The 66,012-nt window shown below is 35.1% G+C and overlaps 7 protein-coding genes across 9 annotated transcripts; 2 read left to right on the top strand and 5 right to left on the bottom strand.

The window, feature by feature from the left end:
• Nucleotides 1–12,069: 12,069 nt before the first annotated feature.
• Nucleotides 12,070–14,274, bottom strand: LOC142984113 (leukocyte surface antigen CD53-like). Its single transcript, XM_076131470.1, has one exon. The coding sequence runs from the start codon at nt 14,222–14,224 to the stop codon at nt 13,460–13,462; it is 765 nt and encodes a 254-aa protein (XP_075987585.1). The 5' UTR covers nt 14,225–14,274; the 3' UTR covers nt 12,070–13,459.
• Nucleotides 14,275–14,815: 541 nt separating this feature from the next.
• On the bottom strand, nt 14,816–17,281 carry LOC142984180 (23 kDa integral membrane protein-like). Its single transcript, XM_076131608.1, has one exon. The coding sequence runs from the start codon at nt 17,236–17,238 to the stop codon at nt 16,444–16,446; it is 795 nt and encodes a 264-aa protein (XP_075987723.1). The 5' UTR covers nt 17,239–17,281; the 3' UTR covers nt 14,816–16,443.
• Nucleotides 17,282–38,921: 21,640 nt separating this feature from the next.
• On the bottom strand, nt 38,922–45,023 carry LOC142984286 (uncharacterized). 3 transcript variants are annotated; one of them, XM_076131772.1, is made up of 2 exons: nt 44,940–45,017; nt 38,922–39,571 (listed from the first exon to the last, which is right to left on the bottom strand). In XM_076131772.1, the coding sequence occupies exons 1-2, from the start codon at nt 44,956–44,958 to the stop codon at nt 38,991–38,993; spliced, it is 600 nt and encodes a 199-aa protein (XP_075987887.1). In that variant the 5' UTR covers nt 44,959–45,017; the 3' UTR covers nt 38,922–38,990. The 3 variants fall into 3 exon arrangements, 2 of the variants coding, with proteins under 2 accessions (XP_075987887.1, XP_075987885.1); XM_076131770.1 differs by lacking the exon at nt 38,922–39,571 and adding an exon at nt 40,275–41,163 and having other exon boundaries at nt 44,940–45,021; XR_012960142.1 differs by lacking the exon at nt 38,922–39,571 and adding an exon at nt 42,769–43,707 and having other exon boundaries at nt 44,940–45,023.
• A 4,105-nt stretch (nt 45,024–49,128) lies between these two features.
• LOC142984301 (uncharacterized) lies at nt 49,129–52,854 on the top strand. The gene is made up of 2 exons (XM_076131796.1): nt 49,129–49,191; nt 49,640–52,854. The coding sequence occupies exons 1-2, from the start codon at nt 49,167–49,169 to the stop codon at nt 50,125–50,127; spliced, it is 513 nt and encodes a 170-aa protein (XP_075987911.1). The 5' UTR covers nt 49,129–49,166; the 3' UTR covers nt 50,128–52,854.
• Nucleotides 52,855–54,107: 1,253 nt separating this feature from the next.
• LOC142984220 (uncharacterized) lies at nt 54,108–55,772 on the bottom strand. The gene is made up of 2 exons (XM_076131668.1): nt 55,378–55,772; nt 54,108–55,001 (listed from the first exon to the last, which is right to left on the bottom strand). Exons 1-2 carry the CDS (start codon nt 55,397–55,399, stop codon nt 54,421–54,423), a joined length of 603 nt encoding a protein of 200 aa, XP_075987783.1. The 5' UTR covers nt 55,400–55,772; the 3' UTR covers nt 54,108–54,420.
• A 182-nt stretch (nt 55,773–55,954) lies between these two features.
• LOC142984221 (uncharacterized) lies at nt 55,955–57,241 on the top strand. Its single transcript, XM_076131670.1, has 2 exons — nt 55,955–56,089; nt 56,362–57,241. Exons 1-2 carry the CDS (start codon nt 56,068–56,070, stop codon nt 56,877–56,879), a joined length of 540 nt encoding a protein of 179 aa, XP_075987785.1. The 5' UTR covers nt 55,955–56,067; the 3' UTR covers nt 56,880–57,241.
• A 2,052-nt stretch (nt 57,242–59,293) lies between these two features.
• LOC142984205 (uncharacterized) lies at nt 59,294–60,535 on the bottom strand. The gene is made up of 2 exons (XM_076131642.1): nt 60,473–60,535; nt 59,294–60,024 (listed from the first exon to the last, which is right to left on the bottom strand). The coding sequence occupies exons 1-2, from the start codon at nt 60,495–60,497 to the stop codon at nt 59,546–59,548; spliced, it is 504 nt and encodes a 167-aa protein (XP_075987757.1). The 5' UTR covers nt 60,498–60,535; the 3' UTR covers nt 59,294–59,545.
• Between the last annotated feature and the right edge of the window lie 5,477 nt (nt 60,536–66,012).

Raw genomic sequence — 66,012 nt, forward strand, 5'->3', positions numbered from 1 at the left:
TAACAATATCCATTTCGAAAAGTAGACGTATTAAAACCTTTCTGCAACCGCTTCAGGGTATAACTAGTTTTATTCTATAAAAATGAATTACTTGGCTGACTAGGTAACTATGTGACCTTCGCAATATCTCGCCGCGTCTCTGAGTTACGAAGAGGCAATCACCATTAATCACTGTGTCAAGGGCTTACATCAAAATGCACTTGATTTGGACAATACGCATATTTGCATTTGTGTATTTTTCGTTTTAAAAGTCTGGTATTACAATACTGAAGTCCCGTAGGCACAATTAAAAATAATGTATCATGTATTTAGAACGAAAAAATTACACTAAAGTAATTTGGTAATTTACGTATAATGACTTAGTGTTAATCATCCTTAGAAAGTCTATAAAATATTTAGCTAAAATGATTATTACTCCATTTCATGGGCCGTACATGCGTCATGAAAAAATATCGTCACTGTTTTGATTTTCCTCAATAAAAGCCATATACCTATGCTTTTGGGGCGTTCATTATCGTTGCGCTCACCGGTCTGTATATGGTCAATGGGTTAAGCAACCCTTGGCGCGGTCATTCAAAAGATCGGTGACCGCTTCGTGGTATTTGAAATGACCGTCTACGTGCTTTGGAGGGCACGTAAAAAGTCGGTGCCAAAGCATGTGTGTTTAAATGACATAAAAAAATGATTATATACCTTGAAAATAACTACAAGATCTCCACATTTATACACAATAGATCAACGATTTACGTCAAATGACTCACGAAAATCTGTTCGAAAAGAACAATAAAATAACCTACAATTTATTAATACAGTTATCAAAACCACAGCAAAACTCCTTTGTCTGTACAATGAGTAATTTCGCATAATTTCACGTCATTCCGTATAATTTTACATAAGGCTTTATGTACAAATTAACCCTTCAAGAATTTTTAATACACCATAACGGTAAAAATCTATACTAATATTATAAAGCTGAAGACTTTGTTTGTTTGTTTGACCGCGCTAATCTCAGAAAGTACTGGTCCCATTTGAAAATTTCTTTCAGTGTTAGATAGACTATTTATCGAGGAAGGCTATAGGCTATATATCATCACGCTAAGACCAATTGGAGCAGAGTACCAGTAAAAAATGTTACACAAACGGGGAAAATTTAAACCCATTTGCTCTTTTGTGACGCAAGCCAGCCAGTAAAATATACTACTATTTTTTTACTACTTCTATAGTGATAATGTATGTGACATGTCAACTCAAGTTCGATCCCCGGGCAAGGTAAATTGCTGGTGATGTTTTTTTGTTGAAATATCTTCTAGAGTTGTCTATAGCTTGGTATTGTGTCCTGCGTATGTTACAATAGGTTTACCTCCTATTACATAGGACTAACATTGTATAGGAGAAAAAGTGGATGATTTTGCAAACATCTGGAACACCTACATCCTAAACTTCGGGCTTGATAGCGTGATCAGATAAAAAAATATTGAATTGATATTTTTTTTATGATGATTATTTTCCATTGCAAGCTGAGTTTCAGAAAAAAAACGTAGCCTGCGATTGATGTCGGGTTTTAAACGTTTTCCTTACTTATTTATCAAATACGGATTCACAGTTTGACGATGAAAAATAACAAACAATCAGAGAGATTATTAAATTCTACATAGTGTTTCTTATTTCTCATAACTTATAACAAAGTGGGTCATATCGTCCTTTACTTTTTGTCACAATTTTATCACAAAAGAAAAAAATGTTTGGTGTTTTTTACCCATAGTTCATGTAAAAAACTGTTCAAGTTCGAATAGATTGGTTTTAAAAGGGCATAAGTACATAAGTAGATCTCAATAAGTGTAAATCACTTTGATCTAGTTAAGCCTGTTGACCGGCTTGGCTTGAGCAATGGTTAGTGCAATCGGTATGCAGTTTAGTTCCCGGTTGTGATAAAAAGTTGTGGGCTAGTAAGACGTTTAGTTTCGTCGTTATGAACATACCCACACTAATCAAATTTCTTTGAATAAAACAAATGTTTAAGTACATAGTAAACAGTTATTAGTTAAGGTAATTATTCAATTTTATATTAGGCATATCACCAAACTTTCGCCCCGGTATCGAACCCGAGTCCTTACGTTCAGCAGTAGCACACACTACTGTTTTAGTTATAAAGGCAGTCTGACTTTTGAAGTGTATTTATGAATGAATCAATGTGTATACGAAAATAACATTATTTGCTTCAAATATAATTATAATGTAACGATTATTGCGTAGCCATTATCAATTTACAGTAACATTTAATTTTATCGCGATGTTCAAAATATGAGTTTAATAGTTTTAGTTTTTATGATTGCAGCATCCTATAGACATGGCAATATAAAGAAAACATTATTTACTCGTATTTATATGTTTTTTTGAGAATTTCTGGTTTGTATATAATGCTTATTGTAAATAGAAATCACATAAAAACCCTGAAGTTAGTTACAATGGAGGATAACAAAAAAAATTTTGCTTAACCTAGATCTGAAGTCACTGCAACTAAAACCATTAAATTTATGTATATACTGACTCCAACATCAAGAAAACTAAAGCTCACATGTAATCACGTGAAGTTACTAACATTTGTATGTTTGTTCATCACAATACACACCTCTACATACAAAACTGCTGAGCTCAGCTCAAGAGCAATACGTTTTGCTATGCGAATAACTTCTAATTACGTGACTTTTACAATAAAACTAACTCTACGTGTGAATATTTAAAATAAAGATAAATTATTATGTCTTTATTTAGTTAATGTTAGGTGTATTGATATATAACAAGTTGTGTTCAACGGTCTGTGAGGTTAAGTAACCTTTGGCGCTGACTGTATAAAGATGGGTGACCGACCAGGGGTAGGTTCTCTATAAACCTATTAAACGGTTATTGATCATGAGGCCTGGAGTTCGATTTTTGGGTCGAGCAAAGAATTATTGATGATTTTTATTTTTTTTACATTAGAATATTTGAATATAATATTTTCAGTATATCTGTAATGATAAAAGTATGTATGTTGAAAATAAATAAAATTTCTCAGTAGTGACCTTGACCAGGATTTTGTCACGTGGCCAGTATATGGCAATTGGCCCACCCGTATTACATGAAACTAACATTATTAAAGGCTTAAAGTGGGTCCATTTCTTAAATATCTACCTGCATCTCCACGTATAAAAGGCGTAATGTTACGTATATATTTATTTCTAAGAGGTCACGTGTAATTTTTATGAATGAACCAGCATTCAGCTCAATGAACGTATCAATCTTATTGCAAGTCCCATTAAGATATTGTTTTAATTGTTATAGCTGGGGTCAATTGACGCTATTTTTGGAAGGAAGTGACGTCATTTCCCGTCCACAATCGTCTTGAGGACGGACTTATAAAAGTATGAGGTGATACTATTATTAGAGTATCAAATATATCAATTAATCAACTCCTTCAGACAATTAATGATTTGCACAATTTGTTGATGCTCTTAATAATGTTTTTGATGATACCGCTTTGAAAATGTTCTGTTTTAGGGTTCTGTGTTCACAGGTTAAAAACGGGACCGTATTACTGAGACTTCGCTGCATTTCATGGTATCATTAAGGGGGTTATTATTGTTTTGCCGTGTTTATAATGATACGGAAACCTACGTTTCATTGGAAACTATGTACTATGAAATGTAACTATGTAGTTGTAAAGTACATTTTCTGACCTAAATTTTACTCATTATCTGGGGGCACGGAAGTGCCCCCGCAAGTCGAGCAAAAAAAAAGCGGCACGGCCGTAACATCCTTTTCTCGAAGCAATTCGGGCTATTTTTGACACCCCTATAATTTCGTTGTGGATAAAACAAGAAGCCTGGATTCAGCAACTTATCAGTCATTGTATAAACACGGTATATTTAAAATTTCAGTCAATTTGAACAAGTAGTTTAAGAATGACAACTTGTTAAAATTTTGAATTTTGTCACTCACTGATTCACTGACTCACTGACTCACTGACTCACCGATCATCAAAAGTCTAAGGTACTTCTAGCAGACTTAGAAGCTTCAAATTTAGAATACAAATAGGGTTTAGTGTTTTAATCATGGGAAAAATTAAATATTTTCTAATTTCGGTCCACTTTTCTAAATACACCAACTGCAACAATAACTTTGTAATCCCATATAAATGTATAAGATTACAAGGTTATATTTACAGTTAATGAATTATTATTACTGTAGAAAATAAAATAAATAGGTGTAAATAGGTACCTACTATATGAGGCATAACGGGAGGGGGTATAGGGTGGGTAAGGGTGTTTAACCCATGAAACTAAACAACATTCCCATAGGAAAATATGTTGTATGATGAAAAAAAACGTCTTTCCATACAAATTGGACTTATGTTCGCTCTACAAAAAGAAGTGAGATGCCATCAAAAACATTCTGTAAAAACCTCAAGTCTCGCCGTAAAAAGTTGTGAGATCTATATAATACCAAGTCGATTAATCTATTTAGTCTCTACTTAAAGGACCTTCTGTCTTAAGTTATTACGTATGTTATTATCTTGCCAATTTAAAAAAAAATACCTTTAAAACGAATAGATCGACTTGGTCATCGCAAGAAAACACAAATTCGCCATTAACATTTCAGGAGCATTAACTTCTCGTCGTGCTGTGTAGTGTGATACATACTAATAATCAAATCATGCGATGGCTAGGTCGATCTATTTGTTTTAAAGGTATTTTTTTTTAATTGGCAAGATAATAACATACGTAATAACTTAAGACAGAAGGTCCTTTAAGTAGAGACTAAATAGATTAATCGACTTGGTATTATATAGATCTCACAACTTTTTACGGCGAGACTTGAGGTTTTTACAGAATGTTTTTGATGGCATATCTTTAATAGAATTCATCACTGATTTGCCTGCGACCACAGCTAGCGTAACCTATGTCAAAACCTCAGGAATTTCAAGGTAAAATTCGTTAATTTCCAAGTTTTATATTCACCCAAAATCGGTTCAGCCATTCTCGCTTGAAAGATAGACATTAACCAAACAAATCTTTTTTTTCTAAAGACCAGTCCCGCTCTCAGAATTGCCCTTGTATCGCGAGGACGTTTACAAACATACAAACATCGGACACAAAATACAACCAGACCCGAAACGCCGTATTGCGGATCGAAAAAAAAATCCTTGTGAGAATCGAACGAGCGACCTATCAACGCAACTTTAGCGGCGTGGCGACCTTAACCACTGCGCCGAAAGCAGTCAACTATAAATATGGATCAACAGTGACTAGCAGTTTTGCATAACGCATACCATTCAATAATACCATTCTATACGCACCTAGGTAATACACGAACTAGTTCCACCAGTGTCAATGTCAGGTACAAAGTAGATTAGTTTTTTATCAGATCGGCCTACAATTCACACTCCACTGACGTTAGATGAATGACGCTAATATCTTACAGTACGTAGTAGTTTTTGCTTCATATTTTTTACAAATGCAACGGAATAATAGATGTTTTGTGAATCTAAACTACAGTAAACAGTGTATGTTTGAAGTTTTGTTCAATTTAAGGCGCCCATGGCTAATTGCTGTGACTGGTTGGTAGACGAGCAAGTGGGTTAAGCAACCTTGGTGTGGACATTCTGTAGATGGGTGGCCGCATGGATATAGATGAGATGAACGTTTTCGGGTGAACGTATTTCGGAGAGTATGTAATAAATCGGCCCTGGTTGTTGTCAATTAAGATAAGAGTCGTTTAGTCATGTCAAAGGCCTTTCGGGCGGCTTGAACAACATTGACACTAGGTTGACCATTAATCATACGATAGATAAATAGAGAGATAGAAGAAAACAGCCACAGGCTACGTCAAAGGCCTTTGGGTAGCTTAAATAGCTTTGGCAATCTTTGCCCTTCTGCGGTTAGCAAAATTTTTGAACGGTCCAGCGTACAGTTTTAACTTTAACAAACGAATTCCTAGACAAAGTTACAATCAGACTGAGACCGATAATTATAATATATAAGTACTATATAGCATTATCAAATATGATTCTTTTGACCACAAGGATATTTTACACGCGTACAAAATTGCAAGCAGAAACTAGAAGGCCGAAGTATAAACAATTGGTTTCCAGATGGTGACTTTCCCAACGGCCCACGTGCAGTGAATGTTATGTTCTAGTACCACGTGAAGGCACTCACGTGTGTCTGTATATATTCCTGTTTACTACATAATATGAGTTCACGCCTGAGAGAAGCAGGTGGCTAGGAAATGTTATGGAATTTTAAGTCAAGGTCTCGATAATGTGGGGGAGATTAGATCATAAGTTATAACTAAGTATGCATTTGGTTCCCACGGAAAAGTTTAAAAAGCCCTACTAAACTAAAACTCCACTTGACAGATGACTCTTCAAAGTTATGTGTATGGTAGAAAGAATTGTCACTAAAAGAACTATCAGATTTTATCACGATGTTAGACTGTACTTAAAAGTCAGTTTTTTAGTGGTGAACGAAATCTTGCTAGTCTAAGAGTTTTTGAAGGGTTTCAGTTTTCCGAACCCGGACCGTATAATATGATCCGGGTCTAACACTTTCTTCCCCTCAGAACATTCGACGCAATAGAGACAAAGTAATAGACTTTCTTCTTCAAATTTAAATGTGTCCCGATGCCGGAAAGATCTCCTGGAGTGAGGGTAGGTTCAAACCTTGAGCGCACCTCTACTTTAATGCACATTAGGGATAAAATAAACGTTAATGTATAATAGAATACGGGAATTAACGCGAACACGCATTTTACCTTAAAATGCCTAACGTTTCGTGGTCCCAGGCAGACTGCCTGGGACCACGGCGAGTGCAACCTGCGCCGAAACGTTAGGCATTTTAAGGTAAAATGCGTGTTCGCGTTAATTCCCGTATTCTACTATACATTAAACATGCAACGCGAGAGTTTAAAAGTTATGAAAATAAACGTTAGTTTCTTATTAAGTATTTGTGTTAGTTTTACACTACGAAGGTGCTAAAGGTCAACAAACAGATTAATATAATATAAATAAATTCAGCGCAATCCAACCTGTAGATTTTATTTGATACTGGGACGTACAGACGGACAGACAAACATTTTATAAATTGCAAATTTGATATCATCCGTTTCTTAACATCCCCCATTGGTTTTTTTTTAATATATTCAATGTACAGAATTGACCTCTCTACAGATGTTATTAGTATGAATAATAATTTTCGTAATACATATTATAGGTATTCCTTCGCAAAAATATACGATTGCAAAACTTCATTATATGCATCTGATAATACCAAAATTATACCATGGGAAAATATTTGTATGAAAAATTAATTTTACAAAGATTACCATCAGAAAACCGGTTCTAATACAATACTGAGTTTAATATAATATATTCTTATTACATTTAATTAGGTTTTATTACAAGGTAATGGAGGATTAAGGATAAAAGTTATTATTAAGAAAACAATGGAACAGACTTATTTTAGAATGATTCATGTACCTATTTGCTTTCGTGATTGTATGCACGTCCACATAATAATATGCCCCAAGTTATATGAAGAGAAGTGGATAGCCGAGTGGTTTAAGTTGGCACCTACCACGCAACTGGTTGCAGGTTCGAATCCGAGGCAACACACCAATGACTTTTCGAAGTTATGTGTGTATAAGAAATAATTATCAATTGCTCTAACGGTGAAGGAAAACATCGTAAGGAAACCTTGCATGCTTAATTTGTTTAATATATTTATTGAGGGTATGCAAAGTCCCCAACCTGCACTAGGCTAGCGTGGTGGACTCAAGGCCTAACCCCTCCCTCATTTCGGGAGGAGACCATTGCCCAGCAGAAGAACATTAATGGGTACCGTTTAAGTTATAAGGCTTTTTATTTATCTATCGTATACTTACTTCATAAAGGAGCTCATGGCATAGTAGCAACAACCGCGCAGAAAAATCTTTCAGGCTTTTAGCTACACTTATCGAGAGTGGTCTGTGGATGGGTGACCATATTATACGTACGAAGTTCCTTCGTGTTTCGGAAGGCACGTAAAATTAAACATCCCGGTTGTCATTTTAAAAGATCTTTGATAGTCGTTACTAGTAGTTAGTACTTTGAAAGTCTGACAACCAGAGTATTTTGTAACTCGGGTAACGGGGCTGTGGAGGTCAGGCAGTCGCTCCATGTAAAATACTGATATTCAGCTGCATTAGATGGGACCGTAAAAAATAATATAATACCCAAAATTGGATTCAAAACCACAACGATACGGTTATTCCACAGAGGTGCCCACGTAAACTACAGCACCAAACACGCAATAAATAAAGAAATATAAAGAAAACTTTAAACTAATGAATCTATTTCAAACGCCACACCACATTTGCCATATAAAGAGCGCGCAAGGGACTTCTAAAAACCAGTTTGTATGTTGTAATCGTAGAAAAATCCCACATCGACGAGTGATGTAATATCGTTAGCGAGTTTTCTCTACACATCGAGTCGCGTAGAAATCTGTTTACTTTTGCATGTAAAGGGCTATACATGTATAGCAATTGTGAATGAGACAGGTAAACATAAATATAATTCTGTAGTTATGTTCTAAAGGATGGATGAAAATAATGATATATGAACACATTACTTGGGAACAGTTACCTATTTGTGTGATCTACATATAGTTGTTTCGGCTCTGGTTATACTTTGTGTTCGTTGTTTGTATGTTTATAAAAGTCACAAGAGCACTTCTTAGTGAAGGTTGTCTTTAAATAATTATTATTAACATTTGACTGCATCTGAAGCGCGGTCTATAGAGTATGCGAAATCAAGAGAGTCAAAGTACTTTTGGTCTTTTCTACTTAATTAGAATGTTTCTCAAAAGTAGCCCGGAGTTTGGTAACGTGCCCGGTCTAAGCCAATAGTCTCGCCCCCTATTACACGGGACTAACATAGATAATCGCGAAACGTAGGTGTAATTCATACACCTCTGCCTACACTTTCGGGTAGAACCGGCGTGTATGTATGTATGTTATCAGGTGAAATGGACAATTGTATCATTCAAACATTTATTATCACTTTATCTATTGGTTAAGTTAACCAACACTTAGCCACCGACCTTTAAACTGGCCCAAATGTAAAGGCAAACTACTGATCTCTACAAAATAGGTATAATATTATTATGCTTAAATAATCTTAGTAATATTCCTTATAATAATAATATCTACTCAATCACTATGTGAATATTTTTTGTCTCTTTTGACGGTTATTCTACGGTTAGAAATGGCGCGAAACTAGTTTCTTTCTCAACTATTTCCATCTCTCTCTAACGCTACTAGTTAGAGAAGGACAGGTGATAGTTGCTGAATTAATTTACTCTTGTTTAATTAAGTTGTCGCGTCTGTGATTTGTATGTTTGTATAAATAAGTAAAGGAATAATTTCTTTATTGAATTAAACTAGTAACCAAAATTGAAACAAAAATTTGTTAAATTACAAGCGTGAAAGCTTATATTTATGTTTGTTTCTGATTGTGTCGCAAGAAAAATCTAGTTTTTTTTAAATTAAAACCTCTTTCTTTTCTTTAGAACCAAACGTCATCTTGGGTTGCTATTATGAATCTCAGTTAAAACTATTTTAAAGTCACTGCTGTACATTGTTTTCTCCCTTAGATTATAGTAATTAACACGTTACATCAAAGCAGCAATGTACTGAATAGTAACCATAAATTTGAGTCAACTGAGTAATGTGCTTAACCACTGCACCACAGTCATTCGAATAGTTACCTATTTCAAATCGTATTATAAAATGACTAATAAGTTCTATGTGTAATACTGCCATAAGGAAAGTGCTTAGGAATTTGAACAACAAATAGTTTCGCAACACGGCGGAGGTCCAAAAAGGGTTTCTATTGTTGCAATATGTGGGTCAACGGCCACCATTTTGTTTTGAACCTTAAGTTGGTTTTATTTTGATGTTATTATGCTACTAGTAAGTCCCCACTTGGTTAGCGTGGTGGACTCAAGGCCTTGCCCCTCCATCATTCTAGGAGGAGACCCGTTCCCATGGACAGTAATGGGCTATTTATCTATCTAATGGTAACTTTTAAACTTTCGTGTTGCATGTTTATTATAATATTAGTATCGCGATTCCCTACAGTCAGTACTGTTGTGTATCGAAAGTTTGACATTTAAAATGTACTGCCAAAATAATTCTTACTAGGCCCGGTAAGAGCGCTAATCAGATTTTCATACAAAATTTCTCGATAGCTAGCCGGTGGTTGATAGTCGATAGTGGTAGAGAATCGAGCTACTGGATACGGGAATTAACGCGAACACGCCGAAACGTCAGGTATTCTAAGACGTGTTTGTATTATTTATTTTAGTTTATCACATTACTGTCCCACTGCTGGGCAAAGATCTTTTCCCGAAATTAGAGAATGCCTAATGCTGGAGTCAAAATATTGTACTTCTTGTTATTTATAATGCTATAAAGACTAGAAAAAGAAAATATTTCTTAGCAGCACGTGTATCAATAAAAATAATAAAATAGCTAATCTAAAGTTCTTTGACCCCATTGCTTAGTTTAGAAACAGTCTACGAGCCACAGCATAAATTAGTAGACAGACGAAATATAAGAATCGAATTTGATATTTCGCTAAAGAGCAACTAAGTTTTAAGAAATAAAGCTCCAGTATTTATATTACACAGTAAATGACCTGCGGCCCTCAATTACTGTACAAATATTCACCCCCTATTTTACTCGCAAAAAGACAGATTTTTGCAAAATTAAGTAGCCTATATTTGACCTTAGTTTTAAACTATATCCATACTTAATTTCATGGAAATCAGTTAACGGGTTACGTCGTGAAAGCCAGGCCAGTCAATCCAGACAAAGACAAACAATCCAACTTTTACATTAAAAACTTTATTAAGGATTCTACACAATAACTGGTGAAATTAAGTTTATATAATTTCAAGACCAACATTTAATAAAAATATAATTTTATTCATATTAGGTCGGGGAAAAAGTCTTTTCGCATTATAGTATATATGAACTTGTAATAAAATCTCTTTGGCTTCAAGAATCACAAATGAGTACACGGTTCATTAGTTTCTTTCAGTGAGCTCGTGACGTAAGTACCTAAATATCGAACTTTTTTGTGTAGAGAAAAGATTTTATTACAAGTTCATACATGCTATAATGCGAAAATACTTTTTCCTCTACCTAATATAATTCGATCAAAATCATGCACAAGTGAGTGTATGATATTTGTTTAAATTTAGTGTGGGGTTCATAGCCAGTTGCACTCGCAGGTCACAAGATCACTGAGGTTAAGTACCACGAGCGAGCATAAATGAATGATTCATTTGGTATTTGAGTTCTTTCTAACAAAGACTTGTGTCACAATTTTGGCCTATATACTTTTAGCCCAGTTTCACAGGCTGATATAAGACGATAGTTTGTCTAAGTTTGTATCTCATGAGTGCAATGATTTATGCAAGCTTGATATGGCGATAATTAAACATTTCGGTCAACTTCTTAGCTAAAAATTCTTCTACTGTTAAATTATTTTATGCTTGGAGGTTATCAAGTATATTTGTTATATCAGTATCACTTTAAAAGTTTGGGTAATTAAAACTGAAAAAAGAAGCAATATATAGGCCACTTTTATAGGCCAAATAACTTATAAATATCATCATCATTGGCCTGTATTCATATTTTACAATTAAAACATAAGGAACAAAAACAACTACGCAAAAGTTAAGCTTAAGTAAAGAACATGATAACTTAATAAGCATTAAAAATTAACTTTAATTTAACTTCAAGTATGACGAATAATTCTTGTCTCACGAGAGTGTGTGGGTGTTAATTATTACATAATTTGTCTTTGTGTGAGTCAATGACTTTCTCAGCTCGACAAGACAAGGAAACACTAATTATGCAATAATTTGCAGGAAACATTTAATTCTCTCCACTTTAACCTCTTACAAAGGTCATTAACCTCTATAATTTCGCCAGAGAATAATTTCTCTAGAGAAACAAAATTAGTAAAAAAACTACAAAATGTTTTCAAATATACATATTTATTCATCTCTTAAAATGTTAATAGATACAGCTTTTAAAACAGATTGAATTCTTACGCAATTATTTTTATGTTATATAAATTATAATTTTATCAGAATGGGGTAACAAATTAAAAATACATTTTGTGAAATATTTCATACATTTTTATTACAAACGGAACGACTTAAGACTAGTTTCGACTTAATGACATTTAATTATTATATTTGTATAAAAATAACTTAAAATTAATAGCTATTTATTATTACGGTAATTATTGATTGCGGTTACTCACTTACTCTACAAAATGATAAATGTGTTTTTTGCATGCAAAAAAATATTTTTACTCTTTTTATTAAATTTTTATTTTGCGAAAGTTTTGTACCTATACTTTCTTTGGCAATTGGACACACACTGTAACAAACACACATTTATATTTATATATTATTATATTTTTAAATATGGCTTCTGTATAACTCACATAAAAGGACGGAAATTCGTTCCAAAATCTTATTATAATTACAATTAATTATTATAAATCAAAATTATACATTTGTCTATTGTGATACAATGGTAAGAACACCGATGGTTGGCACTTTATAATCTACTCTACGAACATTCAGTTGTGCAATCGAGATGATGTCGCAACAGCAGGCATAAGCTCCGCGCGCAGCATACTTTATTAACTCTCACAATACGTCTTGCGTAAAAATTAACATATTTCGATGGTCCGATCGAGTGGAACTGAACGGCGATCCGTGGAATACTCGCGCAGAGCTATTATGCCACACCTCGCACTGACGTTACACAACGCGACCTCAAATCGAAGCACAATGTGGCACAAGTATGTACTACGCTAACTCCTCGTCAAAACAAGCCCGCTGCCATTCTGAGGCCAACGTTTTTCTCATACGCGACCTTCTACCCACTTACAATCTCCAGTCGTCCATGGACGCTTATTAACGCGAAATATAACTTACGAAACTTACGTACCGAGCTATGTATAACTAACTAATGTTAATCGTGTGTGTCGTAGCGACACTTGGTGGGGGCGAGGCCGACAACATCCACGCTCTTAGGCACAATTGAGGTTCATTATGAATCACCAGGTACTCGTGAATCAGTTAACAGGGAAGAGGCTGATTAAGCCCACACGAGGCTCTAGCACTTGACCTAAGGCGCGACACTAACTACCAGATACAATACACAATTAAAACTACGGATGGAATGTTGAACAAAGATTTCGAGTTTTCCTTCACCAAGGAAATGAACTTTATTCTAAAAGAGAAAAGCCGTGAAAGAAAGGGAACTTAGAAAGGGAAAGTTATCTCAGGCAGTCGGCGTCGATATCGTAATCGTACCGGATCGGTGTCGGTCGATAATACTGCACTAGCACCTAACATTCAGTTTCACCTTCCTTCCGCTCCGTGATGTAATGTTCCACTTCTCTTAACGAGTGGAAGAGCTTCCACGCGAGCACTACACCGGTGATCTCCAACAAGGAGATGAGTAGCGACGCACCGGCGACCGACGAACTGATAATCTTGGTATAAACTGACGCCACTTTAGCACAACCGAGACGCTCGTTGGCTTCCTTGTCGGTGAACTCACAGGTCGCTCTGTAGTAACTGTCCAAGCAGCACGTGAGCGGCAGATCGTTCCTCCAACTCCTGTAGTCTCTCGCGTCGTTGGCGCCGCAGCACCTCAGCTTCCTCTCGATCCTTCCGAAGGCCTTGAACACGTCAGGGTTGGACTGCGAGTTGTAGTATCCATCGTAGACGGTATCCTTGATGAACTTGTCGGTGTCCTCTCCGTCGACGTACACGAAGATGAGAGTGGCCGCGATCACTTGTCCGAGCACGATGAGGATGAGGAACAGTCCGTAGATGCCGAGGAGTCCCCTGCTCTCTCCCTTAGCGCCGCACCAGCCGCAGAAAGCGACTAACATCACAAACAGTCCGAGTAGGATGAACAGCCATGGCGCGACTTGAGGCCAGTACACTCTATAGTCCAGTAAGTAGTGATTGGAGTTCCTCAACGCGACGAACTCAGTGAGTTGAACGAAGAACCAGATACCGGTGGCGGCTGTGACGAGGCCGAACACCGCGTAGATAATGTTCATAACATAGAGAACGTTTTTGATAAGTTCGTCTTTGCCCATTTTGAGGTGTGTGCGCGCGCGATACAGACAACGAAATGAGAGGCGTGCGGGTGATGCAACTACTTTTATAAACTGCGACCGCGCCTTGCGTACGCGCAGGTTAGGCAACTTGCACACTCTCAAGCACGTATCAAGTAAGACTGATCGTTAAGATTATTCATCGTTTAATGACCTATTTTGTGTGTGCAGTAATGAGTGTTAAATGGGGTAATTATCCTTATTGTGTCACAATGATGATTTAATTGTTATAGGGAAAATGTTCCGTTAATTAATGAGCTTGTCACTTTTGCTATTAGTGGCTTTTGTTATAAGACAAGTAGTATTTTGATAGGTGAGCACTTTGTGGTTATTTGATATGATTAATTTACTTCCTTCCTCATAAATATCTTTGACACCGACAGTGAACTTGTATAGGTCTATGATCTCAAATTGAATAGTGTCTGAGCTACTGCTTTAGTGATTTAAATTACAAATCATGAGTGTTTTATCTAATGTTTGATTTAGGATTTTTTGTCTGTTTCTAGCTTGTGGTTTTAGTTGTACTTCATGTATCTGTAGGTCTTATAAAACTTAAAATAAAAAAAGGTGAAATAAAAATAAAATCCATGTATTTATAAAACATCCAGTCTATTTCAAATGCAAATACATTAATAATATCTACTTAATATTAAATTAACAATACTTAAAACTATATTAAGATTACTGATTGAAGATCGATCAAACTTTATCGAGGTTTGACTGAGAGTGTGCGGCCGGCCTTATATTAATGCTAAACACTTCTACGACATACTTTTTTATAGTTTCTATAAATTCTATAACTCTTTGGGAATTATACATAATATTACGTAATATTTTGTATACAAATAACATCTTTAATTTGTTACATTTAAGAACCATTTTCGGTAAAAATATGATTTAAAATTCCCGCCATGTTTTGTTACTATAACGCAACATTCCATTTAATGGATAAGCAGACATTATAAACCCTATTTTCACAAAAAAAAATCACCAATTTTCAGTCTCGGACTATTTTTTCTTGACGAAAAATCTCTATTAAACTTTGCTTCACTCAGGCATCGAACCTGGGACACAACAAAGAGTCCATTACGAGACGTTACATCATTGGTATTTCTTTTGTTCAAATACATTGGAACTTACTTAACAAAGACAAAAGCGGAAAAATCACACATTGTTTTACAAGAGTCGAGGAAAACAATGATTTTCTCATTACAAAACTTATTTTAAGACTTGTACTAGAGTTATGTGTCATAATTACATTGAATTATTGATATCTAAGTCGAGTTTTTATATAAAACTAGTTTTGTGATAACGCGAATTTTGTTAGCAAAATTGCATACATTTTTGTATGGTTGCAAAATTACAAAAGTTTACATTCATTATTCATTTTCTTAAAGTTTCTTATAAAAACTAATAAAATATTAGCTTAATGATCAGTTAATAAGAAAAGCAATATTTTCTGTACTTTATAAATAGCTTAACTTAACTTAAATAGTACCGGCAAACAATTCCATAGTTGCCTATTTATACCCACATACACACACACATACACACACACAATTAAAATCCAAAACTATCATTAATATTGCCAGACAGAGACAGAAACAGCGAATTATGACGTCATCATACAAACACCTTGAGTTAGAAAAGGATAGCAATATTTAACATTAACTAATATCTCAATTTGGTTACTACTTATAACTTTAAAGACACACACACAAACATTTTGGTTTCAACAGGTACTGTACACATTCGGTCATTTAATTTCATTAAGAACAGACGCTTGGCCGAGAGCCGGTGATTATTTAATAAACGACTCGTTTGTTCTGTATTAATTACATTGACTCTACGACACCGAGCGACCATTCCGTCAATGTCACTGCACACGACATGAATCATGTAAAGACCTCTTAATCGCCGCTAAATTGCCCTTTAGTAACGATAATCGGTGGTTTAATACTAAAATTAAAGCTTTTAATCACTCGTGCGCAGCAACTAACTAACACACACGCTATTGAGAACATTCTCAATAACAACTTCGACTACTCGTATACAAACCAACATTCTAACAGAATAAATAAACTAAAATACTGTCACACTTTCCAATACATTACATAATTTCTTATGCAAGTATTATTCAACTCTATCGCGAAGCTCACACGACGGGGCCTACAACACACCCCTGGGGTACTCCAACATATTTACTTGATCAGTAAAGTGTTCTTGCTGTCAGATTCTACGTGCGTATTTCGGCCTTGGTTGTTTTTAAGGCTTTTGGACAAAGTACAAGCCACGATTAGACTCATAATACCGAGCAGAGCGGTGAAGGCCGCCGTCCCAGCCAGTACCATGATAGCAATCTTAGTGTAATTCGTCGCTACTTGTGTGCAGCCGTGCCTTTCATTCGCCAGCTTGTTTGTAATGTCGCACTCGATGTTATAAGAACCGATCCATCCGTGGTAATAAGTATCGCAACAGGACACAGGGAAGTCGTTTCTCCAGCTCTTGTAGTCACGGGGACCGCCAGCTCCACAGCACTGCAGTCTTCTCTCCATTGTACCAAAAGCCATTTCAACATCTTTGTTCGTCTTCGAGTTAATGTACACGTCCCAAATCGTATCGTCGATGAAATCTTGCGTCGTTTTAGCGTTTATAAACGTGAACGACACGATCGCGGCGGCGAGCAGACCGATAATTACCATCACTTCGAACGCGATATAAATCGTAACGAAACCACTGCTCTGTTTCTTAGCACTGACAAAGCCACAACACGATACACAGATGACGAAGATGCCGGTGAGGATGAACACCCAGGGTAGCGCCTGGGGCCAGTACACATTGTAGTCGAGGAGGTAATGATTCGAATTCCTTAAACTGGTTATCCCGTGGAGTTCGATGAAGAACCACAGTGCTCCACAAGTGATCCCGATCCCGAAGATCACGTGAAGAACGTTCAGGATCAGTAGAAGTGCGGACGATGGACCGTTGCTACCCATGATTGCGCGATACGTGTTGCTCGGTCGAACAGTCTCAATGAAATAGCGTGTGCCGCGGCCCAACTCGTTTTATACCGCGTCCTACCAAGGCTCGCGATGATTCACAACACATCGATGACGTCGTCTTTATGTGGTTTTTAAGATGGAAAAACAACATGTTTTCTATGTGTTTGGTCGTCATATATACGACAATATATTTAAGATAAGAAAATACAATTTCCTATACAATTAATTGCTGTATTGCGTATTAATTCGCGTCATTTGCTTGTTTTGAAGAGGCTAGAGTATTTTAAGCTCAATTTACCTACAATAGTACGAACAATTACACATCCTTTTTACGTTTAAATGCTTAAATAGTTAAGTTATTAATTGCTTAATCATTAGCTAATATTAGGTAACACTACTTAACCATTTTTCTCAGTATAGAAAGGGAAATGGTAAATTCTGATGTATGTGTTTTTTCCATAAGTGTATCTACCTAACTGGTTTCTTTATAGTGAGAAAAACGATGACAAATAAAGTACTTCCTATAGGAAGGATTGTCTGACTCATATATTAAAGATTTGGTCCATTCATACAATTTACTATCATAGGAAGTTGTAACCTTCGACTCTCGTATAATTCTTAGAATCGATGCGAATAAACTGATTTTGGTGACACAGGAATTGTCACCTAATTGACACCTAGATACTAGCATATACACGTGCCAGTTAGGTTAGAAGACGGTTCAGATATTCAAGCATGCTTAAATCTTTATTATTCTTATGTATTCATTAATTCATCAATGAGTGACTGATGGACAATGCACAGCCGAAACGACTCAACGTGTAAAGTTAAAATTTGGTATGAAGACTCCTTAGGAAGTGTTAAAAAGCACTAAGAGAGCATTTTGGAAATTCCACCCCGAAGTGAGTAAAATGCCATGCAGACAAAGGAGCCATGGGCGGAATTAAGAGCTAAGCTATTCGAATCTAAGTTGGTTTTTGCCTGAGATATCCTACGGGTAAAAACATTCTAATTAAATATCTAAGTAACACAGTATATGTGCCTGTATTTTTTTTCATAATATTACTTAGTAATTGCTAAGTTACTAGGAGTCTGGTAATTTACCCGGTATCCTAGTATGATATAATGTACTAAAAGTTTATTTTTACGCGTAATTTTAAAGTGTTGAACTAAGTGCAGTAGTACTAAAGAGGTAACCACAAATGCAATTGTTTGCACCGTTTGATACTTATTCATTCAGTGGTTTTGATTGATGAATCAAAATACAATTAACTCATTTTATATTAGGTATAGATATAACCTCCCACGCTGGTCGGTTGAAACCTTCAGTTGAAGTTTTCAGTTATTGTGTGTAGTATTTAAACGGTAAAACATCGTAATAAAATCTTACCTAAAAGTTTATTTACACAACTCTTGAAGGAATGCAAAGTCCACAACCTGCATTTTTTCAGTGTTCTGGTCGCAGACCTTACCTTTCTTTAGTTAGTAGCAGGATTGTTTGAGGGTTTAAACTATACATCCAATTTTAACCTCCATATTTTAGATATAATCAATGCGTGTTCGCGTTAATTCATTACATTACTTTTCGTACATTAAACATGCAACACGAGAGTTTAAAAGTTATGATAATTATAATTATATAGACTTTAATGTCACGTATTTTCAAAATTATTGCTAAGTATTACTCTTTCGGCTTTTTAAATAAATTTAAACATTGTTGTGATCAATCTGCATTCACGATCTGCTTGGATCTATTATACCTATAACTTTGCATGCCGTGGCAGCTTTTCAAAATCAAAATCAAATCATTTAAGTATTCATTTTTTCATTAATTGAGACAACACTAAGTTTAAGTTTTTCGTATGTATCCTATTATGTACTGATTCCTGTTGTATGCTTTGTTGATTATCCAAAATAAATAAAAAAATGATTATGTATTTGCCAACCCAGCAATCAAACCTGAGGTATCAGCAGCTGCAAGCATCACCTATTGACCACGGAAGTAGTGCAATTAACTATATCCGTATGAGTAAGAATCTTCTTCGAAAACAAGCTCCTGAATCAACTATTACAGATCATAACGACAATTAACTGATATAAACCATTTCAGCTCAATTGAACACTAACAATATTTTTAGACAATTTTTTTGGTCTTGCCGGTAGTTTACTCAGTTGACAACCATATAGTTCTGGGTTTGATTTCCGGGTTGGTTAAACCTTGTAGAGTTTTCTGTTTTCTATCAAAATATTTTTAACTGTTTACTACAGTTTGGTAATGCTAAACGGTTTACAATACACTAGTTTCGCCTCCTATTACATGATACTTACATTGTAAATGACAAAACGTGGTTGTATTTAATACACCTCACCTTACACCTTCCGGTATAATAGGCATGATGTTATAAATATAAATGAAAATACAATCTTTAGACAACTCATACACAGTCATTAAAAACTAGGTTAATATGTTCTGCTGGGCTTTGGCCGTAACTAGATCGCATGGACTATATTTTCATTAGGTACCGAAGTATAAATTTTTGTGGTGGCTACAACAATATCGAATTTCATCAAAATTCCTGCTGTAGTTTTGGCGTTATAGATTATGAAAGCTACAAACTTTCTTATCATTAATATTTTAATATGATTTTTCTTGATTAGTATATATTGTCATAAGGAAACCACCCGATTACATTGGCAACCAGGTACTGGAGCTGTCGGTCGCCGGAAAAAGACCAAGAGGGAGACCCAAGACCACGTGGACAGAAGTGTTGCGGCGAGACATAAAGGCATGTGAGGTTGAGAAAGACGACGTCAAGGACGGAAGTGGAGGGAGAGTGTAAGGAGGGCTGACCCCACTACCATATGCGAAGAATAGCCCGGAAGAGAGAGAGAGAGAGAGTATAGATTGTTCAAGCTTTGAATAAAGACTTTTTAAAACTTGCTTGATGTATAGGTCATTTCGAATGCCAACAGCTATCAAATCGCAGTGTGACCTTGAAATAAATGCATAAGACTGGTCTCTAGTAGGTATGTAACATATTTTGCATTAGACAAAGGTCTATGCGACTAATAGTCTAATAAAACCAAAATAGAAGATTGCACGTGTGGTGCATTTAGATAGACTAATTATTAGAATGGGCTATTGAAAATGAGATCATTTTATAATATAGAATATACTAGCTACTGCCCGCGAATTTGTACCCATGAAATGATTTTCCGTAGTAAAAACAATCCGTGTTAATCCAGGTTGTAAGCTATAAGTGTATAAAATTTCGTTAAAATCTGTTCTCTTTCTTTAATTAAAGAGTAACAATGTATCCATACTTACAAACTTTCGCATTTATAATATTGGTAGGACTTATGTAATCTGCGTGGCTTTAAGTGCGTTTTAAGTTTCAACAAGATGTAGATTTTATTATGATACGGTTTTCGTAGTTTAGTCGTAAAAGCGTGAAAAATTTTAGTTTATTGTAAAATAATTAGTATCTACCCGTAACTTCGTCCACACACAATAATTTCATTGGCATATCTAAAAGATTGAGAAATACGCCCACGTTTTCATTTTATAATGTTAGTCCTATTTCAAAGGGCGAGCCTATTGCCCTATAAAATGCGGGCTACTGTCGAGAAACATCCCAATATTACTTAGAAATCCGCACTTTGCCCGAAACCGGGAATTGAACCCGGAACCTCATGATCAGTAGTCGCACACTCCCCCCCAACGTGGACAACAGTTTTTTTTATAGTTATCTCAATTTTAACTCAACTGCGTAATCTACGAGTATACAACGGCTATCGACAGTATGTCATGTCAAGCCATAAATACGTGGGTACCATCCAACAATGGAGTCAACCTTGGCTTCTTTACAGTAGCCGCTAACTGCCACCGCTATTTATTTATTTTAAACTTTATATACAGAGCTGTATAAAGGCGGACTTAATGCCAGGAGCATTTTCTCCCAATCTACCTAATCTAGGGTGATGAGATCAGAGATTGTTGTGAAGGTGTTTAAGAGAGGAATGAGATTGAAATGAGACATTAGACAATATGAGTTTAAAAAATTATTATCTATACTTATATACTTATACTTATACTTATATATAATATTATAAAGCTGAAGAGTTTGTTTGTTTGTTTGTTTGTTTGAACGCGCTAATCTCAGGAACTACTGGTCCGATTTGAAAAATTCTTTCACTGTTAGATAGCCCATTTACCGAGGAAGGTTTTAGGCTATATAACATCACGATACGGCAATTAGGAGCGAAGTAGCGACGAAAAATGTTACGAAAACGGGGAAAATTATGACCCATTCTCTCTTATGTGACGCAACCGAAGTTGCGCGGGTCAGCTAGTATTAATATATACACATAAAAAATAATAAATATATGTACATACATATCAACTACAAAAACATAAATAACATAGAATAGGTAATAATAGGTAAATATGTGTATGTATATATAGACTAAGATAATTGTGACGATTCTGCAACTTTTTCAATAAAAGATCTACCGGGTAAACATCGCACGTGTCGCTAAATTGTTCAGTGCAGTTTTATTGGAGATAATTCGAAGCAGCTGGCTTCTTTCGTTATCGTTTCCGTTTTGTTGATGAATTTTTATGTTGTGAGTAATTGTGAAAATGCTATTGTTATTGTTTTAAGTGCATTCGTGTGAAATTGTAAGACGTATCTTTGGCACGGGATCTTCAAATGTCTTCATACTTTTCATACAATTGTGTTTATCAGTTATAAACTATGGATGTTCTATTTTATATATTTTATAAAATATATTTTATGAACTGGCAGCGAATGCCATAATGCATTATGTCTGACGATATACTCCTAATGTACATACATGAAGTTGATGTAAATAAATATATTTAGTCGTTTTCTATTTCATACAATTTCTGCGGCTTCCTGTGCAGATTCATTCGCTTTTGAAATAGTAGTAGCTAATGTTTTCGAACAATCTGAATGCAAAATTTCATCAATATTGGTTATTAGTTAAGCCATGAATTCGTGATCGACGGTTTTAAGCATTTATAATATTATTAGCATAGCCGATAGTTCGTCGTCGTAGCCTCTGTTTGTTCTTTAATTTTCAACTATCTCCATACAGAATTACATCAAAATTGGTTTAGCAATTTAGTCACTGAAGCGTGACACACCTCCATACTATATTTATTTATATATTAACTTAATATTAAAGATGTATAATATTCATAACTTCACCCATAGCGTGCCTCTTCACATCAAATTGTGGTTATAATACCTTTGTTTCCTTATAACTTGTAAGACAAACATAAATTAACTGCAAACGAGTGAATTCTCAAGAAATCCACGGAATCATCACAAGACAATGGACAATTAATATAAAGATTCATTCATTGTTATTGTAGAAAACTTCATTTTTAACAATATTTTTTCCTGATAAGATGCCCTTTGATCTCATTTTTATTTACATACATACATACATACACACAAATATATACACATACAGATGCATTCAAAAATGCTTTGATATATACATACATATTATATACACATACATACGTAATATCATGCCTTTTTCTCATAGAATTAGAGACCAAAAAGTCTACTACTACGATCCCTATAATATTTGCTTCATCCATACATATTGTATCACAGGACTTCCAGTTACGATTCTTACGCACATTTAGTCATGTATTTTATCATTATAATTATTTTTAGTTAGATAGTTCAAAATATGAAGTTACCCTTTGCACTCGCCCATAGCCAGTTGCGCTCACCAGTTGGTAAACGATCTGTGGGTTAAGCAACCCATGGCGCAGTCATTCCATAGATGGGTGACCGCATAGTAGTATTTGAGCTGGGCGTCTCCGTGCTTCGGAGAGCACGTAAAAAGTCGGTCCCGGCTGTTGTCTACTTAGATAACAGTCGTTAAGCCATGTCAAATTCCTAACGGGCGGCTTGAACAACTTTGACACTAGGTTGACCACTAAACTAACCATACGACAAACAAACAAAACTCTTTGCATTCGCAATTCGTTCAAATAATAACTTAGAACGCATGTCATTCAAGTGACCTTTCCGAAACTAACGTGTTTAGGTTCTTTGAACATGTTTTTGTTAGATGACATATAAGTAGGTACAATTTGTAAAGACTTTGTTTGATGTGTTAGTAATATTTGAACAAAATTTTAGCACTTTATATTGTGAAAAACATACTTAGATCTTGAGTCAAACTTATCTTAGTACTAGCTGACCCGTGCGACTTCGCTTGCGTCACATAAGAGAGAATGTCATATTTTCCCCCGTTTTTGTAACATTTTTTACTGGTGCTCTGCTCTTATAGGTTGTAGCGTGATGATATATAGCCTATAGCCTTCCTCTATAAATTGGCTATCTAACACTGAAATATTTTTTCAAATTGGACCTTAGTTAGGTTCCTGAGATAAGCGCGTTCAAACAAACAAACAAACTCTTCAGCTTTATAATATTAGTATAGATTTGTTATACTCGTATGAGTTGTACAATAGCTGGGAAAAAATTTGTACAAATCAGATGTTTACATAATACCAGGCATGTTATTCACGATGGTGTAGCTTGAAGAGTATCAATATTAGTCCCATGAAATAGGGGTGAACAAATTGGTACAGTGTTGAATGGCGACTTTATCAAATCTCAGGCTAACGAGATATATATTTCCAACTAGCTTCTGCCGCGACTTCGTCTGCGTGAAAAGGTTTTCCGTTGTAAAAAGTATCCTATTTGAAATCTAGGTTAGTTTTAGTTCAATCAATGGAGAATCTAGGAAGATTTATACAAACTTTCATTCCCTATTTTATCCCCTTGGGGTAGAATTTATCATAGTCCTTTCTTAGCGGATGTCTACGTCATAACATCTACCTGCATGCCAAATTTCAGCTCGATCTGTTCAGTGGTTTGGGCTGTGCGTTGATAGATCACGATCCCCCGGTTTCTGAGCTACATTTAGCGGTAGTTCAACTATTCAATAGCGTTTTTTTAAAATGAGTTATTAAATAGATAAACTACCACTAAATGTAGCTCCGAAACCGGGCATATGTCAGTCAGCCAGTCACCTCGAGTTACGTATAATTAGATTACACATTATATAAATTGTGCATACAAAGGCTGCAGTAAAGTATTGGACTATAGCACACCTAGGTTTATAGGAAAGAGACCTTGAAGCGATATAAATCTAAAAATACGTTATAGTCATAATGTTGTTCACACCTGTAGAGAGACAATCGGCATGTGCACGGACTAGCACCAGCGGTTAGCACGTGTCGTAAGTCGTGACTAGTGACCTATGTTCGTGGTAGGTCATTGTAGGTCATATACTAGTCGAGTAGTTGCATTCTGTTTAGGTGTAGCAGAGTGTAGGATCAAATAATTTACTGACTGCATGGTCAATACTGGTATTTAGTTGTATCCCGTTAGACTGGTAGTCGACTCCAATATAGTTGGAAGAAAGGCTAAGCTGGTGATTTATCTATATTATAATGCATAATTTTGTGTTGTTCTAAAATAAACTAGCTATACCTGACTGGCAACCGTCAGCTTCATCGCTAGTTTACATCCACTAGCCGCGAAACTAAGTTGTCAGGCTATATGTCATGTCCGCTTCTTCGTCCACGTAGACGTTAACTACAAGCTACTAAGTTTCATCAAAATCCGTTCAGTAGTTTTGTCGTTCGTATTTTTGCAGCACACAACATTTAATTAATTGAGGAGCTCGTGGCTTGGTTAACATCAGCCGCGCGGATCGATCTCTGAGGTTAAGCTATGCTTGCCGAGGTTGTTCTGTGGATGGGTGACCATCTTATATATATCGAGTTTCTCCGTGTTTCAGAAGGCACGTTAAATTGTGGGTCCCGGCTGTCATTTACGAAGATCTTTGACAGTCGTTAACAGTAGTTAGAAGCTTGAAAGTCTGACAACCAGTCTTACCGAAAGGGTATCGTGTTATAACCCAGGTATTGGGTTGTGGAGGTCAGATAGGCAGTCGCTCCATGTAAAACTATGGTATCCAGCTGCATCCGGTGAGACTGGAAGCCGACTCCAACATAGTTTGGAACAAATATATATGTATATATACAACATTTTATTAATTTTCTCTCATGTCAGAATTGTACCTCAGTCATCCACGCTAATTGACACTAACTACTAACCACTTTAACCACTAAGCTATAGACATCCTTGTCCTAAAGACCTTCACTGGGTTTTTCAAATCTCATCATTAATTACTAAACAATTTTCCTGAAAATATTACAATCAATAGTTTCACCACAGCTGACTGTGTAACTAACCCTTTACTTAGAAATTACTACGTTTTCAAATAAAATCGGGAATTACGTAGTTAATTATGGTGAGGAAACACTTTCTTCTGGGTTTGTCCATACGGTTTATGAATGAATGTATCATACTACTATTTTTTTATAGGAAAAGAGTGGGTAAAATCCTACCTTAATACATAATACGAAATTTTTCCTTTGTCTGTCTGTTTGACTGTTCTTTATAATTTATTTATTTATTGGTAAACCAACAGCAAACATATGCAAGATAACTAAATAACATGCAATAATATACAATTCTGATATGAATGTCCATTACAGGACACACAGCTTAAATAATGCGAAAGTTTGTGGGGGTGTGCATTCATCCTTATTATGTATTATAACACCTGTACCTATGCTCAGTCAATACAATAAAGATTTACTTTACTTTACTTTAAAAAAATCACTGAGTGGATTTCAATAAGATTTCTCACATTATAAAATAATGTGTTTTTGCTTTCTTGCTTATAATATATGTATTATAATGCGAGTTGTAAGGACACATTTTAACAGCTGATTCCTTGGGCCGATTTTCACGAAATTTGGTATGAAGACATCAGATAACTTGAAATAAAATATTTCGCTGAGAAAGTCTAGTCACTTTCAAACTCGATTCTTACATAATTAAGTATTCATTCGTTCATAGCGGTTAGTGGTCAACCTAGTATCGAAGTTGTTCAAACTGCCCATACTTTTGACATGGTTAACGACTGTTATCTTAATTTACAACAACTAAAACCGACTTTTGCAAAAGACAATCAGCTCAAATACCACTAAGTGGTCACCCATCTATAAAATGTCCTCGCTGAGGTAACTTAACCTACTGATCATTTAGCAACTATGATCGCCTTAGAACTGATTTCTCAGTACAAACACGTAGAGCCTTTTGTTACCTTATAACAAACCGGAAGACGGTACTGAACATTTGTGAACACCTGCAAATATTGCAGTCCATTGTTTTGTGGTACACTCATGACCAATATTATTGCAATGTTGTGATAAGAATGATGACAATTATTTTTAATTGTTTTATCATGTCTATAATACACATACGTGTAGGTAGAGGTGTATGCAATAAATCCGTATTTTAGCAGATGTCGAGGAGTTTCCCACGTAATATTGTGATATATTAGGTCGGGGAAGTCTTTTTGAATTATAGTATGTATGAACTTGTAATAAAATCTTTTCTCTACACAAAAAAGCTTGATATTTGGGTACTAATATATTGGTAAGTAATATATTGGCAATGAACCGTGTACTCATTTGTGATTCTTGAAGCCAAAGAGATTTTATTACAAGTTCATACATACTATAATGCGAAAAGTCTTTTTCCCCAATCAAATATTATATCAAGCATGATAACAAACTCCGCACTGGTATTAAAAAATACATATATAATATAAATGAGAAAAGACCAACAGGACTTTGCCGATCCGCGAATCGAACTCAAGACCTTTTGATCAGTAGTCATATATACAAAACCATATACACAAATCAATTAAAAAGAAAATATTAATTTATTATAAATCAAATAATTTATTTAATTTTTCCTCCATTTTACCGACATTTAACGCGAGCAGAATTACGCAGGCCAGCTCGAAACACAACAAAATTAAGTTAATATTATTTCATCTGAATCTTTAGCCTACGTACTATTTAATTATTTATTTATACAATAACGTCTCACATTGCTCAAAAACAATAAATATTACCTACACTATAACGTCATTGGGAACATGAGACATAGACAATTGCGTATGGGAAATAATACCATTGTTCAAACCATGAAATATATAACGTAAATAGGTAATAAGGTATAAGGATAAACTTAGTTTTAATAATATGCCTAAATGTCAACGTTAGGGAAACCACACTTATGTATATACAATAAGGCATACATACATACATAAAATAACGCCCTTTTCCTATATACATAAGAAGGTAGGGACTAAAGTAGGCTACTTGCTACGATCACTACAAACTTACATCTTGTCACACAGGACTATCGGTTACGAGTACTACGCACATGATTTTAAGTTTGCGGGATTAGGATAGGATAGGATGTAGTAGGAAATAATAGTCAAGTATCGCAAGATTTTTTTTTTTTTTTTAAAAGACAACTCCCGCACTAAGAATTGCTCTTGTGTCGCGGGGACTTTTACAAACATACAAACAACGGACACAAAGCACAACCAGACCCGAAACAATTATTTGTGGATCGCACAAATAATTGTCCCGTGTGGGAATCGAACCCACGACCTCCCGTTGCAGTGGTATCGGCGTGGCGACCTAAACCACTGCGCCACGGAGGCAGTCAAATTGAAAACTGCCCATTCCCATGGGCGCCATTTCGTTACTGCTTTGCTACCTTCCATCTTCACGTCTACTGGCGTATCGAGGGGGAGGCATATAGTGGTAGAAACGGTCTGAATAGATAAAAAGATTAAGTGCATCCGTGCAACTAACTTTGAGTGCGACTGTACGAACAACAGGCTGACACGACCGGTAATAAGGGCAAGACAGCTTTACATCCTTTCCGATGTACTCAGGTCTGTGACACCAACTTCCTTTCTCGGGCATTACATGAAAATTCATACTTACGTGAATAATATACTTTTTTTTAAAACTATACTATACTATCCTACTAATATTATAAATTCGTTCTTAAATTACGTTTATAAAGTTTTTACTTTTACACGCAATCTACTGTATGGACTTTGATGAAATTCGAAGAGGTTAAACAAAAAAATCGGCAATATGTTTTGATTTTATTCAAATCACACGCAAACACGGATCAGTTTGTTCAATTAATATACATATTTTTGATAAAGTCAAATTTCAGCGTTCTTCTCCAACTAGAAATAAAAAGTGTTATTTCAGGTCTGGTAACATTTTGTGAACATTGTATTTGTGCTTTAAAACTCTTCATTCAAGAGTATTTTTATAACTATTTGTTGTCCCTTCAGGAGTATGTTGGATGTTATAGAAGGCTTAGACCAGGATTGAACGCTACCTAATTTACTCTGATGGAATCGTGGATGGACGTTCGACATCGCACGTTGCGCAGGTGTGTCATTCCACTTAAAGTGGGAGTTGTCTTTACAAAAATAAGGATAACAAAAAAAACTGTATAAAGTCACGTAAACAAGCATTTTGTTCTAGTTTCAATAGGCAATGATTCAGTGGAAAATACTACGGGTATTTGTCTTTTGTAGTAAATAATTACTGAGGTTCATTCATAGATTTTTAATTGTTATTGTATGAGGAAGGGAAAAAAATGTATTTAAATGGCTGACTTGTGGCCACAGATTGTCAATTGTGCCTACCATAAGTATTGTTTTTATTTATTTGTTTGTTTTTCCCGGTATTCCGGATATCGAACTAGCGACGTCGTGATCAGTGCCTCGATTCTCTACTACTATCGACTACCGACAACCGAGCTGTCATCGAGAAATTTTGTATGAAAATCTGATCAGCGCCTCTGACGGGTGTCGTAGGAAACATTCTAAATGTCAAAATTTCGATAGCTAGCCGGTTGTCGGTAGTCGATAGTGGTAGAGAATCGGGGTACAGTAAACGTAAAATTAGACGGATTATTGTTTGTTATAGAATAAGGCAAGTTTTATTTATTTATTATTTAGTTGAGCAGTGATAGCCGAGTGGTCTAAGGATAACTAACTAAGCAAACATCGTGATGAAATCAATCATCGTGTTTGTTAAAACAGTTTGTTAAAATATATTATGCAAAGTCAACCCAAACCGCTCTTGGCCAGCTTCAGACTCAAGGCCTAAATTCTCTTTTTTTTTCTTACCTAAGAGTACTGTGTTATAACCTAAGTAACTGTAGGCATCCAGTCTCACCAGATGCAGCTGAATAAAAGCGTTTTACATAGAGTGACTGCCTATCTGACCTCCACAACCTAGTTACCCAGGTTAACACGATACCCCTCGGTAAGACTGGTTGTCAGACTTTCAAGCTTTGACTACTGTTAACGACCTTTACAAACTGGGTGAAAAAATGTCGTTGTCTTTTAGTAAAAACGATCTACTCAAAATTAAATTAATTAACTGAATGATATATGCTAGCTGCATATTAATTTATGGCATCTAGTTAATTAATGAGTGCACCATTGCCAGATGCGCTCACCGGTCGGTTAACGATCTGTGGGTTAAGCAACCCTTGGTTCGGTCATTCCATAGATGGGTGACCGCATAGTGGTATTTGAACCGGGCGTCTCCGTGCTTCGGAGGGCACGTAAAAAGTCGGTCCCGGTTGTTGTCAATTAAGATAACAGTTGTTAAGCCACGTCAAAGGCCTTCGGGCGGCTTGAACAACTAATTGACACTAGGTTGACCACTAACCATACGATAAGAAGAAGTTAATTAATTCATTAATTCATTATAGTCTGCACCTGGATTTGAAATAATGACTGCAGCGAAATAACGTGTTGAAACGTCGTCTACCGCCGATTTGTGTCACACAACTTATACCTTTCGTTGCACCTAAATAAATATCATCCAGTTGTGTTACTCAATTACTCAAGTACAATATTTTCCTTTAGGTCAATGACCAGTGATAACAAGACCTACTTTTCTTCTTATAATAGTGAACTAATTTGACCTACTTAAGTTCTATAATAACTGTGAAATATTATTAGAGATTTATTTATATTGCTTCTGTGGTTTACGACTGACTGGCGAGTCTTGGGTTGTGTTCCCGTGTTACCTAAGAGTTGCAAAGCCATGTTCTTAGACAACATATCTATATTAAAAGATTTTCTTTTTTTAAAAGATTTAAAATTATTGAAAAAATTGCTCTTGTGTTGCGGGGACTTTCACAAACATACAAACAACGGACACAAAACACAACCAGACCCGAAACAATTATTTGTGGATCGTACAAATAATTATACCGTGCGGGAATCGAACCCACGACCTCCCGACGCAATGGTACCGGCCGAGCAACCTGAATCACTGCGCCACGGAGGCAGTCAAATTTTCCGTATAGGTGTAGGCAGAAGGGTAACACTCACATTTTGCCGCTAATTTTCTCTTTTAATAGGGGGCAATTATATTTTACCATAATATACTGACCATAGAGAGATTTGACAAACATCTGAGCTTGAGATCAATATAATTAAAAAGGTAACACTAGTACCACGCCCGATAAGGGAATCAAACCCGAGACTATATGAGTAGCAATCGCACTAAGTCCCTATTAGCCATGAGTTTTGATGACTCATTGACCAAAATAAAATTATGCGTAAAAAAAAGTCGCAAATTATACCTCCTCTTTTGTCATCAATATTTATTTGAATAATTATCATCTTTCATCTTAACACAGCATCCGTTTAAAAAGTTCATTCACCTCTTAGTCACCTTACTGAATAATTTTACTACATACACTGATGTAGTGACTGAGAATCGAACCTGTGACCTTGAACGATGACTCACGTTACTTCCTTACTACGTATGTTATATTTACCATGGGTTGTTTACTATGAGTAATGTAATTAAAGTACTACACCTAATATATGTACTGCTCCAGTGGCGCAGTTGTTAGTGTCACCGATTGCTGAGCACAAAGTCTTCGGTTCGATTCCTGGATCGGGTAACGGAATTATGGTCATTTCTAAATTACATCATTTGTTTCTCGATAGTAGCCCGAAGTTTAGTAACGTACTCTGTACGTAGCAATAGAGAATCTACTAATACATAAGACCTTAGGCGAATCCCCACATTTGGCCAGCGTGGTGGACTGAATACATAACCTCTCCCTCATTCCGGGAGGAGACTCTGGCCCAGGACATTGACACTTCAGTATCGCTCTCTCTTTTATAAGTTTTAAACTTTGCGTTGTAGGATTAATGTTTAGTAGAATACGGGAATTAACACGAACACGCATTGTACTTTGAAATGCCTGACGTTTCAGAGCAGGTTGCACCCGCCGTGGTCGCAGGCTGACTAGACACTCTCTTTTTTTTAAACATACACAATATGGCGTCTGTTCTGCCAAAAGTGTAGGTAGGGATGTATGAAATACACCTACATTTCGCCGTTAACAGTGTAAGTTGCGTGTAATAAGGATCGATTCTATATATACATACTAAAACATATGTACTAACCGACTATTTGCAGTCCAAAACACGCTTCAAATAGTCGTAACTATCGACTAATGATAGCTAACAATCACACAATTGAGCGATACAGTATACACTAACTAAATGTAATTAATACAACCTTGTATTGTGATTACTTCCTAATATTTAACTGGTCACTGTTGTACTGTGGTTAAGATAGTCGCCATGCCTCTTCACCACTGCGTTAAGAAGACATGGGTTCGATTGCCATATTTATTTTAGCTGCATAAATATTTTTATCTGGTTGTACTTCGTGTACGTTATTTGTATGTTTGTATAAATCCCCCCAAAGCAACAGTTTTCTTTAGAGCGAGAGTTCTTTGGAGTAATCATGATTCGCCAAACGCCGTTTAGGTGGTGTCAATTTGAGGTCTTATGTTTGGTTCCTAGGTCGGGACTTTATAAATTCGATAGTAAACCAACAAACAAACAAAACAAAGTTAACCCATCAATGTCCCACTGGGTAAGGGTCTCCTCCCGTAATATGTATTATTAATAAAATAACTTTATGTGTATTTAATCACTATAACTTTTTGAACCACCGTGTAATGTCCTATTGATTCTTATCTAAAGAATTCGCAGCATCTTCTTATCTTATCACAAATATGATGTCACCTGTAATCTTGACATTCAGTTTAGGTCAGTGTTAATGAACTGATTATCATATTTGATTAAAAAGCGTGGCCAGGAGTTTCTTGCCAGCTCTTCTAGTTGGCCCCATTTCCCAAACGGGTGGTCATCGTCATCGTATTAGCAAAGCCTGATTTATTTATAAAACTATAAGGGGATTGGCTGTATTCTACTAAGTGTCAGTGCCTAAATTAATAAATGATTTGATTTCGATTTGTCATAGCGCGATTCTGTACAGTCGGTACTGTCGAGTATCGAAATTTTGACATTAAAAATGTACTGCCAAAATATTTCCTGCGACGCCCGTCTAAGGCGCTGATCAATTTTTATTACAAAATTTTTCGATGACAGGTCGGCTGTCGGTAGTCGATAGTAGTAGAGAATCGAGCTGCAGGTACCGTATATTATATGCTACGTCACATTTATGTAAGCATCGAGTTTGTATGAGTCACCTGTTATTTGTATGTTTGTAAAGTTCAATACGGTAACAGTTATTCATACTTTGGTATGTGCTTACTGCCTTTATAAGAGAGCTTGAATATTAACGAGACACAGTCACTATTGTCACCTTACTACTGTGGCAAAAGTAAAAGTGTCAGGTTCGTATCCTGGGGCAAAAAGTTTTTTTCTTTTGTTAAAAATGTATTAATATATTAGCCTCCGTGCTTCAGAAATCACGTAAATTTAATTGTTTTCCGTCTGACCTTTCACTTTTCCAGTCGGTTTCCTATCTCACCGGGTTATGAGTGTCATATATATTCGAGGAAAATGGCAGCCATTAAAATATATGCTAACAGAAAATCATTGCTAAAATACAAAAAAACCTGAAATTTCAAAAAGACTTTAAAGAAGTTTTTAAGGTAGCAAGGTCTGCAACCCGCACTTGACCAGCGAAGTAAACTCTATATTGGGAGTAGACCCATAGCCTCAGTTACATAGAGAGTGCTCATTACGGGAGGATAGCTTAGCCCTCATTAAGATAGGAATGGGTCAAATAAATGTTGTTTACGTGAACATGGTCGCTTCGACACGGGCCTCTCAGTTCAGCGAATCATACGCGTGTGATACGTGTGTTAATTGAGTGACGTCATCGTCTTGACCGATAACAAGGTCACACGAAACGTCTATAAGATCTCTGTCATTATTTAGTCGTAGTCTAGTAGTCTATTACTGTAGTAAAGATGAAGAATGAGTCATTTAGATGAAATTCATTCATTCTGCGATCTGTTGCTCATCTTATACTAGTTACCAGAGTCTACTCTCTAATTCACCTTTTATTTCTTTCTTGTATTTATTATTTGGAGTGCAGCTTAGTTAACTTATTTTTTATCCATATGTGTAGTAAATATTCTTATGTAAATAAGTAAATGCTATTTTTTTTTAAAACTAGTTTATTATGTAATAATAATTTGAGGCGTAAAGTAAGCGATAGCTTATAGCTTTCACCGATCGGTAAACGATAAGTGTGGTTAAGCAACCAAACGCGCACATTCTGTAGATGGATTGCCGCACAGAACACGGACGATTTGGTCATGTACAGTTAACTTTTGCAAAGAAATATATAAAGGTAAAGTTTTATATGACAGTATGTCTGTGTGTCAAAATGAATGAAATAAAAGCAGTTTGTACTTACCTTAGACTTGACATTCTTTAGCCTCTACCTACCTACATGGGAAAAATGCGTTATTTCACGTCAATATAAAGAAGAGGAATTAAAATGCGGAACAGAATCAGTTGGTTATAAAGATCTTTGTCATAAGAACCGGTCGTACATTCATTGATCGCGTGAGTCATATATAACTACCCAGTTCCGACGACTAAGGCGCCCGTTCGTAGAAGTACTATGATTCATACGGCACCTCGACCACATACTTGTAATATTTATGTAGTAGGTTTTACGCATGTTATGCCCCTAAAAAAGGCTTTGATAACATTATTTTAGCACATCTTATATGTAAAATTTCAATATCACAATGTTAGCTACCTTACTCCTCCGAAACGGCTTGACCGATTCTCATGAAATTTTGTGAGCATACTAAGTAGGTCTGGGAATCGGCCAACATCTATGTTCATAGTCCTTGGTGACACTATGTTTTTTTTTTATTTTTTATGACAAAACAACGTTTGCCGGGTCAACTAGTATTTGTATAACTTTAAGTTTTCCCAAAAGTGGGTTCTCAATTCGGTTGGTATGTTTCATTTATGTCTATACGCCGATTATTTTGGATCCATTTTATGTTTGATAGATAATCGTTGCCATATTTAAAAAAATACGTATGAAATATATTTTTGCAGTATCTTTTTGATTGACTATGTAGAATTTCAGTTTTGTTGACCAAGAAATATCCCTATTAACTCTTAAATCGAAGCGAAGAAAAAACCCAATGTCATTATGTCATATCAGGGTATTGACCCCAAGATCTTTCGATTGGCAGTCGCTTGATGATTGAATCACAGCAAGCGTTGTAGAAGCCAACGCGTAACAACGTAGCTTCCTCGCTCATCTCAGCTATAAGGTTAGCTAATGCCGTACGATTGCTTGCGTCGTGAAAATATATATGTGTATGTGTATATGACTGCCTCCGTGGCGCAGTGGTTTAGGTCGCCACGCCCCGATACCACTGCGTCGGGAGGTCGTGGGTTCGCTTTCCACACAGAGCAATAACTTTGTACTTTGTGTCCGTTGTTTGCATATTTCTAAAAGTCCCCGCGATACAGGGAAATTTTGAGTGCGGGAGTTGTCTTAAAAAAATGTTCTAATTTGAAACTAGAAAGTGTAGGGGAAATTTAGGCAGCGGTGGGGTGAAAGTCGACCGTCTGGATAGTAATTCGGTTCGCAAGAGACATGAAGCGATTTGTGGAACGACTAGCCACAAGGTCAAAATCGAACCCTGTAAACCCACTTTAAAATGGTGGATTAAGTGTGGGTTGGAGACTCTACATCCCTTCAAGAACGCCTTTAAACTGATAGAACTATTTTATTTTAAATATCCTTGAACAGAATATAAGCAAAGTAACTATATTAAGTAAAACAGGCTACAATTAATTAAAATAAATCTTATTATGTAATTTTCCTATTGTATTTACGTAATGGTTGTTTTAATTAAATAACATATCAATATGTGGTGAACATCTTTAATTGCTATTCCTAACATATAACTTTTTGTCCTGTTATTAAATAACATTGAAATAAATCAACTTTAGTATTAATTAATTTGCTCTACATAGGTAGGTCGATTTCCTTGTTAGAATGTTCTGTGGAGGAACGAGGTGATCGTGTTCCTCCAACACAAAGGGAGGATCCTCCGACCAGGCGAAGTGATCATGCCTGGTGGGCCTAGGCTGCCCGACTGTTGTAGTCGGGGACTTGTATATATAGTCAGTTGCAGTGCAAACTTCGATAGCGCGATCTAGGACTTGTGACGTCAGTCACACTGCGCGTGGTGGTTGGTTACGCGCTGGTCCCAGTAGATGTCGCTGTATGTAGCGAGCCGCTATAGTTCCTTTAAGGCCCTTAACTGCACGACCATGAGTGCAACCACGTGAGCTTGTAGTACATATTTTTTTAAATCATTTGATAGTCTAGGTCTTACTAGCGGACTCCGGCAGAATTTCTTCCCCCCACCTGATCCGCAATTCTTCTTCTCATTCAACTATTATCACCATAATTCTGTCAATTAAGACGAAACTTTAATAGATTATACGCTAAAAGTTTCCTAGTGAATTTCTCTGGCAACTGGTTAAAACTGTATCATAATCCGTATAGTATAGTGTTTGAGTTTAGTCAGTCAGTCGCATGCACTATATTAAATTATAATATTAAATGCAATATAAATTAATACTAATTGTTGTTAACATTGCCTTCAGCCACGAGGTTAACCGCATAAAAAGCAAAATAAAGGAAAAATATGTTTCCTTCACGTTTGTCCCCACGGGGTGAAGCCGTGGTCTCTGACATAAGACCTCGCCACTCGTCAACAAATGAATAACAATTAATTCTTAGTAACGCATTTGTTGGTTCATAATGACTCTGATTTTAGTATATTTGTGACTTCTTAGAAGATTTAGCTAAAATAAAAACAATTTGTGTTTATGAATGGGTCCTGAAACCACAGTGTTTATGACAATAATGGTTTCTAAAACGTAATAATTATAATTCTTATTGGTTTGTTAGTTCTAATTCACTGCGCTGTTATAAAATAAACTTTTTTGTCGCGGCTGTCTGTCTGCTTGCGATTATCACAAGTGATCATGTAGTTGTCAATAATAGATAGAACGATCAATGACGGAGGTATATAATACACTAGCTGACCCGCGCAACTTCGCTTGCGTCACATGGAATCGTTTTTGTAACACTTTTTGCTCATACTCTGCTCTTATTGGTTGTAGCGTGATGATATGTAGCCTATAGTCTTCCTCGATAATTGGACTATCTAACACTGAAAGATTTTTTCAAATCGGAATAGTAGTTCCTGAGATTAGCGCGTTCAAACAAACAAACAAACAAACTCTTCAGCTTTATAATATTAGTATAGATCACAAAATATTTAGTGATATATTTTTATTTTCAAGGTTGATAATAATTAAATTAAAATACTTATTTAAAGGGTTCCTATACTACAGACATGATTTTATGCCACTTTTATACTACCTTTACTTCATCTGAGTGAAAGGATGGTCCTGCAAGTAAATTCGGGTGATAAACTATCTGAGTATCGAATTTCCTTATAATCCGTCCAGTCCATTATCGTAAAACGGTAACAGATATACATACATAAGTACATACATATTCACAAACTTTCGCATTTATTAGTAGGATGGTACATAACCCTTTCAGGCTGTTTTTTTTTTATTTACATAACATACCTATCTACTTATTTATTATTAAGGTAGGCAAACAAAATTAGTCAACCCATTACGTCACATTGACAAATCGTCTAAACATTTAAAATAACTTCAAATTATTCTCATGAATGAACAGACAGTCATTGTTATAATCAATTGTGAGTATTGCTCTAACCACAAGATAAGTAACGCGTAAGTCACGGTTAGTCATTCATCTTAACCGTAGTTAACACGTGGACAAACTTTGTACTCATTTATTAGTCAGATTTAAACAGAATACCCTCAGCTCGCCTTTGTGCCGTCGGTACTGTCGAGTATCGAAAATTTGACATTTAGAATGTACTGCGAAAATATTTCCTTCGACGCCCGTTAGAGGCGCTAATCAGATTTTCATACAAAATTTCTCGACGACAAGCCGGTTGTCGGTAGTCGATACTAGTAGAGATTCGAGCTACCTGTCATTAGTATCAAATTGTTAATGGTCTATGGCTATCACGTAACTATCTCAGTTGACAACTATTTAAAAGTCACTATGCTGTACATTATGCTGTTTTCTCTCTTAGATTATAGTGATTACCACGTCACGTCAGCGCAGCAATGTACTGAATAGTGACCATCAATTTGACGTACACTAGTTGTTAACTGAGATGCGTATACCCCCGCTGGTCGGCTAACGATCAGTGGGTTAAGCAGCCTTAGCGCGTACATTTTTAAGATAGGTGTCCGCAGTGGTATGTAATATTTACAATAATTGTCCCGTGTAATATGGGGCAAGCCTATTGCCATTATAGTGGACACGGTACAAGACTCCCTAATACTATTGGGGAATATTTGAATATAAATTAGAATAGAAATTATATAAGAATATAAATTGCTCGAGGAATCGAACCTCGTTATCAGCAGTTGCATACTGCTAAGAGAATAAAGGCTTTGAACATCTATTTTATTTTCGTAATAAACTAAAGAGAAAATTTAACGAAGAAAACATCCACAATATTTCTTTACCTCTAATAATCCCGGCCTACTATATTCAAGTCACATCACTAATTACAACTCATAAACAAGAAACGTGTAAAGAAAATTCTAATTTACTCGTACAGTGTTGCGTGTGTGTAGCGGGAATAATCCCGGGATTGTGATAAACCCCGGAGTCCGGGAGACAATGCACTATTGTTTTAAAAACCTCGCTTTAGAAGAATAACGGCTGGAAGTGGCTTAAGGGTGGTTTAGGGTGAAAGTCCTTCATCGTTTCATATTAAAAAATAAAGTCATCTTTTGATGTCTGTTTTTCTGCAATAAACTCAAAATCTACTAAACGGATTATCATGCAGTTTTTATAATTAGAGAAAACGATTCCCAAAGAAGGTTTCTATAATTAGTTAAGGTTGTCCGCTAGTAAGACTTTCGAAATACAGAGAATTTTGACAAAACATCATATGGCATATACTATGCATATATACTAAGCATATATACACTAAGCACTCGCTTCTCACGCAAAAGGTCATGTTTTCGACACCTATTTACACACCAATAGTTGCAAACTATTCAACGCACTTCGATCTCCTGAATGAGGGAGGCCAAGTGTGGGTTGGGAACTTTGCATACCCTCAAGAAATGTATTAAACAAATTTTAGGCATGCAAGGTTTCATCACGATGTATCTCTTCACCAGTTAAAGCAAATGATAGTTAATATTATCTTTATTGAGTTATACACTCAAAAACAAGAGTGCAATAGAAATAAAACACATTATGATATTAAATGTTATTAGAAATCAAAATTCAATAACTATCCACAACCACCCCCACAGCCGCCCCCATTAAATATATTTACAAAGTTGCTTATAATCATTAAAATCTTCAACTTTTGTACAGACATCTTCTTGTACAACATATTTGCAGCTGAAACAAGGACTTTTGTGTTAGACCTATCAATTTTAGAAATTACTTTCTTAACAAGTTTCACTGCTTTTTTGTATTCCGGAGAATTCTTATCTTCTACTCCTTCATTATCAATAATACGGTTCATTAACCTCCCTATAGCTCCTGTCACAAAATATAAGGACCTCAATACAGGTACTGTTTCTTTCTTGGTCGCCTTCATCAATTTGGACATTAAAGTCTGTAGTTTTTTGTTAACTTTCGACGCCTTGGGCGGCTTAGACGGCTTAGACGGCTTCGACGGCTTTGACGGCTTAGACGGCTTTCTTGATTTCAAGTCCAGAAATAATGGTTGATTCAAATCTGTTTGTTTAAGATCGGGCTGGTTCTCAAATGCCGTTTGTTTGTAGCCGATGTCAGTCTCATGAGAGACATCTTCTTTGCTTGATGCGGAAGTGTATGTTGAACACAGCACGAAGTAGATGACAACTGAAACATTAATATTATTACCACTGTTTACCAACAGTCTGTATAACTGTAAAAACACGTAATGTGACGTGTATTGTTTGCCTCTACTCTTTTAAGTTTTCAATTGATGTATAAGGCATAAATATGATTTTATAAAGTTATACGCGTATTAGAAATAAATAAAATTGTGATAACGATACCTAGTAGCAGTACTAGTTTTAATGATTCTATGGTGAAAAACGTCGTCTCTGAATCTCGTATCTCAAAATCTATACTAATATTATAAAGCTGAAGAGTTTGTTTGTTTGTTTGTTTGTTTGTTTGTTTGAACGCGCTAATCTCAGGAACTACGGGTCCGACTTGAAAAAATCTTTCAGTGTTAGATAGCCCATTTATCGAGGAAGGTTATAGGCTATATATCATCACGCTACGACCAATAGGAGCAGAGTACCAGTAAAAAATGTTACAAAAACGGGGAAAAATTTTACCCATTCTCTCTTATGTGACGCAAGCGAAGTTGCGCGTGTCAGCTAGTGTTGTATAAATGATCTCAACTTAGCTTAGTGGAAGGCTTGTTTAAGGTTTTATTTTTCACTAATCTGGCTACTGCTAGATACATTTACTGTAATAGTTGCTTTTCCTCGTATGATTATCCTATATGACAAATATCTTAAAATTACACACCACTGGGACACAATACAATGCAGATAAAAATAAACCACAAGATTACATGGTACACACATATTTATTTTACAATAAAATGGCTTACAAGACAAGTAAAATTGAAATGAAATGATTAAATTTTTGATTATTTGAAAAGACTAATTCCACGACTAGTCTATTACGCATTTGGATACTATGACAAATCGATATTTTTATCTCGTTACAATAATTGAGAGCGGAGTGGCCACAATCGACGGGGGTGAACGCAACCAACTAATACGCAAAATGAATAAACATTAAAGAACTTCGTCGATAACAATATAAATGCAAATAAAAATCTTATCCACAACAAAAACCACAGCCACCCCCGCACCCTCCGTTAAATATATTAATACTATTATTAATAATCATGAAGATCTTCAACTTCTGTATGGACATCTTTTTGTACAGCATATTCGCGGCCGATACTAAAGTCTCCATATCTTTCGTATCAATGCCATCCACTGCGGTTTTCACAAGCGCTTCAGATTTCTTATAAGGCTCGGTAAGTTTATCATCTATACCGTCATTTTGAACAATACGTCTCATTAATTTTTCCACCAATTTCGATATAAATAACTGCCTTCTCAAAGTAGGAACAGTATCTTTATTTGATTTTCTCGCAAATTGTTTCAGTAGCGGCTCTAATCTCTTATTGATTTTTGACATACTTTTCAATTTGGACTTTTTAGATTTTTTCGACTTTTTCGGAGCTCTCATTGAAATACTGGGAATCTTTTTTGTTTCGGCAGTACTGTTGCCTACAGATCGGACTGCTCGCAAATTTGCTTGTTCTAGAACGTGTGGTTTGTGTTCTGATGTCAATCTTACATCGTTGATGTCAGTCTCATGAGAGACATCTTCATTTGATGCGCACGAGTATGTTGAACACAGCGCGAAGCAGATGATAACTGAAACATTAATATGATTACCGCTGTTTACAGATAACCCGAATATTTGAAATAAAAGCATTTTACACCATTACACCTTTCACCCTCTCTCTCTAACTTAAGTAAAGTACTACTAAATGACTTTTGGAAATGTTGTGTGTATTTAAAATGAATTATAATTTGATGTAACTGTAAAAAATGTGAGAAAATCTTAAATCTTTGGAGATTTTTATAAACTTTTTGAACATTAAAAAGTGTTATATAAGCCAAGTGTGCTTAGTACTTATGTAGTGATGAACGGAAGCCGTGATGATGATGATGATGACCATGGTCACAGTCAAATAAAATCACAAAATTTCATTGCATCATAATATATTTACTTATCTAACAATACAAGTACACAAGAACGTTTACATAAATAAAAAAAAGTTATAGATATAATTTCATTATATGAAATAATTACAAAAATAATAAACGCTTGCTAAAAATACGAATACAATAAAAACCTTGATCAATTTCCATAAATTCCTTAGTTCGAGTATCGAAATGTTACAGTTAACCACGTCACCGGCCAATACCACAAGGACCCCCACCCCCGCACCCTCCACCAAATATGTTTATATTATTGCTAAGAATCATGAAAATGGTCAACTTTTGCACGGTCATATTTTTGTATATCGTATTTGCCGCTTGAACCAGTCGTTTAGTATTAAATATTTTAAGTGCACCGAGAATTTTTCTTACGATTTTTTGTACCGTTGATGAGGCCTTATCACTCAAACCTTCATTTTCAACCATGCGTTTCAACAACCTTTCTACTTGCTGTGTACAAAACAACATATAATTTACAACGGGAATCAGTGCCTTCTTTGTCACTTTCGCAAATTTAACCATCAGCGGCGCTAATTTTTTAAGTATTTTAGACAGGTCACACGGCTTGGCCGGCTTACACGGCCTATTCGGCTTACACGGCTTGGCTGGCCTGCATGGGGGTGGCTTAATGATGACACAGAGCTTGCAAGGTTTGGACTTAGACGGTTTTCTTGATCTCAAGCTTGAATTATTGAATTTTCCTTGGTTTGTATTATTGTCAATTAGTCGAGTAGTGTTGAAACCTGCTTGGTTGAGAACGTATGGGTCGTCTGTGACATAGTTGGTGCCAACGTCTTCAGATACATCTTCATGGTTTGATGCGCTTGAATATGCACACAGCACGAGGCAGACGATAACTGAAAAATCATTACCACTATTTACACATAGCACGAATATTCGAGACACAAGTATGATACGTCACGTGTTTCTTCAAAGTCAAAGTCAAAGTCATGACCTATTGAGAATGTACCTTAATTAATTTTCATTCTCAATAATTTGTATATTAATTGAATTGATATGTTATATGTATAATCTTGAAGAATATTGTTTTGTTCCTGTTAATGAGATATTTCTTGAACTAATTATTGTATGTCCTACGGGCGGGACATAGCTGTTCACTTCTGACACTAGGCGACGAGGTTTCAATCATAAGTAATGCAACAAACAAGTGAATTTATTTTAAGAGATATGTGTGTTAAGTTAGGAGACTACAACCTTTAAAAATCTTCTTTAAGTATATAGTGTCACGCTGGTTAAATAATAAATGCTTATGTAGTCGTCAAGATAAATCATAAGATATTATTGTATTATAATATATTTATTTATCAAACAATATAATGCATACACTACAAGTACACTTACATACATACAAAAAACTTTAGCTATAGACACAATTTATTTATAAATTATCAATATATAAAATATCAAATATTTGGCAAAGTAACAAAAAATATATGCGATAACTTCAAGTTCAAATACAAAGAAGATAAAAATTAATTTACATAAAATTATAAAAAAATTAAGTTCAAGTATTGAAATGATATGGTTATCCACAACACCCTCCCATCCCCCCGCAACCTCCCCCGCACCCTCCTCCGTTAAATATATTTATGCTATTGTTAATAATCATGAAAATCTTCAACTTTTGTATAGAACTCTTCTTAAAACACATATTTGCAGCCGAAACCAGGCTCTTTTTGTCGTATGTTTTAAGTTCATCGATAATTTTATTAACCATATTTTGTGCTTGCTGGGAGCCCTGATCACTTAAACCCTCATTTGCAATGATACGTTTCAACAATCTGTCAATGATTCCTGTGATGTATAATAAATAGTTCAAAATGCGATCTGTTTTTTTCTTTGTAACTCTCGCAAATTTCCTGAGTAGCGGCTTTAACTTTTTATATGTGAACGTCTCTTTAATCGGCTTGGACGGCTTAGACGGCTTAGACGGCTTCGACGGCTTGGAAGGTTTAGGCCTTTTTTTTGATTTTAAGATTGAATCATTAGGTAATTTTCCAGCATAGTTAATATTTTTGTCTACGTGTTGAATAGCCCCAAAATCGGCTTGATCAAGATGGGGTGGCTTGTGTTCTGAAGCCGAACTGAAATAGTTGATGCCGGCTTCCCGAGAGACATCTCCATCGCTTGTTACACTTGAGTATGTTGAACACAGCACGAAGCAGATGATAACTGGAAAATTTAAATCGTTCACCACTGGTGTTTGGAAGAGAGTGAGACTGGAAGCCGACTCCAACATAGTTGTGAAGAATAAAAAGAAAGTTACAGGTAGGCTGATGATGACCACTGTTTTTTTAAAAACCCATATAATTGCAGTCGAGGCATGTAGCAAAATAAAAGAACCTAGTCTATGTGTAGCTTTAATATCAAATTTATCAGACGTAGTAATTTTATTTGGGATTCCATGTATTCATAACATCCATATTTAAGCTTTATAATATTTTTAAATAAAAGCTGTACGATGCAACTAGGGTCCCATTTTCTGATAAAAAAATATCGCAATGAATATGTTGAATAAAAACGTGGACTTGTCTTTTTTTTTCTAATGTGTAGGTTGTGTGAAAACTGAAAAGCCCTACCTTATTTTACTATTTTAACCTTAGCCGCATAAAATAAGGGGGGAGCCTATAAACATATTTTGGGTACACAAAATTCCGGGTAGCTATTGAGAACATACTAAGAGAACTGAAACTGTAACAGAAAAAATGTACAGTTACACCTAGTTATTAATAATTTAGTTTAATTTAATTAGTTATTTAGTTAATATTATATGAATCGTTCATGGTTTAGCAGCACACCAAGTAGTTTTTAAGGTAAAGTCTCTTAATTATGACACTACTTGTGGCGAAGGAAAAACTATAACCTCCGACTATTCGAAGCTACGTACAAAAATCTGAAGCACTCACTAAGGGGCGGTTTTGCTCGCGCTTGGAACGTATGTTAGAATAAAGAATCCGTTGTTCTAGTTTAAAATATAAACATGTAACTTTTATCAAAGATAATAATTAATAGTATAAGGACATAACAATGAATGATTAAAAATAATATTAATTAAGCGTAAACTGTCTCATAAAATCGCTTAAATGAAGTTTAATAAAAAGGTAAATCATTTTTATCTTACGCTGCTTTAAAACGGATTGTAAAGTATATACATTATTTAGAGAAAGATTATTATGTTATTCTTGGTGTATTATAGTATATTTTTGATATAAAACCACCTGAATGAAGTCACAGGCACAACTATATCAATTAAATTTAATAAATTATAAGTTACACTTTTACGCAAGAACTACTGAACCGATTTTAGAGAAATTTTGTAGAACAATATTTGATATCCCGGTTAACAAATTAATAAAATATATTTGTTAATTAAGTTAATAAATAAATAAAAATATGATACATACATAGGGTAGCGGCGGCCATAGCGATCAGTATACCATTGTTGAACGAATGCCTGTTAATAATATGTATGTATATATAATAAGTACATGATTAATTGATTGATATGTATAATAAGTAACTTTAATTATATTTTAAATTAATTTCATGTTCATTTTCAGCTTAGATTTGTTCCGCATTCGACCCGCGATGTTTTGCCCCACATAAAAAAATCCGTATTTGCCCTACATTTTATTCCTGTTTTGCCCCGAATGCCATATTTATTCTTAATTTAAGCTTTTATTCCTGTTTTGCCTCATTTTTCGTTCTTGATTAGCCTCGAATATTTATGAGTTCAGATTTATACTGTTTTAGTACAGACAGCCTAAAAAATCATAAATATTCATTGATATTTTATTACAGCTCTTTGCACACAAACTTATGAGCAGGTACAAAATAAGACAATAGATCGGATCGCAACCCGTTTTTTCAAAACCAGTCAAATGTGGTCAGCCAATCAGGGACATTATCAGTAAGGGTCGGGCGACACATAGCAAAATGTAGGTAATTAGAATTAGTATTCATTCGTCGTTTGTGTGTTTGAGTTAAAGTGCAAAGAGGTGTCTAATTCAAATTGAATTTAGTTAACGTTCATTATTTTATTCTAAGTATTAATTGAAAATGGAAGAACCTTTTCAATCTACATCCCTTACAAACCTATCGTTTATTAAATCAATACGGGGCGACTCTATGCTTCTGTTCGACGGATATGAACACGTAAATAGGAGAAATAATAAAAATGGTACTATTCCGTCGAGATGTGTAAATAGAAAATGTAAAGGTGGAGTAGTTACCATTTATAATCATGTAAATAGAATATTGCAACACAATTTTTGCAAACCTAATGTGGCAAAAAATTTGATCAAAGAAGAATTGTTTTGTTATAAACAAGAAGCTGCATCTGCGGATGGCAAACCCATCACATCAATTTATAATGAATGCTTAATAAGGATGAAAAACAGAGGTACAGATCTAGTTGAAGTTTTACCAGAATTATCGAAAATTAAAATTGGTCTCTACAATGCGAGAAACAAATCTCAAAATTTTAAAAAGTCAACGTTTAACGCCTCTGAGGTTCAAATACCTAAGGCTTATGAAGACTTTTTACTTTTTGACTACGGGTATAATAAAACAAGAATATTGGCATTTGCTGATCAAGAAATCAGAAAATATATACAAAATATAGAACATTATCGGAGATGGCACTTTTAAATGTACTGTTAAACCATTCAAACAGTTATATATCATTTATGGAGACCTCGGCAGCACTCGGGAGAACATACATGTTGTACCATTAATTTAAGTACATCCTATTGATGGATAAAAAAGAAACAACATACCTACACAATTCCTTGATATTATTGATAAATTAAACCCAGACATAACAAACTGTCGCATTAGCCATAAGACCATTAGGTAGAATCAATTTGTGTGCCTACCATACTCTTTTCAAGTGGGGCAAAACAAGAATCAAATTAAACATGGGGCGAAAAAGGAATTTTTTGGAATGTGAGGCGAACGAGTGAGGCGAATGCGGAACAAATCTCAGCTTATAATATCGCCTGGCTTTTTCATCTTTTTAAAATTAATACGTCATGTCACGTGATGGAAAACTAGCACTATTTTGCCCCAGTTGTCTCGTAGCGGGTTAAGTTTTCCTGAAAATCATGACTCGTATGGGAAGCTCACGGAAAGGTAATTCCCAATATTCCCATAGAGTTGTCGGGACCGGGCCGTGACGGGACAACTTTTTTAGTGGCAATGGTCCTTTTGAAATACTCACAGATGGACGCAAGGATCTATCTCACTAGTTCCATTGAGTTATTATAGGGCAACAGATACTTGGTACTTTGTATCAAATTCCCCTTTTTTTTTTTTTTTTTTTTTTTTAACTCGGTTAATGCATGAAATTGCATCCCCAGCGCCCGGGGGAGCGCTGGGGTATGTGGGGCTCTCCGAACCAGAAGGGCTAGGCCTACCCACTAAACCACCGAGGTGTTGCCTCCTCCTCGCCGCATAGTGCCGAGGCCACGGGAACGCCTTTAGGCACACATCCGCGACCCCGACGCCGCCGTCCACAATGTGGACTCCTCCACAGTGTGGGACGACACCCCAACACACGGGTGCCGTCCCCTCACTATGCCCCCTTGTGCAATGGCTGGAAAACTCCCCCGAGTTCGCCAGCCATTGGGCCTTCGGAAGCCGGGACAGGCCACGCGCAGATGCGCAGCATGTCCCGGCCGCCGGCGGCGGAAAGGTGTGTAGGCCGCCGCAACCTTCCCTCCGACCAACGAGCCCGAGAGCGAGATCCCAACGCTCCCGGGCCCTACGGTCCCACCACCAGCCGCCATGGGTTAAGAGCCGGGTCCGACCGCCCGACCCCCGGCTCCCCACGGCAGCCCCACCGTTGCCGCATCTCACGGTGCGGCCCCGCCCAGTCGCGGAGATAGGATACATCCCTTCCTCCGCGACCAGCCCCTCCAAAACCGGCCAGACTGAGTCCACTCAGCCCAGCCGGCTGGCCGCTTTTGGTCCCCCGGACTACAACGGTACCACCCAGACGGGGAAGCGGCCTCTCCTCCATCAGCCGCCATGGGTTAAGAGCCGGGTCCGACCGCCCGACCCCCGGCTCCCCACGGCAGCCCCACCGTTGCCGCATCTCGCGGTACTGCCCCGCCCAGTCGCGGAGGATAGGGTTTAGCTACCTCCCTTCCTCCGCGACTAGCCTCTCCTAAACCGGCCAGGCTTACGTCGCCTAGGCCCAGCCGGCCGAATTCCCCTGGTGGAGTGCAGTGCTAGTGTTTGGTACCAAAAGTCCCATTGTGGCAATATACGGCACTAGTAAACCAAGTGACAATGATGGTCTTAATTAACCCCGGGAAACAAATATTCCTAAGAAGTAAGAATGTTAAATTATGAACAAACAAATTTTTCATCATAAATATGTTCACAAAGATGACGACTATAAGTGAAACTAATTAATCATTTACACGCATAATAAATAAAAAGTAACATTTAATGGGTTTTTCTAACAAAATCTAATTAATAATAACATGACTGATTGATTATGTGATTCGATTACAATATAATTAGTTGACGTACATACTAACGTACTATCACGCCTCATATACCCTTGGGTGTAGGCAGAGGTGTTTGAAATACACCCACTTTTTACCACTTTAACGTTAAATTTTTTATCTCTATGTGGGATAGTTGACCCGCGCAATTTCTCTTGCGTCATATAAGAGAGAATGGGTCATATTTTTTCCCGCTTTTGTAACAGTTTTTACTGGTACTCTGCTTTTATTGGTCATAGCGTGTTAATATATAGCCTTCCTCGATAAATGGGCTATGTAACACTGGAAGATTTTTTTTAATCGGACCAGCAGTTCCTGATTTTAGCGCGTTCAAACAAACAAACAAACTCTTCAGCCTTATAGTTAGTAATAGTATAGATAGATACTCAGAAAGTCATGCAAAATTAAAAAAAAAATGTTTTAACAAAACTTTGTGACTGCCCTGGTATTGGTGGGACTATTGCCCTATACTGAGAACGTTACGTAGTTCTGCGAACTACTAATAAGTAGTAATAAAATAAAAATTCTACCATTTGACGTCTCCGTCATGAAATCTACCCGGAAAAACTACCATGTGACGTCCTCATCAGTGAATCTTCCAGGAAAATTCTACCATGTGATTTCTTCATCATAAAATCTACCAGGAAAATTCTACCATGGGACGTCTTCATTATGAAATCTACCAAGCAACGTCATTCTTCCAGGAAAATTCTACCATGTGACGTCGTCATTACGAAATCTGTAAGGAAAAGCTACCATGCGACGTCTTCGTCATGAAATCTACTTTTTGGTCCTACTCAGGATTCAAACCCGAGACCTCTCGTGCGGCAGTAGCCACACACTACCGACCGCGCCACAGAGGCAGTTAAATAAAATAAATACATTAAAATTCCCAAGATATTTTATGGAATTTTACTTTGCTAATTTTTATAAACATACTCAATAATTCAAAATGTATGTATTACATTTTAATTTAAAATCTTTGTAAATGATTATTGAAAATAAATCATTACAAAAGTAATTATTGAAATAATTTGTGATAAGTATATAAATAAAATGTCTTGGTGTTAATATTCACACAATCTCCGCTCTCAACAAAGAATCTGAAAAGGTGTAATGTCGTCTTCTAGATTTTTTAATTGTGAGTATATTAAGCTTTTGCTTTATGTAGCATACCTTACATTTTCAAATTTAACCTGTTACTGTCCCACTGCTGGACAAGGGTCCCCCGTAATGACGGAGAGGTTAGGCCTTGAGTCCACCACTTTGGCCAATTGCGGGTTAGAGTCTTTACATACCTTCAGCACAGCATGTTGGAACAGTTCTAAAGCATGACTCTCACGGAGTAACTTTAAAAATTAAAGATAAATAATAATTAATTAATATTCAGAAACATAGTCTGTGAATATTATAAATATGAAATTACGAAATAATGAAAATGACATTATTTCGTTCTTTCCATTCTTTCGTTTTTTTATTCTTTCGTACTTTCGTTCCTTCGTACTTTAACGAAACGTTCCTTCTTTAAACTCACGATCGGCTAGGTTGAATACATGGGCAGGACTCTACAAATTTCATTTTTGTTTCAGCTTTTATTCTTGCAGCCTTCGTGCTGTGTTCAACATACTCGTGCGCATCAAACCACGAAGATGCCTCTCACGACGCTGGCATCAAGTTGACAGACACAGAGCGAGCTAACTATTCCTCTCTCCAATCGAAAATTAGTTTGAGAGATAAACAGGACACAGCTCATGTCTCAAATCGTAATGACACAAAACTGGCCACGCTCGAAGCTGCTCTCATTAAACACCTCAAGAAGACCTTAGAATCAAACGATGATAGTTCCTGGCTAAGAACCATGTTGTTTTACAACCAAAACACTCATGACCTCATAAAGAATCTAATTGATCGTAATGGTGGTTTGGAGAAGCTTAACGAGGCACAAAAGAAAGAAATGGATATCATATCTAATATTATCGACAATATTGATACAAGTAATAATGATAAAGTTCTTTTAAAAGCAGCGCAGTTACTTCTTACGCGCATTGAGGAGACGAAACTTGGAAACTTAATATAATCTAACGACATTAATATCTCATCTAAATTTTGCTTAACGCTGGTTACGAGTACTACGCACCTAACCTGATCATGTAAAAAAAATCCTTAATCTATATTCATTCTACCTACGGGGCCAAAATATCTGAGCGTTACATATGTATACAGGGTGTCCCAAAACTCAACGATAATCTGAGACAGGATGAAAGGCCAAGTCATACCGGTTCTAGAAATTTTTTTAAAAAAATTCCATGTCACTTAGTTCAGCAATAATAGACATTTTTCAAAAAAGTTAAAATTCCACACCCTTGCTCGCATTTTCAAGTCCTGTGATAACCAATGTCACAATTTGGCTGTGTTTTTTTGAATTTCGTGATCTTCATGAAATATGCTATTAATCGTAAAACAAATTTATGCACAAAACATTGTTAATTTCATAAAAAAAGTTAAGTTTTAGTGAGTCACGATTCACAAAAATATCGTTAGTTAACTTTGACGCTTCGTATTGAAAAAAAAAATGTACTACACTACCCTTGGCAAGTTATTTCAAAAGTTGGCGCATTTAATCAAGATTTCAAAATGGTGCAACACTTGCCACTTTTCTTTCCATTAAAAATGTTATTTTTATTTGAACGAGGAGTATCCTCGCAAATGGATCGGACGCAGTGATTCAATTTTATGACCTCCTCGTTCCCCCGATCAAAATCCAGTAGATATTTTTGACTGGGAATGCATAAAAGAAAAAGTCTATTCGAAATCAATACAAAATCTATCAGAACTTCGCCAGAAAATTGACACAGCGTCAGAGGAAATAAATGCAAGGAATTTTGCTTAACTGGTGCAAAGGTCTTTTGTAAGGCGTTGCAGAGCCTGTATTCGTGACAGAGGAAAACAATTCGGATTACTTTAGTTTAAGGAGACTAATTAAATAAGAATGATGGTTCGTTCATTGTTTTTTTTTTAATTATTATTACCTATTATGTTTTTTACATTAAATATTGGTTATGGAATGACTCAATTACCTCTTTACTAAAAATAATTGCTTTCCTCTGTCACGAATACAGGCTCTGCAACGCCTTACAAAAGACCTTTGCACCAGTCAAGCAAAATTCCTTGCATTTATTTCCTCTGACGCTGTGTCAATTTTCTGGCGAAGTTCTGATAGATTTTGTATTGATTTCGAATAGACTTTTTCTTTTATGCATTCCCAGTCAAAAATATCTACTGGATTTTGATCGGGGGAACGAGGAGGTCATAAAATTGAATCACTGCGTCCGATCCATTTGCGAGGATACTCCTCGTTCAAATAAAAATAACATTTTTAATGGAAAGAAAAGTGGCAAGTGTTGCACCATTTTGAAATCTTGATTAAATGCGCCAACTTTTGAAATAACTTGCCAAGGGTAGTGTAGTACATTTTTTTTTCAATACGAAGCGTCAAAGTTAACTAACGATATTTTTGTGAATCGTGACTCACTAAAACTTAACTTTTTTTATGAAATTAACAATGTTTTGTGCATAAATTTGTTTTACGATTAATAGCATATTTCATGAAGATCACGGAATTCAAAAAAACACAGCCAAATTGTGACATTGGTTATCACAGGACTTGAAAATGCGAGCAAGGGTGTGGAATTTTAACTTTTTTGAAAAATGTCTATTATTGCTGAACTAAGTGGCATGGAATTTTTTTTTAATTTTTTCTAGAACCGGTATGACTTGGCCTTTCATCCTGTCTCAGATTATCGTTGAGTTTTGGGACACCCTGTATATAAATTATCTTTTATGTACATTTTTTTATTTTAATTCTTTATTATTTTATCTTTATATAATATACATAAAATAATACAACTGTAGCGCAATCTGCCATCTGCCAGCGAGAATGAACAACGTTACCGAAACTGTAAGTGACCGTTGCAATATATCCCAAAAACTTGTTGCGGTCGGTTCAAGGAAAATATGAACTAGTGAGATTGCTGCTAAGGAAACTCTAGGGAAGGTTTCTGAGGACTTCTGGACTTTTCACAAGCTAATGCTTGGTGTTTTTAACTACTATCTATCTTCTTGTTTGGCGCAGTGGTTTAAGCGGTCACCCCGCCGCAACCGGAGCGCCGCGTGTGGTGGGTTCGAATCCCACCCGGGACAAATCTTTGTATGATGAGCACAAGTATTTGTTCTGAGCCTGGATGTTAATCTAATATATAAAATTCTCGCGTCACAGTTTTCGTTACCGTACTCCTCCGAAGCGGCTTGACCGATTCTCATGAATTTTGTGAGCATATTGAGAATCGGCCAGCATTTATTTTTATACCCCTAAGTGACATTTTTTTTAATTATATGGCAAGACAATGTTTGCCGGGTCAGCTAGTGTATCTACATAAGTTTGTATGTATTTAGAAGTATATAAGTATGTTTATCAGTTATTTGGTTACCATAGTACAAACTCTGCTTAGTTTGGAATCAAATGACCGTGTGTGAGTTGTCCCATCATATTTATTTATTTATTATTCTTGGCTCGATGGAATCCAGATACCGTATGAAGGAGCTCCTCTTCAGTGATGACGGAGACAGCCAGAGTGTCAATCAATGGGTACTGATATCCTTCGATGTTCAGCTATAAAGTATTAATATTTTTTTTTATAATGTCTAAGATATTTTTTAATAAATTGTTAGGTACTCGCACATTATTGCATAACTACATATGTCAATTTATCGTGTATTCGTAACGTAAATATATTATGTAAAACTGTGTGTGTGTTATTATTTGAAGTTTTACTTCTCGTTTTCTATGTTTTGGGCTAATAAACAAAAATAATTAATGTTATAAAGTATTTTCTACTATACGTGTATTCTTTGCTCAAAGGTAAAAAATGGTGATCGTGAATAAACACCGTTTATTATAAAATCTGTTGAGGAGTAAAGATCGCCCCTTTCTTCTTTCTTCTTTCATTCTTTCATCCACTCATTCGTTCATTCTTCAAATCACTCATTCGTGCATTCTTACAATAATTATTTCTTCCGTTTTTTTATTTAATTATTCTTAAGCAACTACCAGTAAGCATGGGGAGCTCGTTCGTTCCTATAAAAATGAAAAAGTGAAAAAACGGTAGAATGAATATTACTGTAAGAATGCACGAATGAGTGACTTAAAGAATGAATGAATGAGTGGATGAAAAAATGCACGAATATGTGAATGATAGAATGAGCGAATGAGTTTTTGAAAGAATGAACGAATGAGTGAATGAAAGATTAAGAGAAACATTGATCGTAGGAATGAATGAATGAGTGAATGAAAGAATGACCAATGAACGATCGAAAGAATCAACGAATGAGTGATTGAAAGAATGAACGAATGAATGAGGGAAAGAAAGATCGAATGAGTGAATAAAAGCATGAACGAATGAGTTTTTGAAAGAATTAACAAATGAGTGAATGAAAAAATTAACGAATGAGTGAATGAAAAATTAAGAGAAACAATGATCGAAGGAATTAATGAATGTAAGAATGACCGAATGAATGAATGGAACAATCATCGAAAGAATCACCGAATGAGCGAATGAAATATTGAACAAATGAATGAGTGACATAAAAAACGAATGATTGAATGAAAGAATGAACGAATGAGTGAATGAAAGAGTAAATTATATACTGATCGAAAGAATGAATGAATTATAGAATGAAAGAATTAACGAAACAGTGATCGAAAGAATGACAGAGTGGGTAATTGAAAGAATGAACGAATCAGTGATCGAAAGAATGAACGAATGATTGAGCGAAAGAATGAACGAATGAGTGGGTGAAAGAATAAACGAAACAGTGATCTTAAGACTGAATGAATGAACGAACGAAGGAACGAACGGTCGCAAAAAATAAGGGACCAAGGAACGAAAATCTTAAAGAAAGAAGGTCAGAAAGTAACTTTAGTAAAAATAACTTTTATGAAGCATGCAAGTTTTTATTGCATATGATAATTATTTCAAGAGCTAACATATTTTCGTAAATCCTTTGTGAGTTGCCAAAAATCAATTCGACTATTTGTGTGGTAGTCGAATGCTAAGATAACTCGGCTTTAAATATCAAAGGAAGATGAATTACACTTTATTATTCTTCTATCAACAAAATAAATAATATAATACTTTTATTTATGTATATTTTAAGAGAACAATACTGTGTTGATACAGTATCAATATTAAAACTATTCAGGTAGGTATAAGACAAATAAATAAATTATGAAAAAATCATTTGTGCTTACAAAATTAATATGCACAATTAATAAAACTGCTTTAAACACGATAATTTAAATTCTTATGAGCTATTATGTAATGACAACCCCGCCATCGGGACCAAATATACTTATTTCGTGAGTCAGAATCATGAAAAGGCCTAATTCTTTTAACTTCATGATGAATTTGTATATTAAGTTGGCAGCAGCAACGAGAGCTGATTCGTCCTTCTTGTTAATACCCTTGAGAGCCTTGTTCACTCGCCTCTTAGCCTTCCTGTAAGCCGGAGTGTTGACGTCATCTATCTTCTCATTAGCCATGATCAGTTTCAACAATCTTTCTATATTCTGTGACAGTAATAAATATCTTCTCACGGTAGGAACCGGTTTTGGTTTAGTTATCTCTGATAATTTATCCAGTACTGCTTGTACTATTCTTGATATTGTTGACCAAAATCTTGGTGTGGGACGTTTGTTGCGTGATCTCAATAATGTGAAGGCACGAAACTTTCCTGTTTTAGAAGTTTTCTTGTCTGAGGATAGATTTGCTTGTTTGAGAACATGTGGTTTGTGTTCTGATGTCAATTTTGCATATTTGATGTCAGTCTCATGAGAGACATCTTCGTTGTTTGATGCACACGAGTATGTTGAACACAGCGCGAAGCAGATGATAACTGAAACAGAAATGTGCGCTGAAAACATCTTTTGTTTGTAACAAACGATACACTGTAAAGTCGAGTCCGTTAAAAAAATAGTGATCCGTAGGCTTGTGTAGATAGCAATGACCTGTTCAATACGGCTACTTTTATTGAAAATACACTGTATTATTAATTATATTTTTTTATTAAGTTGGCGGGCTATACACAAACACACTGAGCGTAAGCGCCATGCAGCCAAGCAGATAGTCTGGCAAATCCTTAATTGTGATGTGAATTGTCATCCTCATCATCATTGGCCAGTATTGATCTATAACTGGTGATTAATGTGGCATCAGATGGACTTAATTCTAAGTAGTTTTAAACATAATTTTTAATACATTTGTAAACTTACGTGTCGTTGAAAAGTGCACCATTATAATGTAAAATGTTGTTCATTTAATAATTCAGATTTTATATTGCATTATGCACAGTGACTGTTTATCTTGTTCGAAGTAATCATAGGCCTTGTAACCAATTATCGGCTAGGAGAACCTTATTATATAGCGATACTGAGACAAAACTGTGTCTGCTGTCTCATTGTGGGACAACTCAGTGGGACAAATGAAATAGAGGTCATATGTTACACTATAATGTATTTGACATGGAGCGACTTTTCGGACCTCCTCAATCCAGTTACCTGGGCTATAACATGATACCCCTCGGTAAGACTGGTTGTCAGACTTTCAAGCTTTTGACTGCTGTTAACGGCTGTCAAAGATCTTTCGAAATGACAGCTGGGACCCACTATTTAACCTGTCTTCCAAAACAATATGTTCTCAATTTATTTTTATACTTTCGAAACTTTATATTACCATCGATGATTACTATTTAATTAAAACATAATTTAATTATTACAACTGTACTGTAATTGTTATATTTTTATCAACAATAACTGCGCTAAATTTGTTTCTAATAATATTTGTAGTGTGATTATTTTGAACATGTTTATTTAAATTACCAATCACTCTATAGTAATACACTTAATGAAGTATAAAAGTAGAATCTTTCTTCGCTATACAAAGAAACACCTTTAAGCATTATAATGGTGAACTTTTCAACAACACGTAAGAACATTTTTTTCCAATATTCTTACGATTAAAATATATTAAAATAATTTGCTCATAGTTATAATTAATTGTTTCGCAGAGGAAATACTTACGTTATCCACTATTAATAGTTGTTTCGGGTCTCGTTCGTGCACTGTTCCATAGATTAATTCACAATGTTTTATAAAACCTGCAACAAACTTAAAGTTAATATTTGTAATACTAACAATGAAATTTTCAGCAACTTCGAGCTGAGTTTCACAATACTAATAAATGTATTTCTTATTCAGTTATCACCATCACCATACTATGTTCAACATACTCGTACGCAAACAACGAAGATGTCTCTCAAGAGACTGACATCAAAATAAGATCGACATCAGAACGCAAGCCACATGTACGATCCTTGGACATCAATGCGTCAAAAATGAGAGAATTTCCCGTCGATCCTTGGAAACCACTAAGAAAACATCCTTCTAAAATTGACAAGAAAATTAAGCCATTGCTAAGAAACCTTGCGGATTCAACGAGAGAACAAGATATTCCTGAAGTGAGAAGGTTAATATTTTTATCTCAATCTATAGGGAGATTGATGAAACGTATTGTTGCTAATGAAGGAATAGTTGATAGGAACTCGGTGGATTATAAGAAAGCTGAAGGATTTGTAAAGAGAGCTGTTGATGGTATAGATATAAAAGATACAAATTCCCTAGTAGCGGCCGCTAATATGTTGTACAAGAAGATGTCTGTACAAAAGTTGAAGATTTTCATGATTATTAGCAATGGAGTTTCATTATTCAATGGATAATGTTGATAGAAAATATTTTGAAATTATAATTTTATGTCTATTATTATTATTTATTACGTATTTAGACGGCACATTTGGCTCAGTTGTAAACGTGGTAGTCTTGTCAAAATAATTGTTACTCTGCGTGCGCTGGATTCAAATCCCACCCAGGACAAATATTTGTGTGATGAGCACAAGTATCTGTTCTGAGCCTGGTTGTTAATTTACCTGTAACAATATAAGTATGTATTTAGAAATAAAATCAATATAAAATATATTTGTTTAATAAAAAAAAATGAAAATTTTCTATTTATAATCATTTTGGTGTACTTATTCAGTAAACTTTACTATTGTTTCATAAATACACATGTATCATGACGTAATTGTGTGATTTATTTTAATCGCTATCATCGTTCTCTTTTATTTATCCACTGCATTCAGAAATCTCCTTCCTGAAATATATATCCAATGTAGGACCATATTGTTTCCAAAGAGAAGACTCTGAGAATGACTGCTGTATAATATTTTCCCACATTCGTTAGCCAGCCCATGGGATATTAGAACAGCTGGGTCTCCAGTTAAAGAAGATAGTGAAATAAAATTTCCTTTAGTATGTGTTCCTATTACCCCACTCTTAATACGGGAGAAGACCCTTATCCAGCACTGGGGAAGTAATGGGTTAAATATATGCATATATCAGCATTAGGTCTAACTGCAGTAGAAAATGGTCGACGCATGCAAAGAAGCTCAAGAAAACAATTGACGCTAGTCAAAGCGATTTTTTACGTTATTTGTTAATTGTATTAGAAGTATGTATAATTGAACGTGTTAATAGAAATTAGCAATGATTGTATTTAACAGAGTATTTAAAAGCGGAAAGATTATTTGTGATACAAAGAAACTGAAATGAAATATTATAATAATGTACTTTTCAACGACTAGTAAGTACGTTTTTGACTGCATGGTCATAATGTTTGTTATAAACAAAAATTCTTTTAGGTCTAGTTGTAACTCGGGGCCGTTCTTTATGTTCGTTATAAGTGATTATAAGAATAGTTAGAATGAATAGGACCGAAGTTACGGAAACTGCTTTAACTATATTTTGTTTTAGTTATTATATGCTTCGCGCTGTGTTCAACATACTCATCCGCATCAAAACACGATGATGTATCTCATAAGACTGACATCAACTATGTAAGATTGACATCAAATCACAAGCCACACGTTCTCAAACAAGCAAATCTATCCGTAGACAAGAAAACTTCTAAAACAGGAAAGTTTCGTGCCTTCACATTATTGAGATCACGCAACAAACGTCCAACACCAAGATTTTGGTCAACAATATCAAGAATAGTACAAGCAGTACTGGATAAATTATCAGAGATAACTAAACCGAAACCGGTTCCTACCGTGAGAAGATATTTATTACTGTCACAGAATATAGAGAGATTGTTGAAACTGATCATGGCTAATGAGAAGATAGATGACGTCATCACTCCGGCTTACAGGAAGGCTAGGAGGCGAGTGAACAAGGCTCTCAAGGGTATTAACAAGAAGGACGAGTCAGCTCTCGTTGCTGCTGCCAACTTAATATACAAATTTATCATGATGTTCAAGAATTTGCCCATTTTCAGGATAGTATATAACTCAATACATATATTTGATGCTGAAGTTGGAAGTATATTAAATAGCTAATTTAAATTATTTTGATAAGTATATCTAAAGTGTACTCTACATTTAAATGCTTGTGTTTATTTTTATATGCACATTTTTTTTCATTACTATTGTTCATAACAAGTAAGATTGTAGGTTTTTTGAAGCCCCCTTTATACGAAAATGAAATACAGCACCCCCTAACCTACTACAAATCTCACTCTTTTAATCTTTGGACCTTCTACAACCCCTACTAAAAGCTTCAGCGCCCACTGGGAAGGCTGAATCGCCTCATTGTACAATTTGTCAAAAGTCTCTGGAAAAAAATGTTAATGGAACTAACTGCCTACGCTACGCCTACGCCTGAAATGTCTCTTATGCCAATAAGTGTAGACTTTTGAATACAACAAAATACGTGATATTATGTATATGTATACTTCAGTGTAGAAAAAATGTTGTGGACATAAAAAAAATGGTGGTGGTAGAACCTATGCATACAAAGCGTGGCGTTGCTCATAAGCTCTCTTCTCTCTACTTTGGCCAATTAATTAATTACTAACTAGAGAGTTATACACTCACGATCCTCTAACTTTAATTACCTACTAAATCTACTTCCGTGGCGCAGTGGTTTAGGTCCCACGGCGCTACCATTGCGTCTAGAGGTCGTGGGTTCGATAGCCATACGGAACAATTATTTGTGTCCGTTGTTTGGATTGGATGTTTGTCTCCACGAGACAAGAGCTATTGTAAACATGGGAATTACTAATAAATAATCGTAAAAATAATTAATTTTGTCTGATATATTAATAATTTATTGAAATGAAATATAATTTCAAGAACACATCTAAGTCTAACGACACACCTGCGAAATGTTCGGTGCTAAAAATCCGTTAAATTACTAACTGTGATTTTTATAATCACCCTTGACAGAACAGCTAAATTAACGTGAATTTTCGTAGGTCTGTCGTTACACTTAGTATATTAACACGAAAATATTATATTTTATTAGGACTTTTAATATACTGTTCATTACTTTATTGCTTCCGTTGAAAGATCATAAGATTATTAGTACCATCTGTAGCCATTCTAGTGTGCAATTGATTCGCTACTTCCACCATAGATTTAGTATCGCCATTTTTATCCAAATCGTCAATAATCCTGGAAATTTTATCAGCCACTTTCTTCTGAGCACTGTCAAGTTTCTCGCTCCCATTTTCTCTCATGATAATTTGACGAAGGATCTTCTGCAATGCTTCATTATATAGAATTAAACTACCGAATTGCGAAGACGGTTTGTCTCCTGAGTTTTTGGAAAATTGTGTTAATACTGCGTTTAGTTTAGCTAGCTTAGCTTTAGAATCGCCTCGGAACTGAGGGTCTTCGTAGTCGTCTTCTGGAGACCGGATTGCTCGGGCATGGTGCTTGTGATTCGACGCTGATCTTTCATGGTGGGTGTGGGAGTCGTGGCGCTTTGCATTGGTGTATGCCAAAAGAAGTGCAAGGCACACGATTACTAGAAGAGAAATATTATTAGCTATTATACATATATTAGAAAATATTACATAAATATTAAATTTAGAAATTCTACGACGCGTGACGCACTCCTTTTTGTATGCATTGTATATGTATATTGTATATATATTGTATACTTAATTGTAAATATTTTATCAATGTTAAAAGTATGTAAATAGTAAATTGTAACACTTTATAGAGAAAAAAATTGATAAGTGTCCGTTTTTTTACAATTTGATGCTAAACTGACTTGATAAAATACAGTTACCACCTTTGCAGGGTCAGCGCGATGATAGATCGAAAGTTTTCAGAAAATGCAGAAGACGCTAGGGAATCTACAAAAAGCATAGAAGGACCAGGATTTCGAAGCCAGAGAGGCTATTTGAGGCCAATCTTTAGTGTAATACAATATTGCAAAAAAAAAATATAATTATGTATTTCGTACTCACCCTTATATACGACCGAAGAAGACATGATTATAAAATTTATTAGCGTGAATAAAAATAAAACGAAATTTGTACTTATATTTATACCAACTATAATTTAATTTATCGGTAAACATGATCATAATTGAAATTATAAACGTTTTGCCTACAAATTAGTGTCGTAATTAAATAACTGATAAAGAAATCAATTAACTTTTACTTACGTTTACCTACGCGTGTTTGCGAAAGTCTAAAAAACTGTAAAATTACGTATATAAATTATGAGGTAGTTTTCTGGTTAAAATAATTTTCAGTTAAAACGTAAATGCGAAATGGATAGAATACATAAATTATATCGTTCCTTTTATACTTGAAGTATTAGGCAGTGTATGAAATACACTTAAGTTTCACTATAAATAATATTAGTTCAAAGTAATAAGGGGGCAAACATATTTTACATTTAAGTGTACATTTATATTATTAGTAGTATCACTCACGCCTAAAAAAATATATGACTATTTCAAATGGTTTGTACGAAGTTTACTAAATAACGGATATTTTGAATTTGAATTTGAATTGACAATTAATACATACATAAATACATATCAAACAACTTCACATTACTGAAAATTTCCGAAATAAATTTTCAGAAGATGTAATATTTTCTTCAAGTCTTTATAGGATTTCTCAAAAACTCCTTACACAATTAAAATCCGTACTCTTCTTAGTCTATTAAAAGCTTGACTCAATTAACTAGACGGCTCAAAGCCAGTGACTAGTGATGTACCGTGCGGGAGAATTTTCCCGGAATTTTTTTGTTGAAACGCGGGATTGGCTTTTGTCGGCTTTTTATTATAGGTTTTTGATTGAGCTGAAAGGTGATGAATTGGAGAGTGGCTGCCGTAGTTTTACAAAGTGATTAGTAATCAACTTTTGAATAGGGAGGCTTTTTGATATAGAATTTTGCGTCGAGTATGTATAGAATATGAAAATTACCTCAGTGTTTTTACTAATGGGGTATAAACATAGTTGGACAATATTGAATAAAATATATACTTACTTATTACTTATTACTTATTACTTATTACTTATTACTTATTACTTATTACTTATTACTTATTACTTATTACTTATTACTTATTACTTATTACTTATTACTTATTACTTATTACTTATTACTTATTACTTATTACTTATTACTTATTACTTATTACTTATTACTTATTACTTATTACTTATTACTTATTACTTATTACTTATTACTTATTACTTATTACTTATTACTTATTACTTATTACTTATTACTTATTACTTATTACTTATTACTTATTACTTATTACTTATTACTTATTACTTATTACTTATTACTTATTACTTATTACTTATTACTTATTACTTATTACTTATTACTTATTACTTATTACTTATTACTTATTACTTATTACTTATTACTTATTACTTATTACTTATTACTTATTACTTATTACTTATTACTTATTACTTATTACTTATTACTTATTACTTATTACTTATTACTTATTACTTATTACTTATTACTTATTACTTATTACTTATTACTTATTACTTATTACTTATTACTTATTACTTATTACTTATTACTTATTACTTATTACTTATTACTTATTACTTATTACTTATTACTTATTACTTATTACTTATTACTTATTACTTATTACTTATTACTTATTACTTATTACTTATTACTTATTACTTATTACTTATTACTTATTACTTATTACTTATTACTTATTACTTATTACTTATTACTTATTACTTATTACTTATTACTTATTACTTATTACTTATTACTTATTACTTATTACTTATTACTTATTACTTATTACTTATTACTTATTACTTATTACTTATTACTTATTACTTATTACTTATTGCTTATTACTTATCTATTATAAAGCTGAAGAGTTTGTTTGTTTGTTTGATTGTTTGTTTGTTTGAACGCGCTAATCTCAGGAACTATTGGTCCGATTTCAAAAATTCTTTCAGTGTTAGATAGTCCATTTATCGAGGAAGGCTATAGGCTATATATCATCACGCTACGACCAATAGGAGCGGAGTAGCAACGAGAAATGTTACAAGAGGGGGGAAAATTATGACGCATTCTCTCTTATGTGACGCAAGCAAAGTTGCGCGGTTCAGCTAGTGGAATATAAACGTACGATTCTTAATAAAAAAAATGTAGCCCAGTCCCATTGTTGGACAAGATTCTCCTTAAGGAAGGATAGGTTAGGCCTATAGTCCGACATGCTGGCCAAGTGTGGGTTTAGGACTGTATATCCTTGCAATATCTGTGTTAAATTAATCTTAGAAATTTAAGCCACAAGAGAAGTAATTTATCAATAATGAAAATTATTGATAAGTTACTTGAAAAACCTTTTACTTTGCACGGTAACAGAATACTAAGACCACTGCGCTAACACTGATCTCATTTAATATAATGGTAATTTTTAATTCGTTTCCACTTTACAGACCAAATATAACGAACCGAGGTATTACCAGGATTGCCCCGTGTCACCCGCACCGTAATCACCGGGATTTATAATGATTTATACACTAGTGGTGTGACACTTTAACTAAAATCACGAGAATTATTTAATACTAGCTGACCCGCGCAACTTCGCTTGCGTCACCTAAGAGAATGGGTCCAAATTTTCCCCGTTTTTGTAACTTTTTTTGTTGCTACTCCGCTCCTAATGACCGTAGCGTGATGTTATATAGCCTATAGCCTTCCTCGATAAATGGTCTATCTAACACTGAAAGAATTTTTCAAATCGGACCAGTAGTTCCTGAGATTAGCGCGTTCAAACAAACAAACAAACAAACAAACAAACTCTTCAGCTTTATTATATTAGTATAGATAACAAATACGCAGTCCGGAGAGGTTAACATAGAAAGTTTTACACAGATTGTATGGGTCTACTCTTACTCCTACTTTCATACTTACATAATGTATTTAAATAATACATACTCATAATAATATTTAAAAAGCGGAATTTTATTTTATCGTTTCTTTGCTTTAATAACAACAACCGGAACCGACTTTTCACGTATCCTCCGAATCACGGAGACGGTCTGTTCAAATACTACTTTACGGCCACCCATCTATGAAATGTTTGTGCTAAGATAACTTAACCCACTGATCGTTTACTGACCAGTGAACGCAACTTAGTACATATGAGTACGTCTTACGTATGTGTGTATGTATGTATGTAGTCAATTTAATATAATTAAGTTCAAATTATGAAGGATCATGACGCCATATTGTGCGTATTATATAGATAGAAACGCATATGTTATGTATAATATAGCAGCTTTGAACATGTGTAATTATGATTAATTGCTGAATTTGGGTGGTAATTCCCGATGTAATTTATGTCTCACTGGTTTCAGCATGTGATTTCGAGTGAAAGATTTTCCGAGGTAAATAAGTATTTCATGTGTTGTTCCAAATTATAGCCTATTTCAAGACCAAATTTTATACAAATATATAAAAAGATATGCACTTCTTAGATATATCTCAAAAACTTCATGTGCAATTTCGAAGAAAATCATAGATCAAAAATAAAGAACTACCAAAATCGATTAACCTGGAAAAACAAACAACATAATATCATGCCCAAAATTATAGGAAGATGTGTATTAAATGAGCTTCTCTTGAGAAGTATTCTAAATTAAATTAAAGAACCAATAGTTTGCCCGACTCGAGAACCGAAACCGAAACTTCATAGCCGGCAACCGGATACACTAACGAACGTGCCACCATAAAAAATAGAGGAAATGAAAACCTTTTCCTCTTATTAAAGTCAATTTAAAATTGACTAATTAACATCAATCAATTAGTAAATTTCCAAAGGTCTATATAATATTAGTCATAAAAATGTAATTTTCTCACGTGAAACTATTATACGTGAGAATTGCTGACACATATAATCATACATGTCAGGTATTGCTCTTAATAAGGACAAATTATTGCAACAAAGACGCCATTAGGACGTGGCTTTATTGAGCTAACTGTTTGTGGCTCACTGTTTGCTCATAGTTAGAAATGAATGTTCTATGGGCTCTGTTGACCCTTATGCGAAAAAGGAGGGATTTTATGAATGAACTTGCCCCTTTTAAAATATACGTGACTTAGTAGTACCTTATTTATATCATGGTAGAGACAAGAAGTATGTGACCATGAATTTACTACAAATAGTTTGCCTGCAGAAAATAATAACACCAACAGTTTGTTACAAATATTTTGTCTATAGTAAACAATTAGTCACTTACAGTTTTCCACAAACAGTTTGCCTACAGATAACAATTAGTGGCATACAGTTTGCCAGCTGTGAACATTGATTAACGTTATAATATGAGACGTGCAAAAATTCATTTTAACATAAAAAATATGAGGAAGCTTATTTTTCTCACGGTTAGTTTAACAACATACCACTTTTGTTGAAGGTCGGTTAACGTAATACGTCATGTTATTGTTGTCAAAGCAATTTAAACTGTTTTAAATTATAGTTATTGTTATATTTGTATGACAAGATGTATGGATGTGAATGAATAAAATAAATAAATAAATATTATTGGACAACTCACACAGGGTCATTTGATTCCAAACTAAGCAGAGCCAGTGCTATGGCAACCAAATAACTGATAAACATACTTATATACTTCTAAATACATATTTATATAGATAAATTAACAACCAGACTCAGAACAAATACTCGTGCTCATCACACAAATATTTTTCCCGGTAGGATTCAAACCCACCACACGCGGCTCTACGGTTAATACGGCGAGGAGACCACTTTAACCACTGCGCCAAACGTGCAGTTAATGAAGCAAGGGAAGTTTGTATGGATCGTAGCAAGTGGTTTTCTTTGGTATGGGAAAAAGGCGTGATTTCATAAACGTTTGTATGTGTGAAAATTCGTTCAATACATTTTAAGTTTACTGTAATCCAACAGACAGACAAAAGAGACTTTATTTTATAATATGTAGTGACCAAATCGATCAAACACTTCTAAACGGTCACCCATCTTCAAAATGTCTGCTGCTAAGGTTGCTCAACCGATTGTTTACCGACTACTGACCGCTACTGGCTATGTGCGCCACGTTTGTATAAAATGAGTTGAGTCACATCTCTGACTCATACATATAATAGCATTTATTATGAGTTGAGTCCAGTTATGAGTTACGTTTCAATGAGCTAATGGATGTGGCTGGGAGCGTAGTTCAGACTTGTTGTATTATTAACACAAAGTTGCATAGTTTCCTTAGCCTGAGTATACCGTTTAGTGTAAAAAGTTTATAAAAAGATTAGTACCAAAAATAATAATAGTAGTTTTTAAATAGTAGTGAGAAGATTCTCAGTTATATTTGTTTTAAAAGTAGAGTATTTTATTCTTAGTATTTAAATTGAGTAGTCATCAATTAGCTGTCTGTAAAATATACTTCCAAACATTAACTTTCGCATACATGTAAGTATAATCTTATTAACAAACGAAGTGTTAACTCTGATTATTTATACAGAC

Source organism: Anticarsia gemmatalis, chromosome 26 (genome assembly GCF_050436995.1).
Source record: "Anticarsia gemmatalis isolate Benzon Research Colony breed Stoneville strain chromosome 26, ilAntGemm2 primary, whole genome shotgun sequence".
Lineage (NCBI taxonomy): Eukaryota > Metazoa > Arthropoda > Insecta > Lepidoptera > Erebidae > Anticarsia > Anticarsia gemmatalis.

Bases quoted from the DNA above. Each gene is read 5' to 3' on its own strand.
- LOC142984220 (XM_076131668.1), bottom strand. From the start codon at position 55,399: ATGGTGCACTTTTCAACGACAC. The intron at 55,002-55,377 runs GTAAGTTTACAA...TTTCTGTTTCAG, and splicing joins GGTGCACTTTTCAACGACAC to TTATCATCTGCTTCGCGCTG.
- LOC142984113 (XM_076131470.1), bottom strand. From the start codon at position 14,224: ATGGGCAAAGACGAACTTATCAAAAACGTTCTCTATGTTATGAACATT.
- LOC142984205 (XM_076131642.1), bottom strand. From the start codon at position 60,497: ATGTCTTCTTCGGTCGTATATAAGG. The intron at 60,025-60,472 runs GTGAGTACGAAA...TTTCTCTTCTAG, and splicing joins TTCTTCGGTCGTATATAAGG to TAATCGTGTGCCTTGCACTT.
- LOC142984221 (XM_076131670.1), top strand. From the start codon at position 56,068: ATGGTGAACTTTTCAACAACAC. The intron at 56,090-56,361 runs GTAAGAACATTT...TTTCTTATTCAG, and splicing joins GGTGAACTTTTCAACAACAC to TTATCACCATCACCATACTA.
- LOC142984301 (XM_076131796.1), top strand. From the start codon at position 49,167: ATGTCGTCTTCTAGATTTTTTAATT. The intron at 49,192-49,639 runs GTGAGTATATTA...TTTTTGTTTCAG, and splicing joins GTCTTCTAGATTTTTTAATT to CTTTTATTCTTGCAGCCTTC.
- LOC142984180 (XM_076131608.1), bottom strand. From the start codon at position 17,238: ATGGGTAGCAACGGTCCATCGTCCGCACTTCTACTGATCCTGAACGTT.